The 69,758-nt window shown below is 55.1% G+C and overlaps 2 protein-coding genes across 5 annotated transcripts in view; one reads left to right on the top strand and one right to left on the bottom strand.

Annotated features, from left to right (window-relative positions):
• Positions 1-12,333: 12,333 nt before the first annotated feature.
• BEGAIN (brain enriched guanylate kinase associated) lies at positions 12,334-40,739 on the top strand. Of its 3 annotated transcripts, XM_029236560.1 has the most exons (8): positions 12,334-12,365; positions 13,152-13,180; positions 29,020-29,109; positions 33,242-33,403; positions 34,609-34,675; positions 35,131-35,238; positions 37,620-37,703; positions 38,648-40,172. In XM_029236560.1, the coding sequence occupies exons 2-8, from the start codon at positions 13,167-13,169 to the stop codon at positions 40,007-40,009; spliced, it is 1,887 nt and encodes a 628-aa protein (XP_029092393.1). In that variant the 5' UTR covers positions 12,334-12,365; positions 13,152-13,166; the 3' UTR covers positions 40,010-40,172. The 3 variants fall into 3 exon arrangements, with proteins under 3 accessions (XP_029092393.1, XP_029092394.1, XP_029092395.1); XM_029236561.1 differs by lacking the exon at positions 12,334-12,365 and having other exon boundaries at positions 12,937-13,180; positions 38,648-40,739; XM_029236562.1 differs by lacking the exons at positions 12,334-12,365; positions 29,020-29,109 and having other exon boundaries at positions 13,015-13,180.
• A 4,887-nt stretch (positions 40,740-45,626) lies between these two features.
• The window catches only part of WDR25 (WD repeat domain 25), a 144,478-nt gene continuing 120,346 nt past the window's right edge, over positions 45,627-69,758 (bottom strand). Inside the window, exons 5-7 of one of the 2 annotated variants that reach the window (XM_029236563.1) lie at positions 49,748-49,918; positions 47,066-47,206; positions 45,627-46,493 (exon numbers count right to left, since the gene is read on the bottom strand). In XM_029236563.1, coding sequence (XP_029092396.1) covers positions 46,272-46,493; positions 47,066-47,206; positions 49,748-49,918 — 534 coding nt within the window. In that variant the 3' untranslated portion in view covers positions 45,627-46,271. Of the gene's footprint in view, positions 46,494-47,065; positions 47,207-49,747; positions 49,919-51,178; positions 52,418-69,758 lie in introns of those variants that run through there. The other variant, XM_029236564.1, reaches the window with a different exon arrangement.

Below are 69,758 nucleotides of genomic sequence, written 5' to 3'. Positions count from 1 at the left end.
GTGTTGGCTACAGTCCCTGGCCTGTGGCAGGCCATGGCTGTTTACCACTCAGCCCTCGAAGCCCCTGTCCTCCTCCATGAAATAGGGTAGCACGGCCCAGTTTGGGGGGTTGCCGTGAGAATAAGTGAGGTGATGTTTGGAGCTCTTAGCGAATGCTCAGCCTGCCCTCCCCATCCCCCAGCCCCCGCTGCAGGGTCCCACCAGTACCCTGTGGCCGGGTTTTCCTGTTTCAGCCCCAGGAGGCAACCAGGAGCTGGGTCCCTCCTCCCTCGGAGCTCACAGACACCAGCTTCCCATCCTTGGGAGCAGGGTGGGTCTGGGTGGTAGAGGAGGGACTGAGGGGGTCCAGGAGTGAAACAGGGCATGAGTGCCTGACCTCTGGGGGTCCCATCCTGGGTCTGCCGCCTCCAAGCCACGTGACCTCAGACAAGTCACTTGGCCCCCGTGAGAGGCTGCTCCTTTAAGCATAAGACAGTTCACGGCTGTCCCCCCCTCACAGGACTGGGTGAGGATCTGGGCGATGGTGTGGAGCTTGGCACACAGTAGGGGCTCAGGAAGCGGGGCTGGAGCAGATGAGTCAAGAGGCAGGGGAGCCGGAAGCCCTTTCAGGAGAGGCAGCCCGGGCTGCTAAGAGGTGAGCAGGCCCAGGCTGCGAGCCGTGGCAGCCGACAGCATCCTCCGGGACCTCGGGCCCAGGCGGCGGACAGCCAGGGGGTTGTTATGACAACAGGAACTTGTCTGGTACAGCCGGCAACTCTGGGAGAGGCTCAGAGGACCGGCTGGCCCGGGCCCCCAGCACATTCCTGTGGCCGCACGTAGTAGGGGAATTGGCCAACTTAGAGCCCTGGGCTGATGGGTTCTGAGGTCCCACGAGATGCCGGGCTCTGTGCTGAAGACACCCAGCGCGCTCTCTGCGCTCTCACTACATCACTGCCTGGGGCGCGGTACTGCTGTGTCCCCACGTGGCAATGAGGAGGGGACGTGACTTGCCCAGGATCCGTTGGGGTGTTGGAGGTAGATTTGACCTTGGATCTGCCGGCCTCCAAGTTCTGTTCCCACTAGTAATGGAGCAGGGCTGGATGACTGCTGCTGGGGAGGGGGGTGTCCATGCGTAAAGGGGTGGCCTTCCAGGGACTGCAGCAGTGGCTGGGAGCACTGTGGCCTTCCAAAGAGCCTGAGACCCCTGACTCCCCACGTTCTCCTGCCCAGTGCCCAGCCCAGAGGAGGTCCACACCAGGCTGGGGATGCTTGTGAAGAGAGTCAGACCTCGGGTGCCTTCACTTATTCATTCATTCGAGAACTACTTGTTGAGCGCCCCCTATGTGCCTGGCGCTGTGTGGGGAGCTGGGGTAGAGTAGAGCTTACATTCTAGGGGGATACAGATAATAAACAAATAATTGCAATGTCGATTACAGGTAGGGGTCATGTTAAAAAGAGCAGGGGTTATAAGAGGCTGCTGCAGGGGTACCTGATCTGATCTGGGGCTACAGTCCAGATCAGATCAGGTGTGAATGGGTACATGCTAGCATCATGTACGTTCAGGGCCCCAGTTCAATAGCCTGGGGACAGGCTATTGAACTGGGGCCAGGAAGGGGACAGGCTATTGAACTGGGGCCCTGAAAGTTAGCTGGGAGTTAGATGATGAGAGGGAACAGCAAGTGCAAAGGCCCTGAGACCCGAGAGAGCTTGGCACATTCAGGAACTAGATGGAAGTTCCTGGAGTGGTCTGTGGGGGAGGGTAGAAAAGACACTGGGGCCTTGCAGGGCGTATGAATGTGTGATGTTGTCTGGTTATCTAGTCTGTGATTTTAAAAGTTCACACTGGCTCGTTTGTGGGGTGGACCAAGCTGGGGTCAGGGACCCCAGGGAGCGGTGATTATAGGTGTTCGGATGAAACATGGTGGCACCTGGGACCAGCAAGATGATGCTGAGGATGGAGGGAGGTGGCCAGGTGTGAGAAAGGCTGAGTAGTCAGGGCCTGACGGTTAGGGGTACGGTGGGGGAAAGGGGGAGAGGGAGAGGGAAGGTCCAGGCAGCTTCCATCCCTGTCTTGGGCAGGTGAGCTCATGAAGCTTTTCAGACATTTAGTCACAGGTGCTGTGAGGCATCCAGAGAGGTGTCCAGCCGAGCTCAGAAAAGAAGGGGTCCCCAGCACTTGATGTGAGGCATCTAGGCACTAGATGGGCAGAGGCCCCAGGTACACAGCCATGAGCAGGCAGTGCCAAAGAGAGCCTAGGCCATCCTCCAAGCAGCACCAGAAGCCAGGGCTGGGGATCATGGCCAAGAGCCTGGGGCTGCCACCCCCTAGCGAGCCTTCCTTTGACTCATGCAGCTCCATCCCAGGAGTTCTGCGTGGACTCCTGGCTTCCTGAGATGCCAGGGATCTGTGTGTCTCCCTTCACGCAAAGGAGCAAGGGCTCTGGCCCTTCTCTGGGGTATTCTTCCCCACCCCACTCCCCATCTAACTGCACCCTGGGCCCCCATGCGCCAAAGGCTCTTGCCTCATAGCGCTGTCAACCATGGTTCCTAACCTTATCCCCTGTGTATCAGTGAGGAATTGCACACAGCTGCTAGTAACAGGGACTGGAAATAACCATGGCTTAAATAAGACAGGGGGTTATTTCTGTCAAGTTAAGGAAGTGCCAGAGGCAGGTGGTCCAGGGCTAGTGTGATGACTCAGTGGTCATCAGGAACCCAGGTTCTTTTTTGTCTTTCTGTTCCTCCAGCCTTTGTACATGGCTTCTGCCTCAAGTTTGCCTCACAGTGCAAAACAGCTGCAATAGCTCCAACCATCACTTCCATGTTCTAGATAAGAAGCAGGAGGGTTTGGGAGTGGGAGCAAAAAGGGCACAGCCAAGCTTTCTGATCCCTTTTAAGGAGCAGCCACACCCAGTAATTTCTGTTTATATCTCATTGGCTACCCCTGGCTGCAGAGGAGCCTGGGAAATGCAGTCTTTTAATTGGGTATCTTGCCTCCCAGAATAAAAGGAGGGTTCTTCACTAAGGAAGAGTGGGAGGACAGTGGGCAGCCAGCAGTCTCCACCACACCCTCCCATTCTGCCAGATGGTTGCGGTTCTAATTTCCCCTCCTTCAGGCCCCATATTCACCCATGTCCCTGCACCCAACCCCACACCTGGCAGAGATGAGGAGATGTGGGGAGTGCAGGGTGTGAGGCCCAGCCCAGGGCTTCCCCTCCGCCCCCTGGCACACAGCAGGCGCTCATTCAGTGCAGGCTGCCTCCCCAGGCAGATGAAGAGCACAGGACATGACCTTCCCTTCTCTAGCACTTTCTAAGCCCTGGAGTCCAGCTCCCATTTAGTGAGAATCAATTTAGGGGGCGGGAGGCCCCCTGCCACGTGCTCTCTGGATCGATGGGGGCGGGCGTTCAGCTGATCACTCTGGCCAGTGAGGGACGGGTGGCCCTGCCGCCCCCCTCCCCCCACACAGAGGGCAAAGGAGTCCCAGCCACGTGGGAGGAGAGAAGTAGGTGTCAGTGAGGTACTTGGAGAGGCTTGACCTTGGACTGCCCAAGGAGGATGCTCTCAGGGGCCGGCTTCCAGGCACGGGGCTCTGAGCCCGGCAGCCGCAGGCAGGATGGCCACGGCTCCCTTGTGGAGCCTAGGGCCGAAGCCCCCAGGAAGGAGGTCTGCAGAGAGGACCTTCAAAACTGCAGACTGAGCCCCAGCTCAGGTCAGAGCCCCAAGGGCCCACCATCTCACCCCAGCTGGCTGAAACAGCCTGGCCAGGAGGAGACAAAGGCATCACCTGGCCTGCTGTCCATCCCGGAGCCCCTGGGCACTGGCAGCAGGGCTGCCACCGGCCCTCTCGCCCGGCTGAGCCGCCGACAGGAGGCCAGGCTGCCCTTCTCCAGATTCCTGGATGAGGTCGCCGTGCGGGTTCTGGACCCCGGGACCCTGGAGGCCTTCTGGGGCCCCAGAGGCCGCAGCCCGGAGCCCTCCCCAGGCGAGCAAGACCCAGGCCTGGCCCGGGAGCCCCTCGCAGGATCTGCAGCCCCAGAGAAGACCCTGGCCCTGAGCCCCGAGCTGTCCTCGGAGGTGGCCCCGGAGGCTGCAAGCAGAGGGGGGCCGGGCCGGGCCACGGAGACTCGCGTGGGCGGCAGCAAGCATGGAGGCCCAGCTGCTTCCCCCCAGAGGCCTCCAAGCCCGGTGAGTCTCAGCCCCCGCCCATCCCCTAGGGGGCAGCTGGACAGAGGTCTGCTGGGGCCCCTTCCCTTCTCCTTGATGGGCCATTTCCCCACAAGTTTTGGCTGACCCCCTCCGAGTCCCCTCATCACCCCCCTTTCATAATCACTGTAACGGGAAAGACCTTAAGCACCCGAAGAATGAAGCTCTAGGATGAAATTTCTGGCTTTGGGGCAGGCAGGCTATTTCTGGAGTACGCACGAGTAAACAACAATGATAACAATAATATCACACCCCCAGTGGCAGAGACCTTGGTGTTTCACCACGGGATTTTATATGATGATTCTTTTGAAGATTTGAACCTCAGACACGTCCACGTGAGGTCGGATGTCACAGTCCTGTCAGGCAGACGGGTGGGTCCACGTCCTTCCTAGCTGCCCATTTTATGGAGTTGGAAAACTGAGGCTCTGTGTTGCCCCGGGGCCCCCTGGGGAGTCTGGGCTTGGACTGAGGTCTTCGAATCTAAGTAGCACATCATCACCCCCTCCACACACACACATTTCAGCCTCAGACAGATGGGAAGAAGGATTCGGTGAGACCTGCTCGGCCGTCCTGGGGGATCGGGTCGTGCAGGGTGTCAGGATGGCGGCACCCCACCTCGCTGCTAGCCTTCGTCTCCCAAACCACCTGTGTCTTCAGGGACCAGGGCGGGTCCTTATGGGCTGTTGAGGGCCTTGTCCTGGCCACAGGCTCGAGGTGGGGCTGCAGGGCCAGGTGGTGGAGATCTCGTCCCGGCCCCTCCCAGAATGGCCGCCCTGCACGAAGGGGTTCTTTTAAAAACAAAATCCTGGGCGGTAGGAGAGAGCTGATGCTTGCCGAGTGCTTACCAGAGTTGTTCTAACTCTCCACCCCTGTGCACCCCCAGCGGGTCGGTGTCATCCTTGTGCTGCGGAATTACTGCGCACTGGGAGGCGACAGGCGAGGGGAGGTCACGGGAGGAGCCGGGACTGGACACAGGCCGTCTCACCTCCCCCTCTGCACCTACGCTTCTCCGCGTCACTTGCCTCCAATGACCTGACCTGCCTTTCTCCAGGGAGAGCCAGGGAGCAGCGTGGCCGGAGGGGAGCTCTGGGTATTTGAAGACCACCAGCCCTTCCTCTGGGATCTGCTGGGCCAAGTGCAGCCGGGGAGTTCTCAGCTCAGGGGGACCCAGCTCAAGGACCTGGGCAGGTTGCCCGCCCACTCGGGGCCTCGGTTTCCCTGGCCATGGAAAAGCGGTCATGGTCACGAGTTTTCTTTCGCCTTGTCACGGGGAAAGCATCCAGCAGGCACCCAGTAAGGATCGCGTCCCTGGACTCCTCCACGCGGGCCTGGCCATCCAGGACCTCCCCACCCTCCGCTCTAGGCTCTGCACACCATGCAGACCTCCAGGGACCACTGGGTCCGGGGGAGCCCTGTGATGTTCAGGCCTCTGGAAGATTCTGTCTGAAGGCAGCACAGGGCCTTGGGGACCTGTCAGGGTCCTGCAGCAGGTGCTGGGGGGCAGGGCTGTGTCCTGGGTCCCAGCCAGAATGTCCTTCCCAAGGAGCTGGTGTTGGCTCCTTGAAGCAGGAGGTGGGCATCAGCCCCCAGCCCAGCCCAGCCCAGCCCAGCGTCATATGTGGTCAGCTCCAGCCTCGTGTCAAATACTCCAAACAGGCCAGTGAGAGAGATACTAGGATCTGGCCCATTTCACAGACCAGGAACTGAGGCTCAGCGAGCAGGGCCCGGCAGGGTCCTGGCTGGGCTGTGCCCTGGCTCAGGGAACCCGGACAAGCCGCATCCCCCAGTGTCTTCGTGTGTGTGGCCAGTGGAGGTGCCTGGCGCACGACAGGAATCCCGTCCCTGGGACGATGGTAGCCGTGAAGGTGATGATGACGGCCCCTCTACCTAGCCTGGACAGGCTTGTGTCCTTGGAACAGTTCCCAGGGTGAAGGTGGGGCTTCGGGAAGGTAGGGAGACCCCGGGCTTCCAGGCAGCAGTCTGAAAGCCCTTTCTGGAGGACAGTGCCTGGAGCCGCACCGTCAGCCACTTCAGGGAGGAAGTGACAGAGCAAGCAAGGGTGGGGGAAGGCCTCTGCCCCGTCTGGCGGCATGGTCGTGGGGGACTCTGGGCTGCCCCTTCACTGTCCAGCAAACAAGAAGCCACTGTGGAAGGTCTCCGGGACCTCCAGCCGTCACTGTCACAGACCTGGTACCAAGGCTCACTCGTACTACAGTGTGAATGACTGAAGCCAGGTGTTTCCTGAGAACAAAACGGGCAGAAGAGAGCAGAAAGCACAGGCCGGGGTCAAGGAAGGAGAGGCGGGCTGGCGGCTCTGAAGTGGCCTTAGTGATGTTGTGACAGGACCCCAGATGCCAGGCCTGGAACTCCCCAGGGCTGCGTTTGGATCCTGCCTGAGGGGCTTTCCCACGTGAGACCTCACGAGCAAGCCCCCTCCACCCTCTGGGCCTCAGGCTCCCCGTCTGTAGGGCCAGCGTAAGGTGTGATAGCGCCTCTCCCCAGTGGGGGACCCCCAAGGTGCTTCTGGAGGGGGCAGCTGCTTCCCTGCTCCCCAACTGTTGCCATGTGGGAATGTGGGCCGGAATTGCCAGATCTTCCAAAATTTCAGTAGAAGCCAAAAATACGGATTTTAAAATGTAAACTCTCCCAATTTTTAAATGTTGGCTCAAACGTTTAAAAAAAAAAAAATTAAAACCCTCTCGCAGGCCAAATACAACATGCCGGTGGGCCAGATTTAGCTCAGCAGGCCAGTTTGCTGCCGCGGGCCTAGTCCCTGTACCGGCGCACGGCTGGGAACCCGAGGCCCTGCCCAGGCCACGCAGAGAAGCTTGGGGCTCGGCCGGGGGGATGGGACGGGGCACCTCTCAGCCCGCAGCGAGGTCCTCCAGAATCCCCAGGGGAAGGACATTCTTGGCCCCATCTGGGGACAGCCCCAAGCCAAGGTACGGGTTCAAGTCCCCAACTTGCTGAGTGACCTTGGGCCAGCGCTCGCCCCTTTCCCGTCCACCTGTGCTCACCTTGGTATTCCGACTAAGGTATTGGGATGACCCACTGTGTACCCAGCGCAGCGAGCCCTGCGGGGGATGCTGAGGGACCCGAGGCTGGCTTCTCACCCATGACACAGTCTGTGACACCGCCTCTCCCCTCCTACCTCCCCGCCTGCCCCTCCTCGGTGCCCTGGGCTGGCCCCGCCCCCTCTCTGAACCCTCGCCTGGCAGAGCCCCTCCTCTTGCCCATCTACGCTCACTCCCTTGGCGACCTCATCCAGTTTCGGAGCCTAATTGCTGTCTCCATGCTGGCCGCTCCCAGATTCACACCTCCTGGACCCTCCTCTGAACTCCAAACCCAAGTCCCCACCCTCTTGTCCGTATCCCTGCTGGGATGTCTGGACCCGAATCCTGAGCTTCTCCCCAGACCCCTTCAAGCTGCTCAGGCCAAAACCCATGGCCTCATCTTTGGCGATTTTTCCTTCCACCCCCTCCTCTAGTCTGTCAGGGCATCTGAGTGCCTCTCCCGCCTCCACCCTGGTCCCCACTGGATTTGTATAGGTGCCTGCAGCTGGGCTCCTCAGGCCCTGCCCTCACCCCTCAGTGTGTCCTCCGCACAGCAGCCCGAGGGGCCCCCAACTCAACCTCTGCTCCCCACTGGTGACCGGACGCTTCCTGAACTCAGGGCAGGACGGGCACTGCACTGATGCCCCGGCTAATCTGCCTCCCCGCCGTGGGAATCTCAGCACCGTGAGAGCAGAGAAGGTCCTCTAGTTTAGTCTGTTCACTGCTGCGTCCCCTAGAACAGGGCACACAGTGAATGTCTGTTGAATGAATGCAAGAAGGCAAGGAGTGATGTAAAACCTCTTAGCAGAGGGTCCACCCTGCGTGATGACGTCTAAAGTCTGGCTCAGGAGTGGCTGCAGCCCTTCACCAGCCCTATCCCCAAGACAGGCCCATACGCATACGTGGCCACCGTGTCACTCACAACGTCCTTTGAAGATTTTCCATCCTCCCTAGATGAGGGATTGAGCTCGGAGAGGTTGAGGGTTTTGCTGCATAGGAAGCCCAAGTCTCCGTCAGTGGGAGGTGGGTGGCCACTGCCTGGGCCACGTCTGGGATTTGGTCCCCCCCCATCTCTGCCCTCTGTACTCTTCGTCTCGTTTCCTCCCCTTGAGAAGAGGGTGAGGGAACAGGGTCAGGAAGAAACCAAGGAAGCTGGAGCTCAGAGTAGATCTAAGGAGGGCCCAGGGGACCCATCACAGGCCCTGAGGGAAGGCAGGGACTCGCCCAGGGTCACAGGGTGAGTCGGAGGCAGAGGGGAGGCCTCAGCGCCCAGCAGACCCCTCCCTGACCTGGACCCGCTTTCCTTCTCGCGACAGTTTCCAGGCACCACAAGATTTGGGTGGGAAAGGGCAGCAACACACCCGGGCCAGATGGTCCAGTAGAGGTCCAGTAGAGGATTCACACATCTGCTCGTGGGGGCCAGTGTGGGACTGACCCCCATCAGCAGAGGGGTTCCCTGGGCAGGGCTCTGTGCAGGTGTGTGTGTGCTGGGTACCAAGCGGGCTCAGGTGCCCCCAACGTGGGGGTGGGCTTGGGGGAGGGGATGGGACGACGGGTGAGTGACAGGGACTGTGAGAGCAGACCAGAGGCTGCTCGAGGTGGAGAGCAGATGCCACTGGCTGGGGATTAAGAGCAATTGCATTCATTCAGGCGTCACCAACTGCTCGTCAGAGGCCTCTGCAACAGGCCCTAGTGATGGAGACACCGTGGCTGAAGCAGAGGGGCCCTGCCGTCAGGGGTGTCTCTTGTAGTGCAGGGGCGGGGGCAGGCAAATGGACACGGAGGATGTGTCCAAAGGGACAGGGCGTGATGAGAAATCATTCGGTGGGAGAGAGGAGCTACTTTAGGTGGGTAGTCAGAGAAGGAAAGATCCAGGCAGAGGGAAGGAAGTGCAAAGGCCCTGAGGCAGGAGTGAGCTGGGTGAGCTTGGGACCAGCAAAGTGGCCAGTGTGGCCAATGTGTGCCAAGTGAAGGGCAGGTGGTGGGGGTGTGGTCAGAGGGTTAGGCCGGACCCAGTCAGTATTTACCGACCCCTCGTTGAGGCTTGACTTGTGACGCAGAGTCGCCTCCCTCCATTGCCCTTGGGAGCGCCTACTACGTGCATCAGCCACGTGCCCAGGCGCCACCGGGAGGATGGCAGCTCGGGAGGCTGGCCCCAACCCTCCGCGCTTCTGCACCCAGCCTGCAGGGCTTTGCCTCCTGGAGCCTCTGTTCTTGCATCTGTAAAATAGGGGTTGTAAGACCCACCTCGCAAGTCACGATGGGGATTAAATAGGATTGATTTCCTTAACAGGGCCAAAGGCTGCGCTGGCTATACAGCAGGCAACTAAAGGATGGAGGGGCCTGTCTCTGGCCCTCGGGAAGCTCAAAGTCTCTCAGGGAATAGGGAAAGGAGGGAGGTGGTGGGGCTGTGGTGGTCGGCAGGGAGCTCAGAATATGGCTCGCGGTGAAGGAGGGTGAGCATTCAGGGCGGCAGGGGCCAGCACCAGCAAAGGCATGGAGGAAGACGTAGCAGGTGGGCTGAGGCAGGGATGCATGTTATGGTCCAGTTTAGCCAACAAGTGGGGCTTGTGTGAGGCTTGTGTGAAATAAAGATGGCCACTGGGCTGGACCACCTAGAAGAGACAAGAGGAGAGTTTAGGACAGACAGTGACAATGTCACAGGTGTGTTGCAGGAATAGGCGTGGGGCTGTGAGTATGGGGTGAACCAGAGGGACAGCGCCCAGGGCAGGGATGAACTCTCCCTCTGAGGGCACCCAGAGTGCCAGCCTGTGTTCCTACCTGTATCAGGAGAGCACTGGGACCCCACTTGCCTGTGGTCCCTGGAGGGGCCAGATGGGACCTTGAGGGTGTTTCCTGCCCCATCATTTCACACTGGGGACCCTAGACATCTCAAGGTCCCTCATAGTCATGGTCTCCACCAGCCCCGGCCCCCCTCCTATAATGGAGGCACTACCTCTGGTCTGAGACCCACGCAGTGCCCCCATTCTCCTCCACCCAGCCCAACAGGCAGGCCTCAGCTAACCTCAGGTGACTCAGGGCAAGCCACTTCATGCTCTGGCCCAGGTTTCCTCATCCAAAAGGGGGGCATCTCAGGAATGTCCCCAAACCCTGTGATAATGATTTGCAAAGTCAAGACTCAAATGTGGTTCTCTGGCCCCAACACCAAGACCATTGCCAAGGCATAGCCCCTCCGCACGGGGCCAGCCACGTACAGCTGTGACTGCTCTTTTTATACACCCAGAGCTTCACGCACAACTCCCACCCCCTGGGTGAGGTGCTGGGCTAGCCCCGGGACACAGCTGGGCAAGACACAGGCCCTGCCCCGGGGAGTACAGAACTGGTGTGGAGGCCAAACCCAACTACTCCGCTGGGCCTCCATCATGGAGGGCTGACTGGAGGAAGCGGCCTTTAAGGGTGAGGGCGGTGGTGACCACACAGGCACTGGGTCTGGGGAGACTGCGTGGTAGGATCAGAGCCAGGCTTCAGGGTCTGGATTAGCAGAGTGAAGGCAGGGGCTGCTGAGGTGCTGGGGCTGGACCCCCTCCCATTCCCTGTCAGCCTTCTGCCCCTCCCACCCACCCTACCCCCTGCCACCAGGAGCCTCTCCTAGAGTCCCTCCTTGGGGAAGAAATTCCCAGACAGGTCTTTTAGAAGGGCTGAAACATTCAATATAAATAATAAATGCGAGATTTTTATAATTAAATTTTAATACATTCTTATTAATTTTAGACAAACTCCCTGGCAGGTCATTCACTGTGAGTGACTGAGGCAACTGGAGACATCTGAGGGGTGTCCCCAGGCTTTGGGTGGGAAAGGTCTCTGAGGAATGGGGTCCAGGCCCAGCTGGGCTCTGTCTCTGAGCTTCGCTCTCCTTATGTGTAAAATGGGAGTGACTGCTTCCCTGAGGAAGAGCCGGACAGTGTGGTGAACGCAGGGCTGCTGGGCGGTGGTGTCATTATCTCTGCCGCTCTGCTGTGAGTGGACACTCCCGGGAGGCGAGCCGCGGTTTCATTTCTCAACCATTAGCCCCTGAGGGCAGGGCTCGCCTCATTTGCTGCCGCCTCCGAACCGCAAGAACCAAGCCCAGAGCTAATGAATGAGCGAGACATCGTGGGTGGATGATGGAACACTTGGACTTTGGGGCTTGGGGCTGACCCTCGCAACGCAGAGCTCCTCCCACCCTGCGTTGGCGGGGTGGAGGCCAGGCCTGCTGGGTGCTGGGGGTGCCCTGGTGAAGGGACAGGGCTCCTGCCTGGAACTCACAGCCAGAAGGGAAGAGGCAGGAAAGACACGCCAGAGAGGTGTAGGATTCAAGCATGCATTATCCGTGTTTATTGAGCGCCTGCTGTATGCTGGGATCTAGTGTGCTGAGCGCGGTGATGGGAACCTGGGAAAGGTGGGCCTGGGTACATAGGGGGCGTCGGGGAGATGCTGGCCAATAGGCCAGCTCTTTGTCTTGGGGGAGGAGGGTATATAGAGGGGTCTGGGCTTGTGGTCTCCGACAACTTTTAGAGCGTCGGGGATTGTGTCTGGCCGCCAGTCCAGACGCCTCGGGGATCCTTTCCTCTGGAATTCCTTCCCGCACCCCAGCCCCTCCGCAGTCCGCGATGCAGAAGGGCAGCAGAGCGCCTTGTCTGGCTCCCCCTGCCCCCAAGCCCAGCTCGCAGGTGAGGAAACTGAGGCCAGGGGAGTCTCGGGAGGGCCTGACCAGCACCCGGGGAATTGGTGGCCGAGCCTGGCGGAGGGCCCCCGGTCGGGCCTTCCAGCTCGGCGCTGGCTGCCGGGCTGCGCCCTCGCCCGGCGGGGCGGTGGGGAGGCGGCGTGGGGCCCCGACCGGAGCGGAGCGCGCTCCCGGCGGACGCGGCGGCGGCTCCTGGCGCGAGGGGCCGGGATGGGCAGCCATCAGTCTTCCCAGGTGTGTCGCGTGGTCCCTGGGCTCAGCCCCCTGTCCCCCTTTAATGCCGGCCATGGTACGGAAGGACGGGGAAAAGCCCCCGGGAGCGGCCTCTCCCGGGCGATGGAGAGCCCTCCCCGCGCCCCCCGCTTCGCGCAGGAAGTGCGATCCCGCCCGGGCCGCAAGCGGTCCGGGTTGTTCGCCGGCGCCCGCAGGGTTAACGGCAGCCGGTGGGCCCCCCGTCCGGCCCTCGGAGGGGCTTCCCGGCTGCGCCGGGCTGGGCGGGGAGGGTCTCCGAGCCGCGCGCGGGCGGGTCTGCGCAAGCCCGGCAGGGAGCCCCGCTGGCGAACAGGGCGCGCAAGGGTTAATCCCTTGGGCCCGGAGGGGCGAGCCAGGCCCGGACCCCAGGAGCTGAGGGCAGCAGGGTCCCTGATTGAGGAGTCTGAGGTCCCGACTGCTAGCACCCTCGGATCGTGTGCGTGTCAGGTTCTGCACTTCCATATGGCCCCCAATTGCCCGATTTGAACATTCTCCGACTCGGAGATTCTGCAATTCAGGGCTTGGCTTCCTCCGGGAGGGAGCGCGGGGCTGGAAGGGTTAACGGGCGGGGTGGGGCGTGGGGGGGGGTTGCAGCGGGGACCGCGGCCGCCGGAGAGTTAACGCAGCCAGGCCGGGTCCCCTCTTTTGCAGGCAGGCGAGACTGGGGTCGCCCCGGTCAGCGCGGTCCCGAGTCCCCGGGCCAGCCCCTTCCTCTCCCCGGGGGGCGTAACTCGGTGCGCGGCGGCCCGGGCGGGCTCACCTGTTACTCGGCCGAGGCCCCGCGCACCCATTGAGTCCCAGGGACTGCGGCCAGTGAGTGTGGGCTGGGGGCGCGCGGGCCGGACTTTCCAACAACCGAGCCGCGCGGGGGTGACCCGCCGCCGCGCCCGCCTGTGCCCGCGGTGCCCAGCTCCGCCCGGCGCGGCCGCGGAGCGCACGCCTCCTGCCTGCTGACCCTCTCGTTTGGTTTCTCGCAGGCCTCTGCCGCAGACATGGAAAAACTCAGGTGAGTGGAGCGTCTTCCGTGCCGCGGCTCTCGGGGCCGGGGTCGGGGATGGGGCGCTAGGGAGGGCGACGGGAGAGGGCTTTGCCCGAGCGCATCTACGGCCCGCGGCCGCCCGGCGGGGCTGGCCCGGGCCGGTATGTGTGTGTGTGGTGCGTGTGTGTGCGCGCGCGCGCGCGCGACTAGACCGCGGGGAGCGCCGCGCGGGGGGTCCCCGGCCGGGCCGGGGCCGATGCGGCTGCGGGTGGGAGTGCGCCACCCAGGGCCGGGACGGCGCGCGCGCGGGTTTACGCGGTACCCCGGGCCCTGCCCTGGACTCTGGATTGTCCCCCGGGACCCTGCTCCTGCCGTTAGGCATCAGTCCCCCGCGCCGGCCGGTCTCCCATCCCCCAGCTGACAGTTGCCTGTTCTGAGTTTTTAAGTTTCCACCTTGTGGGGGCAGGGCTGGGGGATGGGGTCCTCCCGGCGGGCCAGGCAGTCGCATCTTGGAGCCATTTTAGGGGAATCCCGAGAGGGCGTCTGGGGAGAGTCTCCCTCGGCCTCCCTCCAGGTGCTAAACTTTGAGCCTTAAGGACTCCACTGGGTGCCATTCTCGGCTGGCCCGGGATCAGTCGATTTGAATATTCACAACTTCCCTTGGGCACCCTGACCCCCACTTTGGGATCACCCCTCCTGTGTCTTCCTTCCGGAAGCTGAACCGAGGCCCAGCTCTGGCTGCTGGGTTTCAGGAAGATCCGCGGGGCCTGGAGGGTCTCTTGGCCTCCTCCTTCCCCCTCTTCCCCCCTCCCAAGGCCAGGATCAGCATCCCTGGGGAGGCAGCTCGGTAGCAGGTGCACCCATTCCCCAAGGGGCAGGGACCCAGCAGAGCCCAGCTTGTTCCAGTGCAGGTCCCACGGTCTAGGGGATAGGGCCCTGGGGCCTTCCCAAGTGACCCTCAGTGCTGTGGATGAGTCACTCGGGAATGCCCAGGGGGACCCTGGGGACAGGTGGGCCCACACGGAGGCCCCAGACTGGACATGAGAGCAGGGCCATCTTCTGGCCGCTGAGCTGGAGTGCAGCCCTCCCTTGTGGGTCCCACAGGACCAGAACCCATTTGTCTTGGGCTGGGAGGAGGAGTCCAATCTCTTAGGTCGTAGGAGCTCAGACACAAAACCAAACGTCCATCAGCCAGGCCCACCTTATCATGGTCAAGGTCCAGGTGGGGCTGATGAGGCCCAGATGGCAGCAGCTCTGCCTCTGGCCACATAGATGAGCTCAGGCCTCTGACCTCATGCCAGGACCCTCCTCTATACCCCCATCGGCTATCATCTCACCAGTACCCCTACTGGATGGGGCTGTCTGTGGAGGAGGCATCACTACGTAGCTAGGACTTGAAAAGAAGGTAGCATTCATGGGGCACCTTGAGGCCAGCCTGGTGGGGGGCCCCTCTCTGGTTCTCTTTCCCTCTCTCTCCATGCCCAGCCTGGAGCTTGTGAGCAGTAGGGACAGAGACATGGCCCAGCCTGGCTGGAACACAGGTGGACAAGTGAGCCGGGTGGGCAGATCCACTGTCTCAGCTGCTGAGGGCCACGAGCATCTCTTTGTTGGGTGGGCTGAGGGCTTCCCTGAGTGGAATCCTGAAGGTTGGTCGCAGTGGCCAGGGCCCAGGCTTCTTGGCTGCACTGAGGCATGGGAAGCAGAGCTCAGAAGCTGGTGGGATTGGGGGTCCCGTGTGGCCAGGACACAGCATAGCCTCCCAGAATTGGGGAGCATCCTGCTCTCCTCTCCCTCTCACCCTATTAGTAGTTTCAGAGCGACCTCGAGGGCCTTTCCAGACTATTTCTTCCCAGCCAGTACTGGGGCTGCCCCTGTAGGGTTCTGCCCTGCATTTAGTGTCAGGGGTCCAGGACCAAGAGGCCCCAAGGGATGTAGGGGAAGCTGGTCAGCATGGCCTCCCATGGTGTAGGTCACAGGGTCTTCTGGCAAAGTCCTGACCCTCTCTGGGGCTCAGTTTCCTCATCTGTAAAGTGGGTATCCTGAGCACCCCCACCTTGCAGGGCTGTTGGGAGGACGACCTGAGATACTGGGGTCTGACGGGCCTCACCTGGGACCTGGCCCACAGCAGGGGTCCAGGTAGAGGTTCACTGTGGGGCATCCGACCTGCACAACTCTGGGTTCCCAGGCGGGAGAAGATTCATTTGTGGTACAAGTGAAGGGGTCTTGGCTGTCCAGCAGGATGGCTCTGTGCCGGGGTCCTTCCTCCTGTCCTGGGGCCCGCATCGCAGGCTGGGCCTAGGAATCTGAACTGAGCTCCGAGAGGGCAGGCCCTTTGCCCCGTCCAACACTTGTCACACAACACACCCACCCACCCGCAGTGCCTGAACCACAAGGACTATGTCCTGTGACCCTCAGTGGCTCCCTTTGTGAGCAGGTACCCAGCTGGGGCTCCCTCTGCCTGAGCCTCTCTCCTCACCACCCACCCCACGCTGCAGCCCCACTTCTGAGTCCCGAACTAGCTTCACCTTCACGCCTCTCTGCCTTTCATGCCTCTCATGCTGTTGTCTCTGCTCAGAATGCCCTTCCACCCACCTTCTTGTCCACATGACAGACTAGTTATCCTCCTTGTCACTTTTCTCTGTGGCTTTTGTGACTCTCCTATCCCTCACCCCCAGATGGGCTCATTCCCCCTCTGTGTACCAGGTCCTGCGCTGGTGCTGAGACAGGTCAGCCCTCCAGAACAAGGACCCAGGCCCAAAACACAGGCCCCCAGGGATCCCAGGTTGGAGACACTAGCCTGGGGAATCAGAGAGGGCTTCCTGGAAGCAGCGACACTTGAGCCAAGGCTTAAAGAATGAATAGGAGTTTGCAAGGAGGACAGATAGGACGAGCCTTCCTAGAGGTGCAGAGTCCTGGGGGCCTGAGGAAACAAGGCTGTGTTCAGGGAGACCGGTGAGGGGTGGGGAGTGGCGGTCGGTGGGGTGTCCTCTGTCCTCTCCGCCCCATAAGGAAGCCCCTGCGAGCAGAGCACGGGTCCATTTCTCCAGCCCCAGATCTGGCCGCCTCTGCTCTGGCCTGATGCATGCCCCCTGCCCCTTGCTCACCCAGCTCTCCTGCCTCTGACTGCTTGAAAAACCCCTCCTGTGACACTCAAATATTTGCGGATATTAGCGAGTCCCGGCTGGCTGTCGGCACGCGGAGCCGCTGCACCGCTAATCCCAAGTTAATCCCCTCCTCTGCCTTGTCCGCCCCGGCTCCGCCTGTCTTAACAACCGCCGTGGCCGCTTTGCTGCATGCCTTTTGGCAAGCCATTTCCTCTGTGGGAGCCTCAGTTCTCTCCTCTGTCATAGAGCAAAGTGGGTCAGTCGCCTCACATGGCACCTGGGACACAGAAGGTGCCTAGGAAACCCAGAGCTATTCCTGTTCCAAGTCCACCCCTCCCCCCACAATATAATTGTTCAAAGTTGTGAGCTGTGAGAGGCATCTAGAAAAGTAAACATCTGTGCCTTTAGAGGTTAACTTTAGGACGACCGCCACCCAGGTCAACAAGTTGAATGCTGCCCACCTCCCAGGGATCAGCCCCCATCGAGACCCTTCCCCAGTCACAGCCCCCTCCTCCTCCCCCGGAAGTCTTCAGGATCCTGGCTTTTGTGATAAAGTGGTTGCTTGTTTTCTTCCCGATTTGGCCGCCTGAGAGCATCCCTAACTGACATCGTTTTGTTTTGCCCGGTCTGGAACTTCACATACATGGTGTCTATTCGCCTGTGCTTTCAGGTTGGCTTTTTTTTTTTTTTTCCACTAAAACATCATGTTTTCGAGAGGCGTCCTTGGAGTGCGTGGAACTGCCCATTGCTGGCTGTCTTGGGGAACGGCATTTATGAGTGAAGTTACCTCTTTGTTCAGTGATGGCCATCCGGACGGGCGGCTTCCAGCCTGGACCATTGTGAATGAAACTGCTGTGACCGTGCCTGTCCAGGTGCTGGGGGGCTCGTGCAGCCTTCCTGGGGTACCTCGGGGCGGCACTGCTGGGGCACAGGGCACGCCCACCGCCAGCTTTAGGAGATGAGGCCACGCCCTCCCCGCGGCACTGGGACTCCCTGTGTCTCCGCAGCCTCCCCTCACTGGGCTCCCTCAGGCCACAGGCGGAGGAGCTGCTCCTCCGGTAGCGGTAGCGTTAATTGCACGGCCCTGGATTACTGCCCATTTGGGCTTCCTCGTTTGTGACTTCTGTGTGTTTTTCCATCGCTTGTCCTATTGATTTGGAGCTCTTCAGAGAGCCCTTGTCAGTCACACGTGTGGCAAATGCACCTCCCGCTGGTTGCTTGCTTCTCACTCTTTCAATGGTCCTCTGATGAACAGAAGTTCTTGATTTTAATTCCGTTGAATTTCTCTTGAATCTTTCAGGCTTTTACTTTTTGATGAAAGCTTTTTGTGTCTTGTTTAAGAAACCCTTCTGACGTCATGAAGCTATTGAAAGTGATTTTCGCGTATGGTTTTGAGGTCAGGCTCCTCTTGGTCGTTGTTCTTTGTGGGTTTTGGTTGCTGTTTGGTTGGTTGGTTTGGTTTTGGTTTTTCGTTTTGTGTATATGTGTTTTTTTTGCTTTTTGGGGTTTTGTGGTTTTTTACTTTGGGTTTTTCTTTTATTGGTTTTGGGGATTTTTTTTGTTTTTTGGGTTAAAAAAATTTTTTTGGTTCTTTGGCTTTTTTTGTTTTCTGGTTTTCTGGGTTTTCTGTTTTAAAATTTTTTTTTGGTTTTTGGAGTTTTTTTGCGTTTTGGGTTTTGTGTTTTTTAATTTTTTCGTTTTTTTGTTTGGGTTTTTTGTTGTGTTTTTTGGGTTTGTGTTTTTTGGGTTTGTGGGAGTTTGGGGTTTGTTTGTTTGTTGGCTTTTTTTTGTTTGGGGGGGTTGTTTTGTGGTTTTTTTGTGTTTTTAATTTTTTCGTTTTTTGTTTTTTAAATATTTTTGGTTTTCCTTGTTTTGGGTTTTTTTTTTGCTTTTTGGGTTTTGTGGGCTTTTTAATTTGGGGTTTTTTTTGTTTGTTTAGTTTTTTGTTTTGGGTTTTTTTGGCTTTCGTGGGGGTTTGGGGGTTTTTTGATTTTTGGCTTTTTTTTGTTTTTTTTTGGTTTTGTGGGTTTTCTGTGTGCTTTTTTTCACGCAGACGCCAAACGCTCAGGCCCATACTCTTGATTCATTCGTGTCACCCACGCGTGTTGCAGGGCTGCCTATACCAGACGCCACTCGCTGTGCCGAGACACTATGCCAAGTGCCAGGCTGACGCCCAGGAGGTCGCCCCAGAGATGCCAAATCGCACTGACCTCATTTCCAGAGGCTCTCCCTGCCCACCCCCTCTAACCACCAGGCCTCGATGCCGCTCCTCAGGCCCATCAGACAGGCTCCTGCCCCAGGGCCTTTGCAGGTGCCTTTCCTTCTGCCTGGAATGTTCGTCCCCAGATATCCACGTGACTCCCTGCCTCCCCTCCTTTCACATTGTTCTCAAATGTCATCCCTGGTCAGGGTGGGGCTCCTAACCACTCATTCCATGTACAATTATAGCCCCTCCCCCAGCCTCCTCCTCCTCCCTGCCTTGATTTTCCATCTTCCTCATCCCCACCTGACTCTCAATTTGTCTTATTTATTTATCTTATTTACATCCGCCTCCCCGCCAAGAACAGCAACTGACTGCTGACCCCCAGCACTTAGAGCTGTCACGTAGTAGATGCTCAGTAAATGCTCTGGAATGAGACCAAAGTGTGGTGCACAGTGAGGAAGGAGGATGGGGAACAGCTATTCCCCACACTTCATGATGCCCGAGAGGGGGGCCTCCACTCTGCCTCCCAGGAAGGGGAGTGTTGGGGACACTTTTGCCCCCCACCCCCTCAGGGAGTAGTGGTTTTTAAAAAAAATCACCCTGTGAGAGGCCCTCAGAGGTGTGAGAACCTCCACCGGAGGGATCTGGCCTCAGCAGCATGTAGGGGAGCCTTCCTGAGAGGGAGATGCTTGGACGGAGATAAGGAGGAGTGGGGGGAGGGCATTCCCGGCAGGGGGTCCGACGTGGGCAAAGGCCCGCGGGCAGGGGGGATCTCACCTGGCAGCTGAGCTCTGCCGTTCTCGGGCTCTCGGCCTCCTGCCCCTGCCAGCCAGGAGGGATCACGGAGCCGAAGGGGTTTGGGGAAACAGAGGCCAGAGGCGGAAAGGGGCTTGTCTAGGTCTCCGGGGTCAGGACAGCCACAGCCTCCCGGAGCAGCTGGACACTGCCCAGTGGGAGGAGGCCTCTGTGTCTGGGCCAAAATTTGCAGCCCACTCGCCCCTTCCAGTGTTCCCTCCCGAGGGCCACACCCGCACCCTTCCCAAAGCCCAGAGTGAGGATGCACCTCCGAGGCCTCCGGGCCCCCACTGACCCTTCAGAAAACCCAAAGCTCTTGTGTGGCACCCAGCGCCCCTCTGTGTGGCCACCTGAGCCCTGGACCCAGCTGCTCCTCCCGACTCTGCCTCATTTCTAAACATGATTCTAGCAAAGGAAGTCTTATGCGCTAATTCTTACTAAGCTGTGAATGACTGCCTCACTTTGATTTCTCCCTTTGGGAGTCAGGGCATTATAAAGGGACCCTCCACATGGACTGTTCTCTCTTACGTTCTTCTGCCCTGCCCTTCCAAGTCTCCTGTCCTCACAGCCCATCTGAGTCCCACTCCTCTGCAAAGGCTCCCTGATGAAGTACGTGGTTAAGAAGGTGGACTTACCTGGATTTGAATCCCAGACCGGCCACTTACTGGCTGTGTGGACCTGGGCAAGTTTCTGAACCTCTCTGATTCTCAGTTTCTGCATCTCTAAAATGCAGATCATAATAATAGCACCTAACTTGGAAGGTTGTTTTGCGAATGAACTCGTGAACGTGGAGCTGGGCACGTGGCTGGCGCTCTGTGGGCCGCTTCACCCTGTTAGCCTCCTGCCCGCCTGTCACATGGTCTCATTTGTTCCCAGACCCTGTTTCCTCAACCATTGGGCAGATGGCATTATTCCCATCGTGAAGGAGAGGACCACCTGGCGAGGGGGGGTGTCGGGCTGTGACCTGCAGACCTAGACTGAGTTAGGACTGCGAGAGCATTTCAGAGTCGGGGGCAGCGGGCCGGCTCTGCTGTGCCCCCAGACTGCATTTTTCCCAGAGAGGGCACATCACCAGTTCTGGTGTTGGCTGAGTATTTCAGAGCAAGCACCTGCCGTGTACCTGTTTCTCAGCATCTGCCTCACCCCCATTAACCACGGGCAGAAAGCCAGCCCTGACTGTTTGAGATGTCTGGCCCCCTCCTGCACGCTCTCACCCTACCTTCATGACAGCCTGAGAGCTGCCGCATCGCCTGCATCCCTCGACAGGCCCACTGAGGCTCTGGAGGCATTGCCCATCAGGGCGCCGGTGTCGGGGACAAGGCCTGGGTGTCTTTCTTGAGCAATGGAGGTGCTGCTGCCTGACATGGGAAGGATGGAGATGGGGCAGGCGGGGATGCACGAGATGTCTGTGGGATGGGTGCTCGGGAGCAGGTATCCTGGGATCCTCAGCCCTCGTGGCAGACAGCATGGGGGGGTGCCCTGCCAGGGCAGGGGGTTGCGCCTCTGTGTCCTGGCCAGAGGGGCTGCCACGGGGAGGGTTCTATCCTGGCTCCCATGCTCACTAGCTGGGTGCCCTTGAGAAAGGCCCTGGCCCTCCAGGCCACAATTCTTTCATCTGTACGATGGGTAGCTTCCCCACTCCCTGCCAGGCCTCAGGTGAGGATTCAGTGAGGGGACTGTCAAGGGCACGCAGTAGGTCTCACTGGGTGATTGAGTGATTGAATGGGGGTGATCTCGGGGGAAGCTTCCAGAGGAGGTGATGGTCACAGGTGTCCTTTGGGCTTTGGTTACTGATGGGGAAACTGAGGCCCAGAAAAGCAGCCTCCTTCCTCGGCCCCAGTGCCTTGCAACCACCAGCTGCTGCTAAAATCTATAATCATAATGCCAGTGTGCTTTTCTTCCAGACTCAGTTTGGCCCCCAGGACTGTCTCCTGTGGGTGTGGAGAGGTGCGGGGTAGGTGGGGCAGTGAGGGCAGAGGGACCAGGGACCAAGGGCATCCCGGAGGGGCCCAGGGGCACGTAGAGAGCGCCGGGATGGGGCAGGCCACCCTATGCCCCGCGCTCCAGGGTCATCAACAAGCCTCCCACAGCCCTGATTACCTTTATGATCCCCAGAATTCTGGAAAGCAGGCCCCACCGCCGGTCCAGTTAATGCGTGCCCGTGTCTGTGGTGGGGTGGTCACATGAATGAAGCCAGCGTGGGCTCCGTGGTGGGCAGTAATGAACCTGATCATCAGAGTGCTGCACGGCAGCCTCTTCTCACCTGGGCTCCAGGGCAGCGTGGCGGGCGCTGGGAGCTTCATCTGGGAGCCTCACCAGCGGTAACACCACACCACCCACCCGTCCTCCCAGCGGACGCCCCCTGAACATGGATTCTGGGCAGAGAGCAGGTGTGGCCTTGGGGCAGGGGAGGGGTCCAGGGCCAACATGTGCACAGTCCCACCCTCCAGGCCCCCTCAGTCTAGGGGGTGAGGAAAGAGAGTAGATGAGCAACGGTGCTGGGCTGGGTGCTGGGAAAGACGAGGCCAGGCGGGGGTGCCCAAGGAGCCCCAACACAGCCAGAAAGGGGGGCCTTGGGGGCTTCCTGGGGCCCGCTGTGTGGCTGGCCCTACCTCTCCTGAGGCAGCCTCCTTGGGACTCCCTGTCCCGACTCACCCACCAGAGGGACAGCCCCAGGCCGGAGCCTGTCGCCAGTCCTTTCCGCTGTGGAGCTCCCCTCGGGCTCCCGGCGCCCCGAGCAAGGGGACCGGACACTTGGCCCGCACTCAGGGCCAGGCGCTCTCAGCCTCCTGCCAGCTGACCCAGGCCTGGGCTCTGGCCACACTCATCTCCCGGCCTTTGCCCAAGCTGTGTTTCCCGCGCAGATGGCTGGCCTTCTTCATGACGGGCACGGGATGACCTCTCCTGCCGGTGCTGGAGGCCCTCCTCCGTGGGGTCACCTCTGTCTCCGTACTCGGGCTGCCAGATAAAGTACAGAATGGCCAGTGAAATTTAAACGAATTTAAATAAATTTCACTGGGCATCCTCTACTTTATCGGGCTCCCCGATCTCAATAAGCAGCTGGATGCTTACTTAGCGTAAGTACTTCCATGCCGTGTTTTGCACGTACTTACACTGAACACTCATTATTGACCTGGAATTCACATTTCACCCTCTCATGGTCATTTCAGGGGGCTGAGCCCTTATGGAAATCAGAGAGCAACTTCTTCTGGCAGAGCCAGACAAACAAAACCAACCCCCTAAAGCCGCTGACCTCAGAGGCAAGGAAAAGCCCAAAGCACTGGAAGCTGCGGAGGGGAATTCGGGTTGATTGTCAAGAAGCCTGCAGCCTGTTGACCTGGGGTGGGGGGGGGCGGGCGCTTTCTCCCTCTGAGCCCCAGTTTGCTCATCTGTAAAATGCATTCACTCTGTGTTTTTCATTCACTCAGCGAATGTTTATTGGGCCCTCCTGGTTGCCAGCCTCTGCTGCAGGGTCTGAGGACCCAGCAGGGAATGAGGCAGACAGAAATCCCTGTCCTGGGGAGCTGCCACTCCAGGGGGTGAGGCCAAGGACACACAGGCCCGGCAGGGAAACGGGGAGAGAGGATGCCTGCAGAGTGTAGGAAAGGCCTCACCAAGAAAGTTGTGTTTGAATGTTGACTGAAGGAGGAGAGGAGCAGCCGTGGGGTATCTGGGAGACAGATCCAGGCAGAAGAACAGCACGTGCAAAGGCCCTGAGGCAAGGCTGTGCTGAATGCGGCTGGAAGGTGAGGTCCAGGGGGCAATGGGAAGGCCACCTGCCATCAGGTGATCAGCGTGAACACGTTGGGTTTGACCCAAGCGATGTAGGAGCTTTGGAGATGGGGGGTGGATTGGACTTAGCCTTCGACAGGACCCCTCTGGCTGAGAGCGGGTGAGGGCAGGAGCTAGTTAGGAGGCTGTGCAGCAATCCCACGCGAGAGAAGTTGGACTCAGCGTGGTGGGCGGCGCTAGAAAGAGAAAAGGAGTCAAGGGTGCCTCCAGGCTCGGGGAGGAGTGCTGGCCCTGCTGGGTCGGGGCAGGGATTGGGGAGGGAAGGCTGTGGATTTGGGGAGGGCGAGCGGAGTGGGATGCAGTGGGCCCCACAGGTCTGTGCCGCCTGCGAGATATCCAAGCAGAGACGGAGGCAGCAGGGGGCATGCACGCCTGGAGTCAGGGAGACACGAATTTGGGGGCCCTTAGTGGAGCGATGGTATTTGTGGCTGGGGCCACCATGGGGTGAGTGTACCCAGGGCAGAAGAGAGATTGGAGGCACTATTCCTGGGTCCTGCTGGTTAGGAGGCCAGGGAGAGGAGGGCCACCCGCAGAGGGGGCTGAGAAGGACGGCCAGGTGAGGATGGTGTTTGCAGGAAGAGGGAGGCGTCGACCGTGCCGTTGGCCGCTGAGGGCTCAGGTCGTCTGAGCACTGAGCTCAGGGACCGGCGAGAGCTGGTTCAGTCGCGTGGAGGGGACGTGAGCCAGGTTGGGTATTGGTCCTGGCAGGCTGGGTGCAAGGACAGGCAACGTTTCTTGGAGCAGAGAATGAGGACAGGTCCAGGAGGGCCAGCAGAGGGTTGTTCTCAGTATGGCAAACGTACCTCCGTGTTCTTGTGCCGGAGACAATGATCCAGTAAAGAGGGGAAAACTGGTGGTCTGGGAGTGAGGGGAGGGTAGCTGGAGCCGCGCCTGGAGTGGGCGGAGGGGCTGCCTGGCGGGCTGTCTATAGTAACAGGCGGGCAGATGCTGGTAGGTGAGGAGACCTGGCGGTGGCATCTGTGAAAGTTCCCTAGGGGTGGCTTCTTTTTTCCCGTGGAAGAGGAAGCGAGGTCATCAGCTGTGAGTGGCGATGCGGGAGGAGGCGTTGGGAGGTTGAGCAGAGAGGAAAAGTGAAGGAACGGAACAGGGGGTGTGGTAAGGTTCCCGGGTCAGTCTGCCGGATGAGCAGAAAGGGAGGCCTGTCAACTCGGCCGTGTGACTTCCTGCCATCTGTACAGGTGCAGGCGCCGAGTCTATGGAGAGCTGACCCTAACCAGAGTGGGGTTTGGGAGGTCCGGGAGGGCTTCTCGGAGGAGGTAGATAGAATGAACTAAAGAACAGGGGAGGGGGCGTTCTCAGCAGGAGGGGCAGCATGTGCAAAGGCCCGGCGGTGACTCTGCAGCTGCTACGCCCACTTGCCCAGGTTGCTCTTCTTTGTCCTGGCCCTGAGCACCCCTGGGTCCACCCGCCCACTGAGGGCTCCCAGGCTGCAGAGCTGCCAGCTCCCAGCACGTGGTTCTGCCTTGATGGGCGTGGGGGGAGGGGTGGCGGGAGCAGGGCTGCAGCCGCCTGATAAGATGAGGCAGAAGCGAGATGTTCCCTGCAGCGTCTCCCGTCTCCTGTCTCTGGGCAGGAGAGCAGTGGAGCGTCCGTGTCACCGGGCCGCGAGGAGGGAAGAGGGACTGGTTCCACTGGATGACCTCGGTCAGCAAACCAGGAGAGAGCAGGGCCTGAGCAGGCGTAGAGTTTGAGGTCACCCCCTGTCTGGCTTGAGTGGGTGACCCCTCCTGGCTGTGGGCCCCCAGGCCAGCCCTGTGACAGTCCCCTCCCCCAGTACACACGCACACCCACGCACGCACCTGCACGCTGTGGCACAGTGGCCTGGCGTGTCCAGAGTCCCCTTCTCCGTGCACGTGGCGTTGCTGGTGAAGTTGCTGCAGAGTCAGCCAAGGGGCTGCCCAGGGGCTGGGCAGGCGTGTCTGAGCCACAGACCAGTGCCAGCCAGATGCCCAGAACTGTTTCCCTCCAGGGAGACGCTCACGGCCCACCAGGAAGCGGGATGAGCTGTCCTGTGGGACTCCAGGCCCCTGCCCTTGGCCCTGCCAGGTGGCTCACCTCTTAGACTCCAGCCTCTGCCTCCGTCAAGCTGGCCGTGGCCGACGCTCACAGGGAGACCGTGGCTGTGCCTTATCGTGCTTATGATATGTGGGAGGCGGTTCAAGGAAGAGTGAAGGGCTGCGATCTGCACTAAAATCTGGCATCTCAACGTGAGGGGAAGAACAGCTGGCCCGGTGTTGAACCCCAGGAGGGCTGTGTGACGTCATTGCCATGAACCTCAGTTTACTCGTCTGTCATATGGGTGTGGTGCACGCCTCCCTCACAGGGTGGCCTGAGACTAGATGAGTAGGTATGTGTGGGCACCTGGGGCAGGGCAGGCCCTCGGCAGGTGCTGGGGGCGTTGGTTAACCATTCATGCCCACCTGCCCCTCGAGAAGGGTCCTCAGTAGGTTCCCACTGGGGACACAGGATGGAATCAGTGCGGCAGTGAACAAGTTCAAGGGGAATAGAGAAAGACTGTTTGTTCTGAGACACAGAAAAGTGGTGGCCACCAAGCATGGGGGCACAGGCCAGGGCACGGGGGGCCTCGGCAGGGACAAGGGGGCTCTGAGACCCTGCAGGGGTTGTCTCTGGCTCCTTTTGTGGAAGGATGGTGGCACCAGACCTTCTACAGGGAGACTCAGAGGTGATGCCAGCATGGGACAGGGACGGAGGCTATTCTGCAGGGACCCGCCCCCGGGCCCACGCAGGGCATCCCAAGAGTCTGATGCGGTGGTCCCAAGGTGCCCGCTGGAGGCCCAGCTGGGAGAGGACCAGCTGGCCTGAGCAGCTCTGGGGGCAAAGACCTTCTCCCAGGCCAGGGCTGGGCTCACCTTGGCCAAGGTGGCCCGTCAGTGGTAGCTCTGAGGGTGGTTCCATGGTGTCTGCCTCTGCTGGGCATTGCCCTTGACACTGGGAGCTGGCACGAGTCCCTGTGCCATGAGTTCCAGGGTGTCGGCCCCTGCGGGAAGGGGAGAGGCCAGTGGGGGAGGGGCCGGGTGCTCTCACCAGCACCTCAGGGGAGCAAGGAGGACTTGGGGGGGCTTACCCCCCCATTTATCCAACCCCAGAGTAGGCCCCGGGGATATAAAAATGCACTGGACCTTGCAGCCCCGGAGATGTTTCTGCAGCCGTTCACGCAACACGTGTTGCTGGTCTCTGGCTCCACGTGGACACAGCACGGGGCACCGGGACGAGTCGGTGAAGGAGGGAGGTGGTCCCAGGGGAGGGCAGGGGAGGTCCCCAGGTCCTTGTCCCCGCAGGAATGAGAGAGGGTGGAGGAGGGAATGCTGTCCCTGGCGGCAGGGGCCTGAGGTGGGGGGTGGGGGGTACCTGGCCTAGAGGACAGCGAGGACAAAGGCCCTGAGGTGGAGAGGAAGGGGCTCAGGGTAACTCGGGCACAGCGTGGAGCCAGCGCGGGGGAAGGGGGCCAGCGCAGGGTGAGGTGGGGGCTGTGGGGCGTCTGAGGGGACGGGGGCTTCGGGTAGGAATCTTGGGGAATTTTGCCCAGAGGCGGGAGTGGTCTGGCTGGGTTTCGTGACCTGCCATCTGGCGGAGGGCGGAGACCGGACTGGGGGCCGGCACGGGGCAGGAGACCGGGCCCCGGGACAGAGGCTCAACCCCAGTGACGCTCCCTGGCGGGCAGGCTGGGGCGGGATGGGTGTCAGGGTCCCACCAGTGAGCCCTGGGTGGGGAGGAGTTAACCTGAGCGGGAAGGAGTGAGTACCATCCTGGCAGAGGGGACACAGCGACAAAGTCACCAAGATGAGAAGCTGCCTGCAGCATGTGAAGAATGGCAAGCAATTTGGTGTCACTGGAGCATGACGGGGGCCGGAGCCTGAGCACGGAGAGTGCGTGTGGAGATAGGCAGGGCCACGGGGCTGCTGCGGGGACCGGCTCCTGGTACCTGGGAGCCGGAGGGCGGACACTCCTTCAGCCCCACCCGCCCCATCACCACAGCCCACCAGGGAGCACCTCTGCCCCCAGGAACCTTGTTCACACCGCGGAGGAGGGAAGGATGGCCCCCGGGCCCCAGAGCGCACATGTCCTTCCTCCCCGTGCCCAGCACAGCATCACAGGCATCGGGGGATTTCAGCCGCATCCCAGACTTGCTGTGTGATCTTGCTTAACCTCTCTGGGCCCCAGTTTTCTCATCTCTAGGAAGAGGCGCTCCCCATGCCATAGGCCTGAAATGAGAATTTGCGTCAGAACAAGAGCGGTTGTCAGGGATAAATGCCTTGTGTGTGACCAGCGGCAGAGTCTGGGTCAAGTCACAGCCATGCCCCCCATTCTCTGTGCTTCCAGGCAAGCCCCGCCCCTTCCCTGGGCCTCAGTTTCCCAGGGTCCCAGCCTCCCTTCTACTCTTCTGAGAACTCACCTGCCAGGAGTCCCCAGCAGAAGGGCCTTCTGGGGTGGGGACTGGCTGGCGAGGGCTGGGACGGGGACTCCCCCAGGGATTGCTGGACTCAACCGAGCCGCCAAGGGGAGACTGGGTCTCTGGCTACTCCCACGGGAACGGGCCAGTCCTGCCCCTCCTCTCCGTTCACTCAGCAGCATTGGGGTCATTGGCCAAGAGTGAACCCTGGGCCTGGACTTCCAAAGTCCAGTTCAAATGGAGATCAAGCCGCTGCCTCTCCCCCCACCCCTCCCCCAGCCCAGCCTGCAGATCAGCCCAGGAGACCAGGGCCAAGGGCAGCCCATTTCACAGATGAGCAGATGGGGGCTTACAGAAGTGGCGATTGCCATGCAGCTCGCGGCCCAGGGCTGAGAGCTTCCCTACCCGTCCCCCCGCCCCCCCGCCCCCAGCCTATCAAATCAACACTTTCAACCTTTTTCTGGAGGGAGGGGCAAAATTTGATCCTTAGTAAATTTTTTTTCTGCACCCCACAGCATGTGGGATCTTAGTTCCCTGACCGGGGATCAAACCCGCGCCCCCTGCAGTGGAATCACGGAGTCTTAACCACTGGACCGCCAGTGAGGATTTTTCATGCTCACTGTAGGAACTATGACAAATCCAGAAAAGTATAAAAGAAAATGTTTTAATTGCCCAGAATCCCACCACCCACCCAAGACAACATTAACATTCCTTCCCTTCCGTTACCTTGTGTGGCGTCTGTGCGCAGTTATTTTGTAAATGGGATTGTGCCGCCCCTTCTCTGAACACATGCACTTGCCCGTGTCTCTAAGCCTTGTCTGGACGCCTGATGTCCGGGGCAGCGTCCTCCCGTCAGATTTCTGCTCTGGCTCCGGGGCCAGCCAGGCCACCGGGAGCCCTCCCTGGAGAGACTACAGGAAGGGGGCGACCAAGCCGACTTGTGCCTAAAGCTGTGATGTACATCCCGTTGCCCCCAAGCAGGGTGGCACCGTGGGGCTGGGGTGGGTCATCCACCCGCCTCTGTCCCACCCCCCGCCCAGCCCAGACAGGCCACAGGCAGGGTGAGTGAGAAGGGGTGCCAGGAGGGGTGAAGTGGGTCCTGTCCTGGACCCCTAACATCCAGTAGGTCCCACAACCTCCAGAATACCCCACTGGTGTCTGTCAGCAGAGGTCGGGGGTCACATGCCCTCCGTCCTCCTTGCCTCCCAGGCTCTCTGACCAATGGGTCCTGCAAGGAAGGAGCAGTAGCCGGACAGAAACCTGGAGCTGGGGGAGCCTGCCCGCCATGACTTCCCTCTGAGGCTGAGATGGGGATGCAGGCCTGGGGTGGGACTCGGTGCCAGCAATGCACTCGGGCAGCCGGGGCTGGCAGGTGCCTACCCCCCAGCTCCTATGCTCCTACCCTGCCACCCTGCTGATGACAAGGAGCTCTCCTGCCGGTGGGGGACGATCCCCCATCTCTCTGTGACTGCGTGCCCACGGCGGGCCCAGCGTGGCCCCCGGTCCCCGTTCTGAGCAGCTCTGTCCTCTTCACCCACAGGCTGCGCAGCCCCTGGGTGCCCTCGTGCCTCGGGCAACCCCGCATCCTGCAGGGCCGGCTGGCCAGGTCCTCACCCTCGCTCTGGGACAGGTAACACACCTGTTGTCTCCCCGGCTCCTCGGTGTTTCTGCGTCTGTCCCCAGACATCCATCCCACATCTGCATCAACTCCCCCGACAAGGCCCAGAGAGGGGGAGGGTGTCGGCTGCCAGCACACCCTCGCCATTGCTTCCCGGCCATCTGGTCTTGGAGGCGAGGCCCCGGTGTCCCCACAGACCAGCCCCGGGCTCGGTCCTCGGGCTCAGGCCTCTGCTGAGCAGCCAGAGGGGCTCCTGGTGGGAGGCAGGCGGGGTCCCACTCTGCGCCGAGGGAGCTCATCTTTCTCCCCTGTGAGGTGGGGAAGCCTTCCAGGGGCTTCCCACGGGCAAGGAGGGAACCATGAAGCACGCACCCACCAGCACACACCCTGACGGGTTAGGCCAGATACTGATCAATTCACCAGGACCCAGGTCAAAGCGAGATGACCCCCCCCGGGCAGCAGTGTGAGCAGGGCTTCCCGAGCCCCCCAGCCGGGAGGGTGACCCTGATCCAGAGGGTGGGGCATGAGGGATTTCCAGGCCCTCCCTGTGCATCTGTTGAGGGGCCCCCTGAGCCAACTCCACACCAGGTGGGAGGCAGAGGCACTGAGCATTCCCCCCATGGTGCCTGCCCCCAGCATCATCTCTTGGCAGTTCTGATGATCCGGGGAGTGCAGGGACCACGGTGACAGCCCTGCTCCCTGAGGGTGGGTGCTCCAGCGTGTGGGTGCACACATCCCCGTTTTACAGATGTGGAGACTGAGGCTGAGGTCAGGCAGGGCTCGGGCAAATGCCCTGGGAGGGAAAGGCAGGAAAGGATGGTGGTACCAAACAGGTGACTGAAGACCTCAGGGTGCCCAGCCCAGGGCCCTCCCTGGACCAGGCAGGGGAGGGGACATGTCCAAAGCTCTGGAGTAGTTGATGGCCAGGACTTGGTGAAGGACTGTGAAGGGTGGCCACAGGCAGTGAGAGGGGTCACCGCGGCCTCTCAGGGTCTGACTGGGGACCGCTGGTAGCTGTGACCTTCCCAGGGCTGGGGAGCACAGGGGGCAGAGAAGAGTCAGCACTGGACGCACTGGCTGTGAGGTGCCTGTAGGCCTTCTGGGAGGAGAGGCCGGTGGGCGGCTGGACGTGGAGGGCAGTAGAGCCCTAGAGAGAGGTCGGGGCTGCAGATGGAGGCTGGGGAGGGGTTCGTGTGTGGCTGGGCACAGAGGACCTTAGGCCTGAGATGTGCGGGGAGGGGGCGAGGGGTAAACCAGGGCCCTGAGGATCAGCCTCGGGGACGGAGCTGGAGTGGCAGAGGTGGGGAAGGCGTGGTGGGGCACCGGGGTTGGCGCTGCTGTGACTGAGGGACCAGGGGGGCGTGTCCAGGGCCAGGGCCCAGGTGCCTCCAGCAAGCGGGCTGGGGGCTGTGCCAGCCCAGGGCTGGACCCGCTGCGGCTGAGGGGTGGGTGGGTGGGTGTGAGGGGCTCAGGAGGTGAGAGCAGTACTTGAAGGGTGGTGGGACAGAGCCGCCCAGTACGTCTGGAAGGCCATCCGGAGGCCAAGGGTAAACTGAGGCTGGGGTGGGCCAGCTCGATGAAGCTGGCTGCCTCGTGAGGGGTGGTTGCGGCTCAGATGCCTGTCTGGTGGGTCCTGGCTCTGCTCGGAGCCCACCTCACAGCCCTGTCATATTTTCCTCCTACACGTGCCTTGTTGGTGAACCTGCTCCCTTGTTCACTGTTTGTCTACCCTCGAGACTATAAGCTCCGCGGGGCGGGGACCACGTTTGTCTCATTCGTGCTGTGAGGCGCAGGGAATGGCGGGACAGGGCAGGAAAGGAAGGAAGGAGGGTGACGGGTGGATGCATCGTAGGGGGATACGGCTGGGTCACGTCAGGGGTGGACAGTCTTGACGGCAGGGTCCGAGCTGTGGCTGCAGGCGGGTGACCAAGGTGGGGGAGGGCGGGGGCTCAGGTGGCCCCACGGGTGCTCTCACCTCTTCCCGAGGGTGCAGACCCCGCCTGTACCCTGTGACCGAGGGCTGTGGGTGACCTGCAGCCCCTGCAGGATGACTGACTTCAGGGGCCGCCACCCCACTCCCACGCCTGACCCCGTGTGTGCAGGGGGCCCGGGATGACATGGGAGAGCCCCCAGGAAACTCGCCAGCCCCCTGGGGAGAAAGGCCTGGGCCAGGGGCAGTCTGGGACCTGTAGCTGCAGGGCGCTTGGAGTGAATCAGTCAGGCGTGCTGCCTGGAGGAAGCGGCAGGGCCTGCTTGGCAGCCGTGGGCAGGCACTCTGCCACTGGTCTCCCTCCTTGCTTGTCACTCTGCATCTTCCTTGGGGACCAACTCTTGGGAGGACCCACCCCACCCTTCTCTGAGGTTCTCAAAACGTAGGCAACTCTATTTTTATTTATTTATTTATTTATTTATTTTTGGGGGGTACGCGGCCTCTCACTGTTGTGGCCTCTCCCGTTGCGGAGCGCAGGCTCCGGACGCGCAGGCTCAGCGGCCATGGCTCACGGGCCCAGCCGCTCCGCGGCATGTGGGATCTTCCCGGACCGGGGCACGAACCCGTGTCCCCTGCATCGGCAGGTGGACCCTCAACCACTGCGCCACCAGGGAAGCCCTATTTTTATTTATTTTTAAGAATGTAGACCTGGGCAGGAATCCAGGAAGGCTTAATCGGGGCTCTCTGGGTGTGCGCCTATGGTAACACGTGTGGTTTACAGACAGGGCCCGAGACTGAAGCTCACTCTACCCTGGGCTCTGGAGGAAGCCTCCTGCTTGCCCACAGCAAACCCACCAGAAGTTACCATCCAAAGGGTCTTAGCTCCAAATGGTCCCCTGAGGAGGGTTGGGCTTCCTCCAGCAAACAGTTAGCCCAGTTGGGCCCCTACTCCGACCCGGACACCTCTCTGAAGCCAGGGCTTTGTGTCCCCAGGGCAAGATGGGGACAGTCGCAGGTGGACTTGGGGGGTGCGTGGCGGGGACCAGCAGCCAGGTCTGTGTGATGGCAGGGACCCCGCCCACCCCGTGACACCATGGAGTTCACCTTCAGGCTGCACCATTCTGGGCTTCGTTGTGACTGTAATGTAGGGGGTGACGGGAAAAGTGCAGGGGGTGACAGAGCAAAGCGCACACCCAGGGCACTGAACGGCAGCTTGAACCTTAGCCTCACTCGTGGCTAACAGCCAGCAGAACTCCCCTGGTGCCCCTCACCCACCGGGCCGCTCTCCCTTCCCTGCAGAAATCAGCCCTCCCGGCTATTAAAGGTGAGTCCTTCCCCCTTGGCCCCTTCTGCGTGCTCAGCCAGTCAGGGGAAAGGTGCCTCAGGTCAGCCCGTGGTTAGGTGCTCTCTGGGAGCTGGGTGGCTGCCGATAGGAGGGTGTGGCCCCTGCCCTGGTGGAGTTCACGGCCAGTCCCCTGGGTGTGGCCACCACACCTGTTCCTCCTGCCTTGTGCCCAACGGTAGCTGATGTGAATTGATGGCATATGGCTCAGAGGGTGAATCATCCCGTTTCTGTTTCCTGAGCATGGGAACTCGGCGGCCCGGGGTCCCAGAGGAGCCCTCAGTCTGTGGGGAAAATAGTGCCTCAAGAGCCAAGCCTGGCCCTGGAAGGCTTCCTGGAGGAAGGGAGACATGAGCAGGCCAGTGGTTTTCTGAGTGTCTGATGCTCTGTGCAGCTAGCTGGCCACTGTGGCGGATGCTACCTGGACGTGGGGCATCCAGGCTCATCCTCTCCCTGGCCCAGAGGTCACACAGCCTGCTGGGACCACACAGTCGATTTGGGGAAGACAGTCCTGGTCTAGGGTGTGGCACTAGTGCCTCTGGGCCTCAGCGTCCCCAGCCAGCGCTGTGGAGGAGCAAAAGTGGGGGACCCTGTAAGCGGTGCCATCTGGAGGTCGGCTCCCAGACCCAGTGACTGGGTGCCGATGGGTGCTCTTTAAACCAGGGTCCTTTAAGCCGCCCCAAGTACTTGCCCCCGCCAGTGCCAGACTGGCTCAGGGTCAGAGACCCTGACCCCCGGGGCGGGGGCTGGGCGGTGTGCGTGCCTGTGGTGCGTGTGCGCGTGCGTTGGTGCGGCCGGGCGCACCCCGTGCGCACCCACCGGCGCCTCGAGCTCAGCGCCGCGGCCCGGCCCGCCGCCGCGTGTCGTTGCAGCGCGCTGCAGGAGCAGAAGGGCGAGCTGCGCAAGCGGCTGTCCTACACCACGCACAAGCTCGAGAAGCTCGAGACCGAGTTCGACTCCACCCGCCACTACCTGGAGATCGAGCTGCGTCGAGCGCAGGAGGAGCTGGAGAAGGTCACGGAGAAGCTGCGCAGGTAAGGGGGCGGGGCCATGGAGGGGCGGGGCCTGGGCGGCGCGGGGCGCGGGGCCAGCGATCTGCCGCTAGCAGAGCCGTGCCTCCCACCCGAGCTGGTGACCCCATTCGTACACGGGGAGTCCAAGGCTCAGCGAGGGCAGGCGGCTCTGACAAGAGTCGCGCTTTGTGCCAAGAGCTGCCAAACCAGGATCTGAACTGGCGCTGGCTACTGCCGGGTACAGGCTCTTCCCAGGCACCTCTTCGTCCCCTGCTCATTCCTTCTCTTGTATTTATGTGGTGGGGCGGCAGCATGACACAGATGCAGCCATCTCCAGACCCAGACCCCAGCCAGTGTCGCCTGGGTCTCTGACTGGGAAACGATGTCCAGCCTTGGAGGTGAACCAGCATTTAGAGACGGTTCCCTTGAGCAGCCCAGCAGCCAGTGACAGCAGGCTAGGTGTGCGGGACCCTGAGCAATGACTCCCTTGAAAACAAAACTTCTGTAAACATCGCGCTGCACGTGTAAGATGGGTATTCTTCTAAAAGATATTACATGCTTTCCAGGCTTCTTTTAGGAAAAATGTAAAGAAAACGCAAACTTTGCTGTTGGCTTGGTTTGTTTTAAATGTTTATAGAGCATTGGATTTGCAGTGAGGCTGTTTGTCCCTTTTACTACTTAAGCACCTCCAGCCTCAGTTTCCCCACTCGCAAGACAGGGGCCATAGCACTACACATAGGCTGTCGAGAGGATGGACACTGCCCCTTCCGCCGTCACACCGCGTGGCGGCAACGGCTTCCCACCCAACACCTGCCTCCGTCTCAGCCTCTTCCAGGCAGAACCGTATCCTATTCACTGTGTGTCCCCAGCACTCACCCCAGGGCACGTCACACAGTCTTAAGGTTAGACCCCTGCTAACCTGCTATTGCACTGTGAACCCTTTCGCCAGCCTTGTAAGGACTGTGTGTAAACTGTGAGTTAACCGGCTCTGAGTGAGGACCCGACAGAGTCCCTTGTGAATAACAGGCCTTCCCTTCTCGTCTACAGGGGTCCTCGGCCCTGGCCCAGGAAATGTTGCAACAAGTTAGCTTCAATCAGATGCTTTCTAGCACAGGAGCAGTTAGAGCAGGGCGGGGCTGTGTTCAGCCCTCAGCGGGCTGTATGGCTACAGGGGCCGTGGGAGGGTCAGGCCTGGCACAGCAGTGACGTCAAGGCCTCCGTTCCAGGATTCAGAGCAACTACATGGCACTGCAAAGGATCAACCAGGAGCTGGAGGACAAGCTGTACCGCATGGTGAGGGCACGCCACACACCCCCACACCCCAGCACTCCCAGCCCTGGGCCCCCAGCTCTGGAACCATGGTGAGGACCTCGGGCCTGGTGGTCATGCCCTTGCCCGTGAGGAGCTGGGCCAAAGGCCTCGTTTCCACCCTGCCCGCTCCCTGCTCCCCGGGGTTGGGCCAGTCCCACCTGTCTCTGCCCTGATTGGGTGCTCTCCAGCACTCACCTGTCACTGTCCCCACGGTGCAGAGGAGAGACTGAGGCTCAGAGAGGCAGTGACTTGCCCAAGGCCGTCTGGCTCCTCCCTGGCAGAGCGGGACTGGAACATGGGCTGCTCTGTGCTCTGACCCTTGCGTGCCTTGGCCTCCAAACTCCTCCTCATTATCGGCTGCGAGAGGGGACCCAGGAGGCCCCAGGCCTTGGCTGGCTGCTGAGCGCCTCCCTCTTCTGCCTGTCTCCCACCTCCAGGGCCAGCACTATGAGGAAGAGAAACGAGCGCTTAGCCACGAGATCGTCGCCCTCAACAGCCACCTGCTGGAGGCCAAGGTGACCATCGACAAGCTGTCAGAGGACAACGTGAGTGCCGGGCCATTCTGACCCTGAGGGGCTGGCGCAGGGCCGGGTGGACAGACGGGATGGTCAGGACCTCACGGAGTACCTGGGCATTCGGGGAAGGATGGGGGCGGCCTCACAAACTGCATCCCGCGAGACCCTCTACTGGCAGGAGATGGGACTTGAGATAGGGAGCATGGGGCCACGCTGTCCCAGTCAAGGCAGGGCTTCCTGACCCCAGGGTTGGGGCGTGGCCACTCAGGACTCCTGCCTTCGGCCACTCGCAGTGGACATCAGAGTCCTGTGGCTACCCGTGGGTCCTGACTTCCAGGGTCCCGCGAGAAGGGCCCCGCTGCCCGCCACAGACCCGTCAGCTGAGCACACACTCACTGATTGGCATCTGCTCCTCGCCGGGCCAGACCCTACGAGGCTCTGAGAATACGTGTGAACAACACAGGCAAGCGCCCTGCCCACGTGGAGTTTACATCTGAGCAGGGGAGTGGGGAGGGCGGACAGTAAACAGGATAGATATGTCAACAGTGTAGTGACTTAGAAGTGCTAAATGCTGCAGAGAAAAATAAAGCAGGGGATGGTGCTGGGAGTTGCCAGTTGCAGGGTTAGGGAATCTCAGTCGGGTGCTTCTGGAAGAGGCTGCTGGAGCTGAGACCTGAAAGCGATGAGGGAGCTAGCCATGGGACAGCGGGGAAGGGCGCTTCTTCCAGGCAGAAAGAGCCACAGTGGCAAAGGTGGGTCTGAGTAACTTGAAGACCAGCAAAGAGACCAGAAGGGGCTCTTGTGGGGAGGAGAGGCCGAGGGTCTGAGATCAGAAGGAAAACAGGAGGCCGCATTGTATAGGCTTCGATAGGAATGTAGGGGGGTTTTCTGAGTGAAGTAGGGAGCCACTGAAGGTTCTTGAACAGAGGGGTAGCCTGACTGAACTTACTCTTACTGGGCTCCAGTGGCTGCTCTGCTGAGGACAGACCGTAGACGACAAAGCCATGAGTGGGAAGGTCAATGAGACAGCAATCTGGGAGAAAGACGATGGTGGCTTGGCCAGGATGGCGGCCAGGGAGGTGGGAAGCGGCGGGCTTGGGTTCTGGTTATATTTTGAAGCTGGAACCAAAGTGATTGACCGATCTGGGATGTGGGTTATGAGAAGAAAAAAATGGGTCCAGCTCGACTACAGGGGTCAGAGTCTGCTGGAAGGGAGCCACCTGCCGTCTCCTGGGCTGGGACCTTCTGGGGGAGACGTGGGAGGGGGTGGCAGGTGTGGGGCAGGAGCCGGGCCCTGGACAGCCAGGTGGAGATGCCACAGGTAGGAGATGGCGGAAGAGTGCACAGAGATGAGGGGCGGCTCTCAGAAGACTGTTAACAACTTGGTGGCAGGTCTGGGCTGGCCAGACAGCGCCTGCAGCCCTCTGATGCCAGCCACAGCCAGTCTGGGGCCTCACAGGAGCCCAGTTCTCAGCTCTTAACCAACTATACCCTTTCAGGGATGCATTGAAGGAGTGGGAGACCCGGGTTCCCTCCACTGTGCAGGCCAAGCCGGGGCACCAGCCTCAGTACAGAAGGTGGAGGGGCGGCAGCCACCAGGACCAGGATGGCAGGGGCGCCCACGCCCTCAGCAGCTCACCTGAGCTGCAGGACGCCTGGGCCTGGTTGACTTGAGACTATGGGAGCAGGTGGACCTCAGGGCCCATCGGTGGACCCCAGAACCCCCGCCCCCGTCAGAGCCCTGGCTGCAGAGGGTCCCTGGCCGGCAGTGGGAACCAAGGCCCAGCGGCAGGCACGTGCAACAGAGATTTTCCAAAGACGAAACCAAAACCCCTCGATGCCTACTGTTTGCATCTGTTTTCAGCTCAGGAGGCTGAGCTGGTCCCCGCCTGGACCTGGGGTCACACAGGCCCTCTGCCCCCCACTCGCCCTGACCCTTGCCCGGCCCTGCAGCCACGCCCAAGTCCAGGCCTCACTCTGAGACGTGGGAGCGGCAGGCCCGTTCTTCGTCCCTCGCCGTTGCCGGCGCTCTCCACTGCGTTCCCTTGGGAGGGACTCAGAGGCCGCGGGCAGGGAGACTGGGCCTGGTGTCCATGCCTGGGGCCTCTGGGACTTTAGGGCACGTTGCGGGCCCTTCTTCTCCCACTGCCCCCCACCCTGTGGGAGCTTCCCACCCGGGTCAGTGGTGGGACTGCCTGGGAGGGCGCCCTCCATGCACCAGCGGCTCCAGGTCACAGCAGGGGCCCCCGTTCCGCAGGCGAGAGTGTGAGGCCCAGAGAGGGTCCTTGTGCTGCCCACTGCACAGCCGGCTCTGCCCGCCGGTTTCCGCATTGGCCACTGGGCACCGGTCAGGGTGGCAGCGACCTTGGCGAGGGGCGAGCCTGTGCAAAACAGCTTCTCTTGTCTTTTAGGAGCTCTATAGGAAGGACTGCAATCTAGCGGCCCAGCTGCTGCAGTGCAGCCAGACGTACGGCAGGGGCCATAAGGTGTCCGAGGTAACGTGAGCCCCGCCCCGGCCAGGCCCACCGCTGCCCCTGCCACCACTCGGGGCCCCTTCCTCGCAGGTCCCACCCTTGAGAGCGAAGGGGCTGGCTGCGCCCGAGGCCCCCTGGCCCTACTCGATCCTGCTGTGCCCTGGCCTCTCTGGGTACGTGGTGGAGGGACCACCGCATACACACCTCCCCGCCAGCCCGGACAGCCGGCGCACCCCCCCAACCCCGTTTCCTCTGGGCACAGCCCCCAGTCCCCACCCGCTGTGTGAGCCCCCCTGAAACCCTGTGGTTTAGTTTGGGTACAATTCCTAACAGTGCTCATTTCAGAGATAAGAAACTGGCTTCACACGGAAGTCACTGGGCCAAGGCCACAGGGCCCAGCCTCGGACCCAGGGCTCCCACCCCAGCCAGGCTGCCCTTCCCCTCACCCAGGCCTTTCCACCTTCTGCCTCCCCGAGCCTGGGCCACACCTAAGACGCTCACAAAATAGATCAAACAGTAGCGGGACGCCCCCCACAGGGCACCAGGCGCTCCTGCGGAAACCGCTGGGTGCCTGGCCCTCAATCTTTGTCGTATCTGTTTCTGAGTCTGTCTGGTTTGGGAGCACCCAGGCCACGTGCGTGGGCCGGGGGTGCCCTCCCAGAGACCTGGGGCTGGGATAGCAAGTCAGCCCCTCAGGGGAAGGCCCGAGAGAGGCCTGAGACAGAGCCGGGTTCCAGCCTCCAGGCTCTGCGGTGCCCCACTGGAGTGGGCCGGGGTGGGTGGCGGTGACCAGGGGTCCGCAGGCACATCCCGGGAGCTTGCGAAATAGAGCATCCCGGGCGTCGGCTCCAGCTGGTGGGATTAGAGAGGGCCTGGGCAGGTCCCTGGTGGGTCAGCCTCGGCTGCCGGTCCGGGGCTGACCGTGACCCCCGTCCCCTCCTCTTCCTCGCGGCGTCCCATTCTAGCTGCCCTCAGAGTTCCAGGAGCACGTGAGCCTGCACATGGAGAAGCAAGGCTGCAGCCTGCCCTCCCCGCTCTGCCGCCCGGCCTACGCTGACAGTGTCCCCCCCTGCGTCCTTGCCAAGGTGCTGGAGAAGCCAGACCCTGGCAGCCTGTCCTCCCATCTGTCGGATGCCTCAGCCCGTGACCTGGCCTTCCGCGACAGGCTGGAAAAGCCGGGCCCCCGGCCCCCCTACAAGGGGGACATCTACTGCAGCGACACGGCCCTCTACTGCCCCGAGGAGCGGCGCCGTGACCGGCGGCCCAGTGCGGACGGGCCCGTGACCGACGTGGGCTTCCTGCGGGCCCAGAATTCCACTGACAGCGCGGCCGAGGAGGAGGAGCCCGAGGCGGCGGCCTACCCCGCGGGCTACCGGCACGGGGCCTTCGGGGGCTACGCGGCCTCGCTGCCCACGTCCAGCTCCTACTCGAGCTTCAGCGCCGCGTCGGAGGAGAAGGAGCACGCCCAGGCCAGCACGCTCACCGCCTCGCAGCAGGCCATCTACCTGAACAGCCGCGACGAGCTCTTCGGCCGCACGCCGCCTGCGGCCTACGGGAGCAGCCCGCGCTATGCCTCGGCCGCGGCTGCAGTGGCCGCCCCGCTCGAGGCCGAGGCGGCCCCAGGGTTCGCGAGGACTGTGTCGCCGTACCCCGCCGAGCCCTACCGCTTCCCGGTCTCCCCCGGCCCCCAGCCCGCCCTGATGCCCCCCAACCTGTGGAACCTGCGGGCCAAGCCGGGGTCGGCCCGGCTGGCCGCAGAGGACGTGCGCGGCCAGTGGCGGCCGCTGAGCGTGGAGGACATCGGCGCCTACCCCTTCCCGGCCGCCGCTGCAGCCGCCGCCGCCGCCCCCGGCCGCGCCTCGCCCGGCGGCTTCAACGACCGCTACTTTGGGGCCGGAGGCGGCCCGGGCGAGAAGGCCGAGGGCCGCGCCAGCCCCCTCTATGCCAGCTACAAGGCTGACAGCTTCTCGGAGGGCGATGACCTCTCCCAGGGCCACCTGGCCGAGCCCCGCTACCTCCGGGCGGCCGGTGACCTGAGCCTCAGCCCCGGCCGCTCGGCTGAGCCCCTGCCCAGCTACGCGGCCAGCGAGGGGGAGCGGGAGAGGCTCGGGGTGCAGCTCTGTGGGGCGGGCGGCAGCCCCGAGCCAGAGCACAGCCCCCGGAGCTCCAGGGATTCCCTGGAGCCCAGTTCCATGGAGGCCTCCCCGGAGATGCACCCCGGCGCCCGCCTCAGCCCCCAGCCCGCCTTCCCTCGGACTGGCGGCTCGGGGCTCAGCCGCAAGGACAGTCTCACAAAAGCCCAGCTCTACGGAACCCTGCTCAACTGAGCACCCACGTGCAGGCCTCGGCCGTGGCCACCCCGCACACCGGGTCCCGAGGGGTGCTGCCTCGCCTCCCTGATACCCATTCTCCCGGCCCCGCAAACGAGGACCCCGTTGAGCCTGGGGCGGGGGGGTGGGGGGGGGCACCCCACCCACGTGTCTCGTCCACCCCCGCACCGCCACGGTGGACCGTTTCTCACACAGCAACCTCCTTCCCCACCGGAGATGAGCATCCCCCCTTTTATAAAGTGCAACTATTTTTATAGAGCAAAAGGGTCTTTCTTAACGCACTCAGCCTCCAGCTCCCTGGATGGCGGCCTAGGCGTTTTCGACGCGACGCTCCTTGATTTTCGGGTGAGGGTGAGTGGGGCCTGCCCCTCAGAGGGAAGGATGGTGTCCTGCGGAGACCCCCCACCAGCCAGTGACAAGGGAACCCTGACGCTCTGTCCACAAAGAGGGGGACTGGAACGGGTGGAGGGACGTGTAACGTTTTCAGCTGTTCTTGCCGTGTGGCTGACGACCGACCACCCCCCAGCTCCCCCGTGGTCCGTAGTCCCAAGTGGGGCCGGTGCTCGTCCCCCAGTGTCCCGCTCCCCAGCACCACCTCGCTCTACCTCAGACGTAATGAGGCCCTCCGACCCCGGTTTCTATAGCTTGCTTTCCTGTCGTCTGTGATGCATGCCCCATCTCAGTACTGTATTTTGCATTCATTAATAAAAGACGTCGGTGGAAAGAATTTGGGTTTGGGTAGTTTCTTCTCCCCCCTGCCTTTTGATCTCAGGACGTGTGGCCCTGGGTGTCTCCCCCCGTCCTCCCCTCTCTGAGGCCAGGGCAGCCTGATGATAACACTCCTCCCCCGCCCTGGCACCGTGTCGTCCAGTGTTTGAATTCTTCCATCGTCTCAACCCACTAAACGTTGTTATTGCCATTTCATACAATGTTCCTTATAGACTTTGCTTCTGCCTCAAGCTTCCTTAGGACGTCCTTTAGTTCGGCTCTGCTGGTGACAAACTCTTCTGGGTTTTTTTTTTTTTTTTTGCTCTGAAGATGTCTTTGCCCCATTTCTGAAGGATAGTCTCACTGGGGAGAATGTCAGCGGGGGTCTCTTACCCTCAGTGCACAGAGATGTCCCCTGGCTTCCTGCTGGGGTGGGACTCGCCATCAGTCCCCCCCCTTCCCAGGAGTTGTTCCTTTAGTGCTAATCTGTCTTTTTCTCTCCAGCTGTGGGAGATCTTCCCCTTGGTTTTCTGCAATTTCCCTGAGGTGTGTCTCGCTGTGGATTTCTCCTTGTTGGGAATTCACAGGGAGTCTTGTATCTGTGGATTGGTGTATCTCAGTAGTTGAGGAAAATCCTCAGCTACTTCTTAAACTATTTCTCCACCCTTCCCTCCTCCTGGGACTGCCATCAGAACCTCTGTGTCCTCTCCCTCTGTGTCCCTGCCTCCTTAAGACCCACACCTTGGTGTCACCATGCTCAACCTGCATTCTTCCAGGTCACTAATTCTCTTCTGCTGCGTCCATTCAGCTGCCAAACACAGCCACCAAGTTTTTAGTTTTAGTTATTAATGTTTTCCATTTCTAGAAGTTCTGTCTGGTTATTCTACAAACCCACTATGCCACTTTCTAATAGTTTCCTATTCCCTGGAGATATTTCCAAGCTTGTCTTTTGTTTCCTTAAACAGAGCGGGCACAGCTGGCTCACTGTCTGGGCCTGACACGTCCATCAGGTGGGGTCTGCGTAGACCTGTTTATCTTGGTTCCTGCCCATGTCGCCTTGTTTCTTTGTGTGCCTGGTTGTCTTTGAGCATGCTCATTGATGCCCTTGAGAAAGTACTTGTGGACGTTCTGCAAGGCCTAGGATGGAGGGCCCCTCCTCCAGGGGGCTTTATGTCTGCTTCTTCCAGGGGCTGGGCACTTCCCACTGGGAGGGGACCACCTCGGCCCAGGTGCACGCCTGAAGTTCTCCGGCCCACCCAGCTTCGTGTAGCTCCAGGGTGCCTGCACCTGACCTGCCACTGCAGGCCCGGCTGCCCACCCCCAGGAGCAGATGCGCCCCAGGAAGCAGCCTGCTGGCGGGGGAGGGGCTGTGGAGAGGCTCCGGAGTCAGCTCCCCTGTGTGGGGCCCGGTTTCCCTGTGGGCAGGTGGGGAAGCAACCCTCACCGAACTGGGGGGCAAATGAGTGGGTGGAGGGGAAAACACATGGCCCCTGGCACCCAGCAGGCTCTCGCTCAGAGACGCTCCCAGAGGGGCCCTGAGCCTCGCCAGCACCACGTGGGCTGTGAGACTGGACAGCAGGGCTGGGAACCCCGAGGACTTTGCAGTCTGGGCCCAGAAGGGCGGGCCCCTACATGGTCACTTCAGAGTCTGACTGCTCGTCCCTGCAGGTGGCCAACAGGCCTCACAGAGCTGTCCTGCCATGGCCTCTGAAGCCAGCCACAGCCGGGATGGGCTTCCCTCCTTCCCTCCTTCACCAAGCACCTCCTCGCTCCACTCCGGTCCTGTCTCACTCCCAACAGGACCCTGGCTGTGCACCCACCGTCCACCGACCCTTCTGTCCATGTTTCTTCTCAACCCACAGCAGGCAGTGCAGGGCTGTGTGACCTTGGGCAAGTCCTGCGCCCTCTGGGCCAGTTTCCCCTTCTGGAGCCTGAGGACTCTGACTCGTGAGATTCCCAGGGGCCCTCGAGACTGGTGGCTGTCCCACTGCATGGAGAGCCCCAGGCTGGGCCAGAGATGGGTCCCGAGGGAGGGGAGGAGCGCAGGCTTCCCGGGCCTGTCCCTCTGCCCACCGGGACGGTGGGGCTCACAGCCACCTCACGGGGGCTGCGAGCATCAGCCTCACTCAGCAACAGACACAGCCACGCTGGCATCTCAACATGAAAGCGTTCTTCTCCCACGACGGCTTCAGATCTGTATTTCAGATTCATGGGTGAGGCGAAGGTAGGCACTCAGCCCCAGGAAGGTGGGTGGAGGGGCAGCCCACACTCCTTTTTCTTTCCTGCTCCATACTTTCTAAATTTAGCTCTCTTATTTTAAAATTGCAAATGGTGAACTCCTAGACGCCTTGCAGAGGATCAGGGTACGGAGAGCACCTGCCATTCTTCCCAGTACAATAACCTAAGAAGGGGTAGGGCTTGCAGGGCACGCAGTTAAGAAATCAAATCCACAGGGGAGGGGTGCTAAGAAGCAGCTGCAGTGGTGTCTGGGGATACCCGGATATCCCTGTCCCAGGGGGGTCAGAGCTTCGGCTGGCGCAAGGTGACCAGTGTGGTAAAGAAACGGCCTCCAAGGACAGAGATTTGGCTGGTGTTTGCCCCAAGAGAAGTCGAAAGGGTACCAGCCCACAAAGTCCCCATGCAAGCAGGTGATGGGTCTGGGACCCATGGTGTCCTAGCCCCAAATCCCACAGGGCTGCAGGTAGCCGGGGTGTGGGCTCAGCACAGGGGAGGGGCCGGGCAGTTCGGTGGACAGGGAGGTCGTCCGCTGGCCACACCCCAGCAGCCACGCCAAAGCCAGTTGAGTACGTGTGTAACTGATGCTCATTAAACAAAGGAGTGGTCGTATTGACGTATCACAGTGGGGAGAGCAGTCAGCAAACCACGCGATGAAATTCTCACTCAGTACACACTCCACATCAAGGAAGGCAGAAAAACGCCCGCTTCGGGCTGGGCTAGAAAGCAGGATGTCTGGACCCCAGGATCTGGGGCTGGATGCAAGGTGGGGGCAGGAGAGGCGGGCGAGAGGCACCTGGGAAGGCCAGGCCCCGCTACGCCCCAGACGAGCACAGCCTCCCCTCCCGGCCTGTGTCTGGGTTCATTCACACGTGGTCAATCCATCCGACAAATGCCTGCCAAGGGGCTGTTCAGGCTGGACCTGGGGGGACACACCCTCATGACAGTACTGTGGGGGTCCCGTCACTCTCCCCTCCAGCTGCATAGTGGCAGCTATGCCTGGCCAGGGACCCCTGGTCTGGGGCGGGCATGTGACACAAGCCAGCCAGTCAGAGGCCTTCCCTGAGGCTTGTCAAGTGGGAGTAGCTCACTGGGGGCTTCTGCCGTGAGAGTGAGCCAGAGCTGGCCAGAGGGGGCCTCGCCAGACCAGGTCTGAGGATGAACCCAACCGCGCCCTCTGGCCTGAGCTGGCTCAACTCCTGCACCAGTGGCTGGGCTGACACTGATGCTAATATTATCGCTAATACTGGTACTCCCACCGCTGGCTCCTGAACGCCTGCCGCATACACATCCTGCCGAGAGCTATCGCACCCAACCTCATGAATCCCCACAAGCTGGGTACTGTGAGTTCTCGTTTACAGTAGGAGACACTGAGGCACGGGGCAGTTCAGCACTGGCTGTGACCGCACAATAGCGAAAGGGGGTGACGGGGTTGAAGTCCACGGCCGTCTGATCCCAAAGCCCACATCCTGCGGGCAGGTCTTACCTGCAGTTATTCACAGAATGCCTCCCGCATGCAGGGGCCAGGGATGCAGCCGGGAGCAGGGCCCTGCGAGCCCGGGAAGTTTGCACTGCACTGAGCACGCACGCTGGGAGGCAGCGTCAGGAGGGGACGGGGCTCAGGGCGCCTGTTACACTCGGAGCCCTGAAGGAGTGGGGTGAGGGGGGAAGAGGGGCCCAGCACAGGGGGCGGCGGGAGGCAGCTGTAACCTGGGAAGGCTTCACAGAGGAAGTGACCCCAGGGCGGGCTTCACAGGTCACAGAGCTCCCCACTCAGAGCAGGCGAAGCCACCTGGGGGCGTGAGGGGCAAGGCAGGAGTGTCCACTGCCTGCCCAGGCTCTGAGTGGGTGCACAGTCAGCCTCCCCTCTGCTCAGGCTGGGGCAGCCCCCCGTGCGGGCCTCCACTTCTGCCAGGGCTGAGCATGGGGTGCAGTTATCTTTCCCTCCACCAAAGAAGCCATTCTTGAGCCATTCTTCACCTCCCTGGTGTGAGGGACACCCGGGATCCCGTGCTCGCCACCCACCCACGCGCTTGGCCCTGGCCTCTCCAGCCCAGCTCGGGGGCACAGCATCCACTCAACACCCACTGCAGGCCAGGCTTCGTGCTGACTGCAGGGGACGGGGACGAAGGACAGAAAAGGGGTCGGCCCTCAGGATGAGTCCCGCCTCAGGGCCTTTGCACTGCCCTTCCCTCTGCTTGGGATGCCCTGCTTGTGGACCCCAAGATTCCCAAGGGCCCGGGGGTGAGTTAGACACACTGAAATAAATGTCTGCCGCCAGCCCCAGCAAGCCCCAGAGCCCCTCCCAATCTGCCCAGTCCCCCTCCCCAGACTGGAGCTCCCAGGGTGCTGACACCCACCACACACTTGACCTTCTTGGGCCCTCACAGCAAGCCTGCAGGCTGGTGATTCTGATACCACTTTACAGAGGGGCTGAGGCTCCGAGAGGAAATATGACTTGGTCTCGGCTACACTGACAGCAGAGCCGGGCCTGGAGCCCAGGCTCTGGAGAGGTCAGGCTGGCCACCACCTGCTCCTGTGGCGTCCTCCTCAGGTCCCCTGTGTTTTCTCACTGACCCCCTGCCGGGGACACCCTCCTCACAGGCTCATGGTCTGCCCCCTCCAGGGAGACTTCCAAGGCTTCAGGGATGCCCCGGTCCTGAGACGTGCACCTTTGGTCCCCACCCTCACCCATCAGCGGATCTCTGGGCTCCTGGGGGCTTAGGGCTCCTTGAGGCTCCTCAAGGGCCCTTTGCTTCTCCACATTGATCCCTCCCCCGGGGCAGACGCACTCCCGTGGGCAGCGTGCACACCTGACAGGCAGTGGGCAAGGAGGAGTGCAGATGGCCCAGGGCTCGGGCAAACCCGGGGACCCCGCTGGCCACGCTTCGGGGGAGGGAGAGGGCGGCCCGCGCCTGAGCAGGCCCTGTGAGACCGGGGGCGGGCAGACCTGGACCCAGCGCCCCCGGGGGCTGCCCCCCCTCCAGCTCCCACCCCAGGTTTTGTCTCCAAACTCCAGCAGGCCTGCGAGTGGGGAGCCGATACATATTTGTCGCTGAAATAACCTAAGAAAGAGCAAAACACTCACGTTTATTGAGCGTCACCAGCACCGTGCCAGGCGCTTTCGCTCACGCAGTCCTCAGAACCCCGAGGCACACGGGTGTTTGTCCCCATTTTACAGATGAGGACGCTGAGGCTCAGAGGGTGGAGAAGGCAGCGGCCACCCGAGCCTGACCCCGAAGCCAACCTCAGAGCCTCCTCATCACACACACCCACCCACCCCGGCCGGTGTCTGGAAGGTTTCGTGCTGGGAGGCTCAGTGCCAGATCTTAACGTCGCCCTCCCAGGAGCAGGTGGCGAGGATGGAGGGCAGCACGGGGTGGAAGGTGGTGCCCACACAGGCCTGCGTGTGCCCGTGCAGCGTGCGGGCGCGGCTGGCGGTGCGGAAGCTGTACACGAGGACCCGGCCGTCGGCACTGCCCGTCAGCAGCAGGTCACCATCTGGAGAGCACTCACAGCCCACCGAGTAGCCTTCCACCTGCAGAAGGTGACCCGGGGTGAGCAGGCCATGCGGCACAGGGCGCATGGCCTCCCCTGCCCCTCCCACAGGGGAGCGGACTGGGGCCCAGAGGTGGCCAGGAGCAGGGCTGGGCCTCACACCCAGCGGCCGAGCTCCTGCCCTGAGGCCGGGGCCCCGGCCTCGGCCTGTGTCACAAGGCTGGTTTAGTGTAATCCAGACAGCCCAGCTCTAGGACAGCTGATGGCGTCTGGCCTCCGCGCCAGGCGCTGGGTCCCCACTGGCTCTGCCCCATGAGGCAACCCTCAGCAGGGAAAGGGGGCAGATGGAGAAACAGCCCCACTCCCGTTCCGTCCTGCGCCCCTCCCCAAGCCCCGTGACCTGTCCACGTGAGCTGACAGATCAATGAAACTGTCCCTGCCCAGATGTGGCCCGGGGCCTCGAGTGGACACCAGGCCACATGGCATGGGGTCACCCGGGAAAGAGAAAACACGAATTGCCTGGGCAGAGGGTCCCTGCCCTCAGGGGCCGCAAGCCCCTTGCTGGCGTTGTCAGTGGGACAATTTTCCACCTGGGGGACAGGGACGAGGTACCTTGTGGCCTTCGTAGCGCCGCCTTCTGCTCATCCGGTAGGGCCACACAGCAGAGAAGAGGGCCAGGTAGTTGCCGTTGGTCTGCGCCAGGAACACAGGCTCCCTCGGGTGCAAGGTGAGGCTGGGGCAGGTGTACCTCTCCTGAGAAACAGCAGGGCCACAGAGAGGGCGGAGGAGGCTCCCAACTGGCCTTCTGCCTCTGACAGACTCACCCCCCAAACTCTGCCCGTGGGGCCTCGGGCCCCCTGCCCAGACCTTGGCTTAGGGGTCTGTGTGAGTTTCCTGCTGCTGCTGTAACAAAATGCCTCCAACTTCGTGGCTTAAAGCAACACACATTTATTATCTTACAGTTCTGGGGGTCAGAAGTCCGAAACGGTCTCTCTGGGCTAACTGAACTCAAGATGCCAGCAGGGCTTTGTTCCTTCTGGAGTCTTTAGGGGGGAATCTGTTCCCTTGTCTTTTCTGGCTTCTAGGGGCCCCCTGCACTCCTCGGCTCATGGCCTTTGGAGTAGACTGAAAAATGTCCCACCAAATACTTCCATGTCCTAATTCCTGGGACCTGTGAATGTCACCTTATATGTCAAAAAAAAAAAAAAAAAAAAAAAGGCGGCGGGAGCTTGCAGATATAATTAAGGATCTTGAGATGAGATTATCGTGTATTACTGCCCTAAATGCAATCACATGCACCCTTATAAAAGGGAAGCAAAGGAGATCAGACACACAGAGGAGGCGATGTGAAGACGGAGCAGAGAGAGACCTGAAGATGCTGGCACGGAGACTGGAGTGATGCAGCCACAAGCCAGTATCACCAGAAGCTGGAAGAAGCAAGGGACAGGTGCTCCCCCGAGCCTCCAAGGGGAGCGGGCCCTGACAACATCTTGATTTCAGCCCCGTGATACTTTTTACAAATTTCTGGCCTCCGTCACTGAAAGAATACGTTTCTGTTGATTTAAGCCACCAGGTTTATGGTAATTTGTAATTTGTCACACAGCGATAGAAAATGAATCCACATGCCCATCTCCCCACCCCCGGCCCAGCCCAGGGTCCCGCGCAGCCAGAACACATAGTAAGTGAGAAGGTGACTGGCCAAGCGGGGAGGTAAATGCCTGCACAAGGGGTTCCAAACAGGAGGGGAAATCTCACTGTTGAACAGGCTCGGGCACACAGAAACACCCATAGAAGCTCCCTTCTCCATTGTACGTGTTCCGTGTTCTAGGTGATGTCCTGAAGCCACAGCCTCTAACTGAGCCCCAATTCAGAGGGTGGCGTCAGGAGCAGCTGGAACCGTGGCTGCAGACGAACGTGTTGTCAGAGGCACACGGTGGCCCGATAACGAGCTCCTGGCGTGACGCTACCGGGCAGAGGAGGCACATGTAACCTGACAACGAGCCCCTGGCGTGACGCTACCGGGCAGAGTGCCTGCTTGCCTGCACAGAAGGTGACGAGGTGTGACCCTAGGAGGGCTGGGGGCTCAGGCACACAGCACTTTCTCTACCTCACTTGCTTCCCTGGTCTCTGCAGGGCCGTCAGAGGCAGGATGCCCCAGTGGCTAGACATGCCCGTCCGGGCCCTCCCAGGGCTTATCGTTCTCGGTGGGTTGCACTAGAACCCTGAAGTGAAGGTCTAGAGGCAGGTTGGCTCAGGGTCACTTAGAATCCTCTAAGAACAAGGGAGAAAGCAGGGAGGGGAAGATGGTGTATATATACGCCTGACATATATTTTTAAATTCAGGGTGGCAGCACCAAAGAGATTAGCCATAGCTAATTTGAAATCTTAAAAGATGATGGTGGGTGGTGATGGCGGTGATAGCGGTGATGGCGGTGATGTGTGGTGATGTGTGGTGATGGCGGTGATGGCGGTGATGTGTGGTGATGTGTGGTGATGGCGGTGATGGCGGTGATGTGCGGTGATGTGCGGTGATGGCAGTGATGGCGGTGATGGCGGTGATGGCGGTGATGTGTGGAGATGGTGATGGTACTAAAGGTGATGGTGATGATAGTGGTGATGGTAATAGAGGTGGGAGTGATGACAGGTAGTGCATTTTATGGAGAACTCCCTGTGCCTGGCACTGTGCTAGATTCTTCATAAGTACTTATGTCTTTAAATTCTCAAAGCCACTCTGTGAGGCAAGAAACTTTCTCACCCTCAGTTTACGAAGAGAAAAATGAGAATCAAAGAGGGTAAATAATGGGCCCAGGCCCTCTGCCTATAAGTGGTGAATGCAGGATTTTAATGCAGGTGGTCTACCTTTGGGGTCCCTGCTTGAACCCTTGAGTCACAGCCCCTGCCAAAACCACTGAGCCAGGGCAAGGTGGAACCCTGAAGGCTGGCTGGGGTGGCGGAGGGAGGGTAGGGGTGTCTCGGGGGTGCATCCGCGTTCCCGTGGATCTGGACAGGGCCGCCCCTCCACACGCTTACCCCGGGGCCAGGCTGTGCTGGACGGAGGATGAGTGAGAGGACCGTTAGGGAGTCACTCCGATCTGGGAGCCAGTGGAAGGTTCTCTGGACAGGCCTGGACCTGCATTTTGCCTTCCCCGACCCTACAGATTTCAGGCAGCCCATCTGTCTCCAAAGGTCCTGTCTGCCGAACCATCTCCGCAGAAGTGCCCTGGGGCCCCGGACAGCCTGGGACTACACGGATGCACCCTGAAACTGGAAGCAATGCCAAACAGGGTTTCTCACGTGGAAAATCTGGTTGGAGATTTTGGCGGAGCTCCGGAAATCCCAGGCAATAATGGTGCGGTCGGCAGAGTCCCGGCTCGAAGCATCTGTGCTGCTCAGAAACTCGGAGCCTTCCCGGAGAAAGAGGATGTCCAGGGTCTGCTGGACGGTGGCCTTGTAGCTTCTCACCACCTGCAAGAATGGGCACCCGTCATGCCGGTGGGCCCCAGGGGTACAGGGCGGGTGCCACAGACAGGGACAAGGAGGGCCGCTGAGTGCCCCGAGGGCTGGAGAGTTTGGAGAGGCTGGTGCTGGAAAATGCGCCCCCAGGCTGAGGAGCCCAAGCGTGGAGGTGGGGCTGCTGCGGGGTGACCTCAGGACCTGCCCCGTGATACCTCCACAGTGGGCAGTCCTCTGCGTCCCCTCCCCACACCCACTGGCGCATGGGTGCAGGGAGGCATGAAGATCTCCCCAGTCAGACTGGTCCCCTGGAGAGCAGCGGGGGCCCAGCGAAGGAGAGCTTAGGGAAGGGCCCACGCCTAGCCAAGGGCACCTAAAGGCACCAGTGATGCCCATCAATACCAGGGCCATACTGTGTGCGAGGGTCTTGCTTCTGAAGAGGTCACGTAATTCACAGCTTTCAAAGCCTCAGCCTAACGTCCCTGGAGTGATAAGTGCATCGTGGGAGCCAGTGTTCTCGAGCCCACGGAGCCAGAACCGCAGCCTGTAAGTTAGCTTTAAAGACACTCTTTCTTTCTTACGTCATCACCAACATTCCACAGCCTCCTGTCTCTAAACTAACACAATTAAGCGGCAAGCTGCTGTTCCGCTTCCTTCAGGGCGTTTTCTCACATGAACCTTCCAGCCTACAGCAACTGGGCTGGGCAGGGGCAGGGTGGAGGTCCCAGCACCCGGACTAACACGTACCTCCATGCAGTAAACTCCTGGGCAACACGACTTTAAATTGCAATAGTGAGCAACAGGCCGCGGGCACAGTGCCTTGGGCCCGCCTGCCAGGTCTGGCGGCCTGTTTACCAGCTCCCAGGGCGCCACCATGTGGCCACAGCATAAACACAGCTCTCCGGCACCTCGGCAGCCGGCCGTGAAACGAGCTGTCTTCACACTTACTTAAAAACTGGAGTTTAGGGATTCCCTGGTGGCGCAGTGGTTAAGAATCCGCCTGCAAAGACAGGGTACATGGGTTTGAGCCCTGGTCCCTGAAGATCCCACACGCCGCAGGACAACTCAGCCCGTACGCCACAGCTACTGAAGCCTGCGGCACCTAGAGCCCGTGCTCTGCAGCAAGAGAAGCCACCGCAGTGAGAAGCCCGCGCACACCAAGGAAGAGTAGCCCCCGCTCACCACAACTAGAGAAAGCCCACGCGCAGCAACGAAGACCCAAAGCAGCCAAAGATAAATAAATAAACATAATTTTAAACAGTAAATATCTAAAAAAATAAATAAAATAAAAACTGGAGTTTACAAACTTTCAAAATGTTTCAGACATAGATTTTCTATCATCCTCTTTCAAATATATATAAGTCAAATTCACATTAAATGCAGCACTCCATAAATCCAATTTAGACAGAGGGGTATTTTGAGACCCATTCTCCAGATGAGGAACACTGAGGCTCAGAGAGATGTAGGGATTTACTCCAGGGTGCAGGGCCAGGGTGTGGTGCTTCTCTGGGGCCCACATCCCCGTCTCCTGCTGGCCAAGTCCTGCCTCAGTAAACGCTGGGGCAAATTCCTGGGGGAGGGTGGGGAACAAACGATTACCTTCTCTGAGCCTCTTCAGAAGCAGCCCTCAGCTAGGGCGATTTCAGGGTGGGCCCCCTGGAGCCTGAGGAGTAGTCCAGGGGTAGAAAAGTGAGGGCAGTCCTGCAGGCCTCTGAACACTGGCCAGCCTGTGGAACTGCCCACCTTCCTCCCTCCCTTCCTCTCCCACTCTGTGCACCAGGATCCCACATGCCCGCTTTGCCCTCCCAGGTAGCCATGAGTCTCCTGGAGTGTGGGCTGGAAGGAAAGCTCCAGAGCCCCCGCCAGGAGGGGCATAGGAGCCGTGCTGCTGGCAGATGCTCTGGCCTGCCCAGCCTGGAGCTGGGGCAGCGGTCTAGGGCCTGGGAGGGGACGTGGACCACTAGAGTCCCCAACACGTGCTCTGAGACGTGCACAACATCCCGACTCAAAGAACAGCGCCGTCCCAGGGCAGGGTTTGGAATCTGCTCTGGTGGGAAGAGAAGGGAGGGGAGGGAGCAAGGCCCGTCGTCATGGCTCCAGATCCATCCCCACCTCCCATCCCCAGCGCCACGGTCACCTCTGACTTAAACCACCCTCTCCACCAGCAGCCCCAGGCCTCCATCTGCCAAGGCCACATGGGGCCTGAAGGCCTTCCTGCTGCCTTTCCCGACGCCCTCCCCATCACCACAGTCCAGGCGAGGAGCAGGGAATCAAGGGTGGCAGGGCAGCAGGTGCCGGGAGAGGGGTAAGTCCGGCCCAACTCACGTCCCTAGATGTGGCCTGTGCACCGAGGCGCGTCTCCTCCTGGGCGGCGGGGACACAGCCCCAAGAGCCCATAGGGAGTGGCTGCCGATGGGCAGGACCGTGACATCCGTGGGCACCTGAGCCCCTCTCCAGCGGCGGCACCTGGATCCCCACACGCACTCGGGAAACACACTGACCCAGGAAAGCCTGGAGGAAGAGGAGGGCCCGTTGAGTTCCAGCCACAGGCCGGGGGTTTCACAGAAATCATCTCCTGATGGCAGCAGGAGGAAGCTGCTCCCAGAGGGCGGTGCGAAGGCCCAGAGAAGCAATGTGCCAGGGGTCCTCGGCCTGTCCCCGGCAGAACCACCCACGTGCCCACCGACACACCACCTGCCTTTTCCAGGAGAATGAAAACCCTCGTTCTGTACACTTCCTGAGAATGGATGGAAATGGCCCAATTCATTAGGGCGTCGTAAAATCGAATGGCCAGGAAACAAGCCGTGTTACGGGCGATCCCTGCCAACAGCGCTGCTGTAACTGGAAGGCTGACCTTTGAAGTGATTGCCGCTGAACATGATTTACTTGCCTTCACAACTGCTGCTGCCCCGGGAAAGAGCAGAGGAGCCATTTGTGTGTCTAGCTGGTGGGTTTTATGGCAACCTTAATTACACCGACAGCTGGTACGTCCCATCCCAGGGGCGTGGGACAGCGCTACAGGGCCTAACTAGCTGGATCCACAGGGAACCTCACTCAGACCCTTCTGGCAACCTGGGCCTCTGTCGGCAGACAGTTGTAGACACTTGGCCAAAAGTCTCCGGCTTTGGGAAAAATGGAAGACGTGATCAAGACACATTCAGGTGTGATGAAAATCACCTAATATCCTTAAAATCTTGTCTGCTTGGCCCACCAAACAGACCTCCGAAGGCTCACCTTTCCCTTCCCCGGGCCGTGCCACTTCCGAGGTGGGCGGGGTTGGGGGGCAGGCTCCGCGGCTGGTTTTGAGTCATCACCACCAGGGGCCTGGACTGGACAACAAGCCAGCCTCTCGCGTCTATGTGCTGCTGGACCCCAGAAAGAGGGAGGCTGGGGGCCCAGCTCCCCCCTCCCCTCCACCCCGGCCAGTCCTCTGCACCCAAGCCTGGAGGGAAAGTGAGGGAGACACTGCTCTGGGCCCCCCAGGATGGCCGAGGCCACCTGCCCGCCCTACAGGACTGTGAGTTCCTGGGGACAGACGCCTGTCACATTTCTGGGACACCCTTGGCCAGGACTGGGTCTGCACACTGCAGACATCAGTAAGTTGTGCTGAATTAAGGGCTGGATAAGTGAATGAGCAGATAAACAAATGGACGGACGAACGAAAGGACAACTTGAAAGGCCTCTGGCTGCCAGTAACAGGCGGGCCCTTGGGGCTGAGGCAATGCACGTGGACCTGCTGCCACCGGCTCCAGTAGGCGCCCTGGGAGATGGTGTTCATTCACGGGGCCCTCCATGGCCCTCGGCGTGGAGACAAGGACACCTCATCCGCCAAGGACCTCCAAGACCGTGGAGGGGGGAGGGGAGGGAAGGGCTCAGTGCATGCATGCCACCACCAGACATCCAGAGGCGGGAGGGCCAAGCTCTCAGGCAGACACCCGGGTATCTGAGCCTGATGACCTATCACTGGCTGCGCGCCGCTGGGCAGGCAGCTCACCTCTCAGCGCTTCAGTCTCCACACCTATAAGGTGGGGCTAAGAGCAGGACCTAGAGCTTGGGCGTGAAGGACGGTGACAGGCCTGGCCAAGAGGCCAACACACAACAGATGCTCATAAACCTCTTCCCAGGCCGGCCAGAGCTAGTCCCTGGGATGGGGCTGGGGGTCCTTGGGCAAGTCCCTTCTCCCCAGATTTCAGTTCCTTCCCCTTGAATATATTGGTCTCTTCAAATTCTAAGATGCGAGGAGTCTCTGCACAATGGCAAACTGGAGAGGTGAGTAAAGAGCCCCTTTCTACGGTTTAAAATCACACAAGTAAAAGTAGCCAATCACATGGGATAGTGTACACCAAAAGTGCTCTGTGGGGCTTCCCTGGTGGCGCTGTGGTTGGGAGTCCGCCTGCCGATGCAGGGGACACGGGTTCGTGCCCCGGTCCAGGAGGATCCCACATGCCGCGGAGCGCCTAGGTCCGTGAGCCGTGGCCGCTGGGCCTGTGCGTCCGGGGCCTGTGCTCCGCAACGGGAGAGGCCACAACAGTGAGAGGCCCGCGTACCGCAAAAAAAAAAAAAAAAAAAAAGTGCTCTGTGGATAATTTTTTTAAAAAAAAACAGAAATTTATATTAAAACAAAAGAAACTATACAAATATGAAAAGAGAGTATGACTGAATTTTTCTACAATCTGAGAGTAGGGGAAACTTCCCTGGTCATCACTCCAAGGCCAGAGCAATAAAAGAAAAGATGCATAAATCTGGCTACATGAAAATAATAGTAGTAGTAATAATAATAATAAACATTATTGCACGGCATAAAAGACAGGTAAATAATTATGAAAAATAAAAAAGACAAATGGGAGAGATATTTGCAACTTATATTAGAGGCAAAGGTCACTGTCCCTAATACACAGACAGGGTCTAAAAATCGATGAAAAAGACCAAGAGCTCTACAGAAAAATGGGCAAGAGAAGTGAACAGAGAGCTCATATGAGAGGGAATGTAACTGGTCCTTCAATCTTGCTCATAAGAAATGAAATTTTAAATTACATGGAGATATCATTTCTTACTTGTCAGATTAGAAAAGCCAGAAGTTTGACAACACACTCCGTTAGGTGGCTGTTGAGCATTACTTACTTTGCACACTGCTGACAGAAATGCAAAATGGTACAGTCCCTATGGAGAGAATTTGGGTGACACCAAGCAAAACAGCATGTGCCTTGTTACTCGGCAATATACATAACCCAGCAAACCAACTTGTAGGAACTGATCCCGAAGTTACAGCAGCAAACACCAGAAAACATAAGCACAAGGCCGCTGAAAGCAGCACTACTTGTAAAATTAAAAAGCAGAAATAACCCAAACGTACAAGAAGGGACCAGTTAAACAGACATCAGTCCAGACACACTCTGGAATACCATGTGTGCTGCTGTAAAAAAGAGTGAGGCCCATCTCCCTGCCTGCTGTGGGCTGGCTTCCAGGAGGTACTGCTCAGTGCAAAAGCAAGGTGGAGAGCAAAAGGGCGTACAGTAAATACGAGAGGTTTGTGTTTGCTTCCATAAAAATAGTAGAAAGATAAACCAGAAACTAAATAAATAAATCAGTCAGACTGCCTCTAGAGGGGAGAGGACAGAATGGGGGAGACAGGGCTAGAGGCAGAAAGTAGAGGCTTTCTATAGAGGGGCAGACAGTAAATATTTTAGGGTTTGGAAGCTACATTTAGTCACTGTTGCATTCTCTTCTGTGTGTGTGTGTGTGTGTGTGTGTGTGTGTGTGTGTGTGTGTGTTACAGCCATTTAAAAATGTAAAAATCATTCTTAACTCAAGGACCATACAAAAACAGGCCGTAGGCCAGACTGGGCCCATGGGCTGTAGTTTTCCAATCCCTTCTCCAGAACCATGTATGCATTTTATAAAATTATACAACAAAATTAACTTAAAAAGCAGGCTCTAAAATGTGAAAGCAAAATCAAGCAAATGAAACTAAACATGTATTGAGTTGGTAGCTTAATCACACAAATGGGGTTTATTTTAAGAGACATTAAAGCATAGTAGTTTAAGGCAGATCCTCAGTTGAATATACATTATGAACAGAAAACCAGTAATCTGATGGTAAACCCTAATTGGATATACCTTGTGGACAAAAAGAACTGTGAGAAATCTTCAATTGTCTTCAGTCATTACATTGCTAGTGTCCACATACACCCAAAAAATTGTGGTAAGGAAGACAGAAATAAAATTTTTCAGTTTAAAAGAGATCAAAAACATATAAAAACAAAGAAGCTAAAGAAAAATTCTGTAATGCTAAATTTGAATTGGACAAGTCAGCATAAACAATGATATATTTTTTTCTTAACAAGAAAAACATTTCTTAGCTCTGTCCACAGAAGAAGTCTAGAAACAATGACCAACCACAACACTTAGATTCTGGTCTCTAAACCCACAAGTGACACAGATGACAGAGCAAGGCATTACAATGGTCATCACAACTATACATAACATATGTTTAAGAAGGTAGAAGGAAGACTGACCAAGGTTAGTAGAGACATGGAGGATGTATGAGCCCCTCATTGAATTTCTAAAGATGAAATGCACAATGTTTGAGGAAAAGCTATATTAGATGGGATTAACATCAGATGAGACACTGCAAAAGAGAACATTACTGAAACTAGAGGACATAGCAATTGAAAATTTCAAAACATACTGGAGAGAAAAAAGACTGAATTTTTAAAATGAACAAAATCTAGTTTTAAACCAAAATGGAGCAAACCCACTATGATCTCTCACTCTCTTTCATAAATTACAACTAAAAACTCTGGACGAAATTCAAGAAGCAACTACCTGAAGATTTTGAAAAGTAAATAACAGCTGATAGGTTGAAGAGGGAAGTCAAAATTTGAAGAAAGACCCGTATGACAGGTAAGGTTCTAGTTTTTTGTTTCTTTGTTTTCATTTTTACTTTGGGGGTTTGGGGGAGTTTTTCTGTCTTTTAACTCCTGATGTTGACCCACAGACAGACTGAATCAAGGAATCACATAGTAGACATGGACAGCAAAACTTCTGAAATAAATCCATCATCCTGGCCAGAGGAACAAGAAAATGGGTCCTTGTAGGCCAGAGAGTACCGGGTGAAATTTTTAAAATATCTCCTTGCTCTCCTAGCCCTGCCCTGATGCCAATCCCAACAGCTCTGGCAGTACAGCACAAATACCTAAAAACCAGAAGGGAAAAAAACCTGAAGAGAAGAACTGGAAAAGGGAGGGAAATTCATGTTATTTTTTCCTCTATCTTCTCTGGCCCATTTGCTTTGAAAGGGATCCCGGTTATGGACACTGTGTGACGAGGGAGAAGGCTAACATTCTGAAAGAACTCCATTGCTCTGGGCAGAAGAACCAGGAAAGGAGGCCCAGGGAGCCAGGCAGTGTGGGTCAAATTCCAAAGAGGAGATAGCTGAGAAGGGAATCCTCTACTTCTGTATATGAACTGACACACATCCCAGGACAATCCCTAAGCTACATGTGCATGGAACATGGCCAAAGGGGCACAGCTAAAGCTCTGAGAAGTGGAGTACCATATAACTGCTGCCTCAGTCTGAAACTAACCCTTTAGTGGCTCCGCATAACAAAGGTTTTTAATACAGAACTGAAAATGGAGCCACTGACCACAGGAGATAAGGAACTTGCAATATGAATCTAGCAGGTTTGGTTGCCTGTTAAGACAAACAAATCACTATTCTCTACAGGATTTTAATAGGACCCAGGATCTTACAACATAATGTTCAAAATATTCAGGATATATTCTGAAATTACTTGACACACAAAAACCAGGAAAATGTAAACAGTACCCTTGAGAAAAGAGAAACCATAGATGCCAACCCTGAAGTGACCCAGATGTGTGACCCATATTATCAGACACATTTAAACAGCTATTAAATAATAATCATCAATGAGATAAACACCCTTGAAATAAATGGAGAGATGATTTCAACAGAGAAACAGAAATTATATATATACTTTTAAGTAGAAATTTTAGAACTGAAGAAAACATTTTTTAATCATGGGATAAGCACAATAACAAAATGGAAGTGACAAAAGAAAGACTTAGTGAACTTGAAAAAGGATCAATAGAAATAATTCAATCTAAAGAAAAAATAAGCAAAGACTTAGGAACCTGTGAGATAATATCAGAAGCTTAAATATTTTTGTCAATGGAGTTCCTGAAGGAGAAGGAAAACAGAGCAGCGCAGAAAAGAAATACTGACTGAACATGCCCAAATTTGGTGAAAGGCATAAATTTAGAGTCAAGAGATTCAGCAAGCCACAAAGAGGGTAAAAATCAAAGAAATCCAAGCCCTGACACACCACAATCCAACTGCTGAAAACATCAAAGAAAAAAATCTTGAAAGCACCCGGGGAAAAAATGAACCATTATATAAACGACAATTTAAATGCTGTGGATTTCTCATCAGAAACTATGGAGGTTAAAAGGCAGTGGGACATACTAAAAATGGTGAAAGAAAGGAGTGTCAACCCAGAATTTTATAGACAGTAAAAATATCCTTCAGGAATGAAGGTGAAATAAAGACCTTGACAGATGAAGAAAAACTAAGAGGATTTGTCATCAGGAGACCTGCTCTATTTAAAACAAGCGCTAAAGGAAGTTCTTCAAGTTGAAGAGAAATAATAGCAGAGGAAAACTTGGAACTTCGGGAATGAAGGAAGAACAACAGAAATGGCATACAATTGGGCAAATATAAAAGGTCATTTTTCTCCAGTTAAATTCTTTAAAATATGCATGACTGTTGAAAACAAAAAATTCTAAGTCCTTAAGGCAGAAAGAAAACTATACCAGACTTGAATCTACACAAGAGGATGAAAAGCAGCAAAAAATGGTAAATACGAAGGGAAATAAAAAATGCTTTTCTATTATTAAAATATTTTTAAGACAATTTGCTGTTTCTAGCAAAAATAATAACAATGTATTGTAGGGGATTGTAATATACGTACAAGTAAAATTTATGCCAAAAAAAGCACAAAGACCCTGAGGGGTAAAATTGAAAATCTGTATATTGTTCTAAGGTTCTCATACAATACAAAAAGAGTTAAGACTTGAAGGTAGACTGATGAGATAAAAATATATATTATAAACTCTAAAGCAACCACTAAAAATAAACCACAACACAAATCCACAGATAATAAAGCAACAAAGGAGATAAGAAAAAAATCACAAAATAAAAGCTAAATTAATCTATAAGGAAACCATAAAAACAAAAAAAGGAGAAAAAGGAATAGATGGAACAAACAAAAAAAATAGCAAGATGCTAGATTTAAACCCAGCCATATCAAAAATTACATTAAATTAAAACAGGGTAAATATACAAGTCAAAGGAAAAGATTGTTATATAGAATTAAAATGAAAGAGCAATACCCAACTAAATGCTGTCTATAAGAAACATGTTTTAAAAATAAAGACACAAATAGGTTAAGGTAAAAAGATGAAAAAGATATACCATGCTAACAGTAATCAAAATAAACCAAGAATGCCTGTTAGTAACAGACAAAGTAGATTTCACAGTAAAAAATATTTTCAGGGATGAAAAGGGTCTTTCACAATGGTAAAAGAATCAATTCATCAGGATAACATAACAATCCTAAATGTTTATGCACCTGATAACAGGGCTTCAAAATAAGTGACGGGAAACTAACAGAACTTAAAAAGTATATTAGACAAATTTACGCTTATAGTCACAAATTTCAACTAGGTGCTCATAACTAACAGAACAAACAGAGATATCAGAAAGGATACTGAATACTTGAATAACACTATTAACCAACTTGAGATAATTGACATTTATAGAACATTGCACACAACACAGTAGAATATACATTATTTCCAAATGCACACAGAACATTTACCAAAATAGACCATGTTATAGGACATCAAACAAAATTTCAATAAATTTAAAAGGATTCAAACATACAATGTATGTTTTGTGACCATAATGGAGTTAAATTAGAAATCACTAACAGGTATGTAGAAATTTCCCAAGTATTTGTAATCTAAACACTCTTAAATAATCCATGGATCAAGAAGAAATACAAAACGTAATTAGAAAGTATTTTTAACTGAATGAAAATGAAAAACAATATATCAACAGTTGTCTAATGCAGCTGCAAAACCTAGTGGAAAATTAAAAGTACTGAACGTCTATAATAGAAAAGAATAAAAATCCCAAAATAATGACCTCAACTTCTACTTTATGATGGAAAAAAAAGATAAACCTAAGTTTTAAGCAGAAAAAAAAACGTTTAAAAGAAAAATTGATCACTTTTTTAAATAAAAGAAATAGAGAAAAATCAGGGCATCCCTGGTGGCCCAGTGGTTAAGAATATGCCTGCTAATGCAGAGGACATGGGTTCAATCCCTGGTCCGGGAAGATCCCACATGCCACAGAGCAACAAAGCCCATGCGCCACAACTACTGAGCCTGTGCTCTAGAGCCCGCGAGCCACAACCACTGAAGCCCGTGCACCTACAGCCCATGCTCTGCAACAAGAGAAGCCACCCAATGACAAGCCCACAAACCACAACGAAGAGTAGCCCCCTCTCCCCTCAACTAGAGAAAGCCCACGTGCAGCAACAAAGACGCAACACAGCCAAAAATAAATAAATAAATATATTTTAAAAAAGAAACAGAGAAAAATCAATGATACAAAAATGTATACTTAAGAAAGATCAACAAAATTGATAAATCTCTATCCAGACTGATCAGAGGAAAAAGAGAAAAGACTCAAATTACCAATATCAGGAATGAGAGAAATGAGGTGACATCACTACAGATTATACAGATATTTTTTAAATAATTAAAATAGTATGAAAAACTTTATGTCAAAGAGATAACTTTGATGAAATGGATAAATTTCTTGAAGGATACAAACTACTAAAGGTCACTCAAAGAGAAACAGAAAATTGGAATAACCTTATATTTACTAAATAAATTTATTTGAGGTTTTAAATCTTCCCGCAAAGAAAATTTCAGGCCAAGCCAGTCTCATCACTAGTCGATTCTAGCAAATATTTATGGAATAAATAATATCAATTATGCACAAACTCTTCCAGAAAACTGAAGAGAAAGAAACACTTCCCAAATTACTTATAAGGCCAGAATTACTCTGATACCAAAACCAGACAAAGATATTATAAGAAAAATATAGATCAATACCCCTGATGAACATACATTAAAAATTCTTAACACATTTTACCTAATAGAATCCCATAAAGATATAAAGAAGATAATGTATCACAATAAAGTGAGATTAATCCCAGTAATACAACGTTGTTTTAATATTTGAAAATCTATCAAGAAATTCCACCATATTAACGAAATAAAAGAGAAAAACCACACTATCCCTTCAATAGACGTGAGAAAGGCATTTGACAAAATCCAACGTTTATTCATGATAAAAAATCTCAACAAACTAGGAATAAAAGGGGATGTCCTCAAACCGGTAGGGGCATCTACCAAAAAAAACTACAGTTAACATCATATGTAACTATGAAAAAGAATGAAATTTTTTTTTTCTAAGATTGGAAAGGCAAGTATGTCCATTCTCACCACTTCTAAGTCAGCATTGTTTTAGAGGTTTGAGCCAGTGCAATAAGGTAACAGGAGGAAGGAGGAAAGAAGAAATTACATCCAAATTAGAAAAGAATTAAAGCTGCCTTTATTCACAGATGACATGATCATCTTTGCAGAAATAGAACCTACAACAAAGCAACTAGAACTAATAAATGAGCTTACCACAGTTGCAGAATTCAAGGTAAAAATACAAATATCCACTATATTTCTATATTCTAACAATGTATAACCAGAAATTGAAATTGAAAAATACTATTTACAATAGCATAAAAATATATAAATACTTAGGGAAAAATCTAAACAAAAACAATGTGATGGAGTTGTACAATAAAAACTACAAAACATTGGTGAGAAAAAATGAAGGTTTAAATATATGGAGAAATATACTATGATTATGGATTGGAAGACTTGAAGTTAAGAATTCAGTGCTGACATTCACAGAAAGACAGACAAGATGAAAAGGCAGAGGACTATGTAGCAGATGAAGGAACAAGATAAAACCCCAGAAAAACAACTAAATGAAGTGGAGATAGGCAACCTTCCAGAAAAAGAATTCAGAATAATGATAGTGAAGATGATCCAGGACCTCGTAAAAAGAATGCAGGCAAAGATCGAGAAGATGCAAGAAATGTTTAACAAAGACGTAGAAGAATTAAAGAACAAACAAACAGAGATGAACAATACAATAACTGAAATGAAAAACTACACTAGAAGGGATCAATAGCAGAATAACTGAGGCAGAAGAACGTATAAGTGACCTGGAAGACAGAATGGTGGAATTCACTGCTGCAGAACAGAATAAAGAAAAAAGAATGAAAAGAAATGAAGACAGCCTAAGAGACCACTGGGACAACATTAAACACAACACCATTCGCATTGTAGGGGTCGCAGAAGGAGAAGAGACAGAGAAAGGACCAGAGAAAATATTTGAAGAGATTACAGTCGAAAACTTCCCTAACATGGGAAAGGAAATAGCCACCCAAGTCCAGGAAGCGCAGCGAGTCCCATACAGGATAAACCCAGGGAGAAACATGCCGAGACACATAGTAATCAAATTGGCAAAAATTAAAGACAAAGAAAAATTATTGAAAGCAGCAAGGGAAAAATGACAAATAGCATACAAGGGAACTCCCATAAGGTTAACAGCTGATTTCTCAGCAGAAACTCTACAAGCCAGAAGGGAGTGGCATGATATACTTAAATTGATGAAAGGGAAGAACCTACAACCAAGATTACTCTACCCGGCAAGGATCTCATTCAGATTCGATGGAGAAATCAAAAGCTTTACAGACAAGCAAAAGCTAAGAGAATTCAGCACCACCAAACCAGCTCTACAACAAATGCTAAAGGAACTTCTCTAAGTGGGAAACACAAGAGAAGAAAAGGACCTACAAAAACAAACCCAAAACAATTAAGAAAATGGTCATAGGAACATACATATTGATAATTACCTTAAACGTGAATGGATTAAATGCTCCAACCAAAAGACACAGCCTTGCTGAATGGATACAAAAACAAGACGCATATATATGCTGTCTACAAGAGACCCACTTCTGACCTAGGGACACATACAGACTGAAAGTGAGGGGATGGAAAAAGATATTCCATGCCAATGGAAATCAAAAGAAAGCTGGAGTATCAATACTCATATCAGATAAAATAGACTTTAAAATAAAGAATGTTACAAGAGACAAGGAAGGACGCTACCTAATGATCAAGGGATCAATCCAAGAAGAAGATATAACAATTATAAATATATATGCACCCAACATTGGAGCACCTCAATACATAAGGCAACTGCTCACAGCTATAAAAGAGGAAATCGACAGTAACACAATAATAGTGGGGGACTTTAACACCTCACTTACACCAATGGACAGATCATCAAAAATGAAAATAAATAAGGAAACAGAAGCTTTAAATGACACAATATACCAGATAGATTTAATTGATATTTATAGGACATTCCATCCAAAAACAGCAGATTACACTTTCTTCTCAAGTGCGCACAGAACATTCTCCAGGATAGATCACATCTTGGGTCACAAATCAAGCCTCAGTGATTTAAGAAAATTGAAATCATATCAAGCATCTTTTCTGACCATAACACTATGAGATTAGAAATGAATTACAGGGAAAAAAACCTAAAAAACACAAACACTGGAGGCTAAACAATATGTTACTAAATAACCAAGAAATCACTGAAGAAATCAAAGAGGAAATAAAAAAAATACCTAGAGACAAATGACAATGAAAACGCGACGATCCAAAAACTATGGGATGCAGCAAAAGCAGTTCTAAGAGGGAAGTTTATAGCTATACAAGCCTACCTCAAGAAACGAGAAAAATCTCAAATAAACAATCTAACCTTACACCTAAAGGAACTAGAGAAAGAAGAACACACAAAACCCAAAGTTAGCAGAAGGAAAGAAATCATAACAATCAGAGCAGAAATAATTGAAATAGAAACAAAGAAAACAATAGCAAAGATCAATAACACTAAAAGCTGGTTCTTTGAGAAGATAAACAAAATTGATAAACCATTAGCCAGACTCCTCAAGAGGGAGAGGACTCAAATCAATAAAATTAGAAATGAAAAAGGAGAAGTTACAAAAGACACCGCAGAAATACAAAGCATCCTAAGAGACTACTACAAGCAACTATATGCCAATAAAATGGACAACCTGGAAGAAATGGACAAATTCTTAGAAAGGTATAACCTTCCAAGACTGAACCAGGAAGAAATAGAAAATATGAACAGACCAATCACAAGCACTGATATTGAAGCTGTGATTAAAAATCTTCCAACAAACAAAAGTCCTGGACCAGATGACTTCACAGGTGAATTCTATCAAACATTTAGAGAAGAGCTAACACTCATCCTTCTCAAGCTATTCCAAAACATTGCAGAGGAAGGAACACTCCCAAACTCATTCTATGAGGCCACCATCACCCTGATACCAAAACCAGACAAAGATACTACAAAAAAAAGAAAACTACAGACCAATATCACTGATGAATATAGATGCAAAAATCCTCAACAAAATACTAGCAAACAGAATCCAAGAACACATTAAAAGGATCATACACCATGATCAAGTGGGATTTATCCCAGGGATGCAAGGATTCTTCAATATACACAAATCAATCAATGTGATACACCATAGTAACAAATTGAAGAATAAAAACCACATGATCATCTCAATAGATGCAGAAAAAGCTTTTGACAAAATTCAACACCCATTTATGATAAAAACTCTCCAGAAAGTGTGCATAGAGGGAACCTACCTCAACATAATAAAGGCCATATACGACAAACCCACAGCAAACATCATTCTCAATGGTGAAAAACTGAAAGCATTTCCTCTAAGATCAGGAACAAGACAAGGATGTCCGCTCTCACCACTATTATTCAACATAGTTTTAGAAGTCCTAACCATGGCAATCAGAGAAGAAAAAGAAATAAAAGGAATACAAGTTGGAAAAGAAGAAGTAAAACTGTCACTGTTTGCAGATGACATGATACTATATATAGAGAATCCTAAAAATGCCATCAGAAAACTACTAGAGCTAATCAATGAATTTGGTAAAGTTGCAGGATACAAAATTAATGCACAGAAATCTCTTGCATTCCTATACACTAATGATGAAAAATCTGAAAGAGAAATTAAGGAAACACTCCCATTTACCATTGCAACAAAAAGAATAAAATACCTAGGAATAAACCTACCTAGGGAGACAAAAGACCTGTATGCAGAAAACTATAAGACACTGATGAAAGAAATTAAAGATGACACCAACAGATGGAGAGATAGACCATGTTCTTCGATTGGAAGAATCAATATTGTGAAAATGACTCTACTACCCAAAGCAATCTACAGATTCAATGCAATCCCTATCAAATTACCAATGGCAGTTTTTACAGAACTAGAACAAAAAGTCTTAAAATTTGTATGGAGACACAAAAGACCCCGAATAGCCAAAGCAGTGTTGAGGGAAAAAAGCGGAGCTGGAGGAATCAGACTCCCTGACTTCAGACTATACTACAAAGCTACAGTAATCAAGACAATATGGTACTGGCACAAAAACAGAAACATAGATCAATGGAATACGATAGAAAGCCCAGAGATAAACCCACGCACCTATGGTCAACTAATCTATGACAAAGGAGGCAAGGATATACAATGGAGAAAAGGCAGTCTCTTCTATAAGTGGTGCTGGGAAAACTGGACAGCTACATGAAAAAGAATGAAATTAGAACACTCCCTAACACAATACACAAAAATGAACTCAAAATGGATTTGAGACCTAAATGTAAGACCAGACACTATAAAACTCTTAGAGGAAAACACAGGAAAACACTCTTTGACATAAATCACAGCAAGATCTTTTTTGATCCACCTCCTAGAGTAATGGAAATAAAACCAAACATAAACAAATGGGACCTAATGAAACTGCAAAGCTTTTCACAGCAAAGGAAACCATAAACAAGACGAAAAGACAACTCTCAGAACAGGAGAAAATATTTGCAAACGAACCAACAGACAAAGGATTAATCTCCAAAATATATAAACAACACATGCAGCTCAATATTAAAGAAACAAACAACCCAATCCAAAAATGGGCAGAAGACCTAAACAGACATTTCTCCAAAGAAGACATAAAGATGGCCAAGAAGCACATGAAGAGCTGCTCAACATCACTAATTATTAGAGAAATACAAATTAAAACCACAATGAGGTATCACCTCACACCAGTTAGAATGGGCTTCATCAGAAAATCTACAAACAACAAATGCTGGAGAGGGTGTGGAGAAAAGGGAACCCTCTTGCACTGTTGGTGGCAGTGTGAGTGGATACAGCCACTATGGAGAACAGTACGGAGGGTCCTTAAAAAACTAAAAGTAGGAGTACCATATGATCCAGCAATCCCACTACTGGGCATATACCCAGAGGAAACCATAATTCAAAAAGACACATGTACCCCAATGTTCATTGCAGCACTATTTACAATAGCCAGGTCATGGAAGCAACCTAAATGCCCATCAACAGACGAATGGATAAAGAAGTTGTGGTACATATATACAATGGAATATTACTCAGCCATAAAGAGGAATGAAATTGGGTCACCTGTTGAGACATGGATGGATCTAGAGACTGTCATACAGAGTGAAGTAAGTCAGAAAGAGAAAAACAAATATCGTATATTAACGCATGTATGTGGAACCTAGAAAAATGGTACAGACGAACCAGTTTGCAGGGCAGAAGTTGAGACACAGATGTAGAGAACAAACCTATGGACACAAAGGGGGAAAGCCGCAGGGGGGTGGGGATGGTGGTGTGATGAATTGGGCGATTGGGATTGACATGTATACACTGATGTGTATAAAATTGATGACTAATAAGAACATGCTGTATAAAAAAATAAATAAAATAAAATTCAAAAATTAAAAAGAAATATTTTATATATATATATATAATGTCCCTTTAGATAGCAATAAGGAGTGCTGGTTGGTTGGTTGGTTGGTTGGTTTTTGGAGGAATGGTAATTAAGGTATAAATAAAACTAGGGTAGAGTCCTCCCTCATAAAGCTCACATAAGCTCACATAAGAACACTGAAACGGAACTGTAAGTCAATAAAAAAAAAAAAAAGAATTCAGTCCTCCTCCAAACTGATCTGTAGATTAAATAAATGCAATATCATTCAACGTTTAAGCAGGCTTTTCTTGTAGAAACTGACAAAGTGATTGTAAAATTGAAATGTAAATGCGAAGAACCTAGAATAGTCAAAACAATTTTGCGAAAGAAAAAATTGGAAGACTTACACTACCTGATTACAAGACCCATTATAAGATTACAATGATGGAAACAATGGGGTAAAGATAGACAAAGAAAACAATGGAATTGAAGAGAGAGTACAAAAAAGACCTACACATATCTAGTCATCTGATTTTCCACAGAGGCATAAAGGCATAGATACTGTTTTCAACAAATGTTACAGGAATATTGAATATCTATATGCAAAACCATTAACTTCCATCCATACCTTCCACCAAAAATAAAAATTAACACAAAATGGACCACAGACTAATATAAAGCCCAAAACTATACAACTTCTGGAAGTAAACAGGAGCAAATCTTTGTGGCCTTAGGTTAGGCAAAGTTTACTTAGATTGTACACCAATAAGATATGTTGATAAATCGGACGTTACCAAAAATTTTTTAATTTGCTCTTTAAAAAAAAAACTGTTATGAGAATGAAAATACAACCTATAGACTGTGAGGAAGTATCTGCATATCACATATGTGATAAACATCTTATATTCTAAATATAAAGAACGCTCAAAACTCAGTATTACAAACACAAACAGTCCAATTTTTTAAATGAGCAAAACATCTGAACAAACACTTCATCAAAAAAATCAACAGATGGCAAATAAGTTCATGAAAACATCCTCAACATTGTTAGTCATTAGGGAAATGCAAATCAAAACCACAGTGAGATACCACACTATATATCAGTACATTTTAGAATGTCTAAGATTAGAAAGATTGACCATACCGAATGTTGGCTAAGACAGAGAGCAATGGAATCCTCACAAAATGTTGGCGGGAATGTAAAATAGTGCAATCATTTGGAAAACCGGCAGTTTCTCTAAAAAAGTTACACGTACACCAGCATATGACCCAGACATTCCAATCCTAGGTATTTATCCAATGTCTCAGTCAGCTCAGGCTGCCATAACAAAGTTCCATAGACTTGGTGGCTTAACACAACAGACATTTATTTTCCCACAGTTCTGGAGGCTGGAAGTCTTAAGATCAAGGTGCCAACAGGGTTGGTTTATGGTGAGGCCTGTCTCCTTGGCTTGAAGATGGTGCCTTCTTGCTGTGTTCCCACGCGGCCTTTTCTCCATGCGGTGCACAGAGAAAGCTCTGGTGATTCTTCCTCTTCTTCTAAGAACACCAGTCCTATTGGTTTAGGGCCTCACTCTTATGACCTCATTTAACCTTAATTATGTCTTTAAAGTCCTGCTTTCAAAATATAGTTACATTAGGGGTTAGGTCTTCAACATACCAGTTTAGTTTGGGGGAAGGGGGCCGGGGGGTGGGGACACAATTCGGCCCATAACACCTAAAGAAATGAAAACATGTGTCCACACAAAGGCATGTACATGAATGGTCATTGTAACTTTGTTTGTAATAACTAAACACTGGAAACAACCCAATGTCCATCAATATGTAAAAAGATACACTGTGGTATATCCTTACAATGGAATACTATTGAATACTTAGCAATATGAAGGAATGAACTATTACTGATACACAACAACATGGATCAATCTCAAAATAATTATGCTGAATGGGAAAAAAAATCACGCAAAATCAAAAATCAAAAATCACCTGCCATATGATCATATTTACACAAAAATTCTAGAAAATGGACACTAACTTACAATGACAGGAAACAAATCAGTGGAGGGGTAGGAGGAAAGCATTATGAAGGGGCACAGAAACAGCTGAAGGTTATGGATGTATCGATACTTAACCTTGGTTGCGGCGATGGTTTCATGGACATATGTGCATGTCGACACTTATCAAACTGTATACTTCAAATATGTGCTGTTTATTATATGTCATTTATACTTCTATAAAGGTGTTTTTTAAAGGGCTGACATGGGAAAAATGAAGGCGAAATAAAGACTTTTTTGATAAACAAAAACTGAGAGAATTCACAACCCGCAAACCTGTACTACAAGAAACGTTAAAGGAAGTTCTTCAGGCTGAAGGGTAATGACAGCAGATTGGTACTCAGATCAACAGGAAGAAATTAAGAACTTACAGCCAATTAAAAAATAAATTGAAAGGAATAATGATAAGAGCAATTTTAGGCCAACAAATCTGACAACTTAGATGAAATGGACAAATTCCTTGAAAGAAAAAAGTTACAAAAATGAGGAAGAAATAGAATACCTGAATAGCCCTATATATACTTTTTTTTTAATTTACTTTTTATATTATATTGGGGTATAGTTGATTTACAATGTTGTGTTAGTTTCAGGTGTACAGCAAAGTGATTCAGTTATCCATATACACATATCCATTCTTTTTCAGATTCTTTTTTTTTTAAGAAAAAAATTTTAATTAATTAATTTATTCATTTATTTTTGGCTGAGTTGGGTCTCTGCTGTTGTGCATGATCTTTCTCTAGTTGCAGCGAGAGGGGGCT

Source organism: Monodon monoceros, unplaced genomic scaffold (assembly GCF_005190385.1).
Source record: "Monodon monoceros isolate NGI ecotype Baffin Bay Population unplaced genomic scaffold, NGI_Narwhal_1 Super_Scaffold_21, whole genome shotgun sequence".
Classification (NCBI taxonomy): domain Eukaryota; kingdom Metazoa; phylum Chordata; class Mammalia; order Artiodactyla; family Monodontidae; genus Monodon; species Monodon monoceros.
Note: the sequence above shows the minus strand (reverse complement) of the source record. Positions and strands in the feature narration are given on the sequence as shown.

Coding starts and splice junctions, on each gene's coding strand:
- BEGAIN (XM_029236561.1), top strand. Junction 29,110..33,241: donor TCACCCTCGCTCTGGGACAG/GTAACACACCTG, acceptor GTGTCGTTGCAG/CGCGCTGCAGGAGCAGAAGG. Junction 35,239..37,619: donor ACAAGCTGTCAGAGGACAAC/GTGAGTGCCGGG, acceptor CTTGTCTTTTAG/GAGCTCTATAGGAAGGACTG.